A 72,089-nucleotide genomic window follows, 5' to 3' on the forward strand; every position below is an offset into this window, starting at 1 on the left:
GGGATAAACAAAAAACTCAAATCCAGGGAGCTTAAAAGGAGAGTCTGAACTACTTAGCCTAGTTACAAAGAGAAATTTTCTCCCGCAGGACTAGATATTTGCTGCTGAGAGTAAACAGTGGGTCTGGAGAAACTGTCTATAGAAGGGATGGATGTTGAGGGCAGGGATAATGTTTCACCTTGAATAGATACTTCATGAATAGACACTTCATGTAAAGGTTTTTGTTTGTTTGTTTGTTTTTAAAATGAATATGAGCACCACCAATTTGCCTTGATGATTTAAAAAAGTACAGAGCAAAAGGAAAAACATAAGTAACCTGAGTGTTTATAATCCTCCCCAAATTCACACAGTTGTACATGGACCATTTTGCTAATATTGTCCTCCATTTTGGTCAGATTTTCAGTTCCAAAAAAATAAACTTTGTATTACATGTGGCCTCTATTAGACTCTATTAGACGCCACAGTGACCACAGAATGTGATCAGAGATCTTCCTTTTATAACAATAAGGGAAGAAAGTGCAAGCAAGAAAATGTAGCATGCTTCCCTCAATCACTGAAAGGCGTTCCTGGGATGTTGAAGCCATGTCAGTGCCAAAGGGGTAAAATCTGTGCCTCTTGAAGTGTTCCCTTGACATGACAGCCATATAAGGCTGTCCTGTTAGGATGTGTGATCACTCTCTTGCTGACAGCTCACACAACAGGAACGTGGAATAACAAGATCAGATCTGAAAACAGTAAAAACCCAAACACACATCAGCATCACAGAAATAAAGCCCCTCGTGATGTCGCCACAGTTTTCTGAGGAAGCTGTCTCCTAAGTAGGGAGGTATAAAAATTCCTAAAGGAATTCTACTAGAGGCACTTACATGTTGTCATTACCAAACTAATGTTATGGCCATTGGCCCTTTCACATGGAGTCACAGAGTCCCATTCCATGGAGTGCATGCTCCCAGGCATTCTCCTCAGTACGTGGTCTTACCCTCAGTTGTTACTGAAGCATGGCTGTTGTATATTATTTTTGTATATCTAGGATACTCTGGGGCATCTGTATAACTAATTTATGTATTTCATTTGTGCAACTTACTGAAAAGTGGTTTCATACAAATCACTAAATTCCTAACCCTGTATCATAGTACAACAGGTTAAAGTAAGTATTACCTTCTTTTAATGTGGCTTACAGGTTACCTCTGCAATATAAGCTAGTAACAAAGAAAGGTAAGACTTGATCTGAGTACTGTGATTCTAATATAGTAATCTTAACTTACAACCTGTCATGAAAATAGGAAAAAATGTCAAGTATAAAAATTAACACATAAATATCCTATATTTTAGTATGTTGTTTGTGGCATTAAAATGTGGTTTATGATTTGTTTGCAAAATTGGCACAAACTGACTTCACTTTCAATTAAAATGACATGTGATTGGGGAAATTACATTAATAAAACAAAGAAATTAAGTCTAATAGATTTTAATAATAAATAGAAAATAAAGGCTTCATGGCTTCAAAATCACCTTTGAAATGTCACATTAGGAACAATATTACAACTACTGTCCCCTTGAGGATACAACTTCACCTACAATCTTCTAAAGTGGCTTATATTTTCTTTCATATACCACATACCTCAGGGCCAAAAGACAGGGTAAGAGTGCTCTTCACAGGAAATGTCCTTACTGAAAATGGAGACCCAAGACCCGCCTCAGCCCACTCTGCCACCCCTTCCTCCTCCCTCACAGGGGTCCCTCATTGTTGTCACCTTGTTTTCTGGTTTCTTTCTTTTATTTCTCCCCATCACTCCTCTTTTCCCCGATTTCTTATGTCTTTTTTAGTGACTTCAACATGCACACAGTTAACCATTTGATATCTAAGTCTCTGCATTCCTTAATTCTTCCTGTCCTCTGAAATTCTCCTTGCCTGTCACCACACTGCCTTGGAAAACAATCAGCTTTGTCCTCACCTGACACTCAGCCATCAGGGTCACACTGACTTCAAGTGTCTCTCTCACTCTCTCATTAATAGCTCCAACATTTTGAACTCACAAGCTCATCCACTGGTACAAATCTTGAGCTTTTCAGAAGCCCAGTACGCGAATCTGCTTTTCCTCTCACCAAGATAAATTTCTTGATTCACTCCTCCCTACCCAATTTAGATTCTACAATTCATCATTTGTACCCACAAACTTACAAAATCACTCCTTTCCCTTGACATTTTCCTCTTTGATTTTGCATATCCTGGAGAAATCTAACCATTTATTTATGTCTGTACTCATAGACCAGAATAGTGCTATCACAAACAGTGCAGCAAAGTTAATTGGTTCTACTTTTTTTTTAAACTGGTGTATTATAATTACACATACTAGTGGAATTTGTTGTTATATATTGTACATTCATAGAGTATAACAGTACATTCTGGTCTATTTTATTCCCTAGTACCTCTCCTTTCCCTTTGCTCCTCCCTCCCTGTTCCCCTTCCTTTTTCAACTAGTCTCTCAATTTTTATCAGAAATCCCTAATAGATACTAAATATCATCTAGAAATCCCAACACATATTTCCTGCCTCTCTTCTCTTCAATAGAATCATCCCATATCCTCTTTCCAAAACTGTCCTTGATTTCCCTCCTACTTTTTCCACCCTTGGATATATAATTATAATGAAAAAAAAAAATAAGCAACAGTGGAGAAAGTGTCTATTCTTCACACCACTGATCAAAACTACATGCACAAAACCCACCTTTTACAACCTCAATCATATTGCATCCTTATTTTCTTTAAACAAGAATGTTGAGTGTTTTATATTTGTCAGACACCAAATGTCTTCCTTTGCTTAAATTCTAGCACCCACACCTGCTTTCTTTCACAAGAACCTCACTAACATTGGGTCTTTAATTGATCACTTTCTGACTCTCTATCCCTTGATCACAAAGGTTTGGCATCACTGTACTTTTTTCAACACCTCTAAAAGACCAACACTTTCCTAACAAAGAGAGTTGGAACCCTTGAGTAGCATCTTCTTTCCTTGAAGTTACAGGGTTAATTCTTTTTCAATTCCCTGTACTCAGTGATGTCTTTTCTGACCAGAAAAATGTAGGTTTGCTTCAGCTCCATCAGGGATCTCAGCACTCTCTTTCCTTTATGGCACATACCACATGTGAAAGCATTTAATTGTCATTCAGTACTTAGTCTTTGATTGTGTATCTTTCCCAGTAATGAGTACCAAGAAGGCTTGAACTAAGTCTGCACTTTCCATCCCTCTTTTGTCTTCCCCATAAATCAGTGGTGTGTATTTAATAAGTGTTATATTAAAGGGAAATGAGGGATTAAGTGAAGGAAATCATTGCTTCCACTCTCATAGCCAAACATTAATTTTGTCAGAAGAACATTTTGCTAATAATCACCAGCATACATAGGAATATAATCCTCCCAAAATTGTGCTCATGTCCACCCCCATAACACTAGGCTCAATCATATTAGAAGTCATGTTTCTGGGCACAGAAGATACGCAATGGACCACAGTAAGGGGCTCACAGCCATTCTCACAGTGACTTCTCACACATGAGGATCATAGGCCAGAAAGGATATATGTACTGGTTGAAGTAATTTAGTCCTGATTATAATGAGGACCCACTGTTACTACACAAAGGCAAAGAGAATTGACTTTGGAACCCAAGAGTGTTCCTTCCAATGGTTACTGTCAATGGACAGTTGTAGTAATTTATCCCTAAAAGAAAAAAAAAAAGAAAAAAAAGCAAATGAAGGCTCAGGCCCTCAGTGAAGAAACTCAGCCACTCACCAAGAAGTAACTCAGGCAAGAAAATATACTGAACTCTGGTGAGGCAAATCTAAAACTGGGCATACAGGGAGCCAGATGAGTAATTACAGCCTAAGGACCAACTGAAGTGTAGCAAGAGGTGTAGCTTGTCTCATATACATTTATGACTATTGTGTAAATTAGCTGGTAATGTAAAGAAGATTCTGTAGTTGTGAGGGCTTGTAACTCTCCATTTAGAGAAGAAATTACATGTGGTTCTCAAAAAGAATGAAGGCTCCATGTTGCACTGTAAAAGAAGCATAATGGGTGACATGAATGGATCTGAATAGATGGAGGAATAGACTATATCAAACTGATGTTGCTCCTCAGATTCTTCTGCTCACCCTTTTTCCTCATACCCTTGGCTACTAACACACTTCAGTCACCCTCTCATTACTTCAACTTGGGCCATAAGTTTCTGTGCATGAGAGCAATCAGCCTATGTTGAGGGTTGGATGACTCCTCCTACACTTAGGAATGAAGCATCATATCATAAGGCATAGAATATGACCTCCCTGGAGGTTTCCAGGCTGGTGTCAACTAGAGTGTAAGAAAGTTCAGTTCTCATAGGGGGAAATAATGGAAGAAAGGAGAAATAGTACACCAGCAGATACATCTGCTGTCTCTTCCTTGGGATAGTGGACTACTGTGAGACAATCTTTAATAACCATCCTACAGAAGATCTCCCAGACAGCCTAGTGGATTTACAGGCCAACAGCTGGTTGATTCCCCCTGCAGTTTATCATGAAGCAATAGCCAACATGACAGTATATCATATTGAATTTATCTCTCATCATTTCTTGTTTCATTTGTTTTTTTCTCTATCTGTTTTGCCCTTAAAAATCAAAACAAAATAAAACCCTAGGCTTACAGTTATCTAATAAATGTAAGCCCTGTGAAATTCAAACAAATCTGTGATTTTTTAGATATTTTTATTTATGAATATTTAAGTAATTCCACAGACAATGCACAAAGCAGACAGTTGTTTTACTTGAATTATAAATCAAGGATACTTCATCAATTTGCTACCAAGTCTATCTGTGGACTTCAATGGCATAATATTATATCACATTTCTTTTACCTGTGTTATTTTTTTAATATTTATTTTTTAGTTGGACACAATATCTTTATTTATTTATTTTTATGTGGTGCTGAGGATCGAACCCAGGGCCTCACATGTGCTAGGCAAGCACTCTACCACTGAGCCACAACCCCAGCCTCTTACCTGTGTTCTTTATGACCTTTTCTCAGAAAGGGTAGTAATTTTTTTTCTAATATTCAATAGTTCTTACATTTGTTTTTTGATGATATCAAGAGTATTAACACAATTAAGAAATGTACCATTAAAATAAGATTATGGTTCTAAAAATTTTCTGTACTTTACACAAAGCTATTATACAGACAATATTTCCTCAACATGCTGACAGCTCTTAAAAACTTACAATTGACACCAACAGACACTAACAGCAGACAACTCATGATTGGGGTTCTTGAAAAGTTTAGAGTCTACAGGGGAAACACATACAGAATGTAATAGAAAATGATGAAAGTTATAATAAAGGAAAATGCCAAAGTTTATGTGAAGTAAAGGGAAGAGTCTATTAACATTGCCTGGCAAGATGGTGAAGAAAAGGTAATATTTGGAATATGTCTTAAAAGAATCAGGAAGAGTCACCAGAAGGAACAGAAGTGAAAATCATTTCCATAAGAAAAACAAAATTCAAAGGACAAATATTGTTATTAACTATATTTGATCAGTGATCTGTGGTCTGGAAGTAGAGTGGTAACCAACATACACAAGGTCGTCTGGAATTTTCAGTCCAGTAAGGGGTAGATGTTAAACAAAGAAAAACGTAAGTAGTGGAGTTTTGCACATTTAGTTAAAATATGAAGATATGCTAGAAAGTGACTGCAGGAGTATTATAGTGTGGAGGGACAGGGATGGCCCCACTGAGGAGGTACCTTTTGTGATAAGCTGTACTAGTCCTCAGGGAAAAGAATGAGAGGAGGTTTACATAGCTAGATCATGGAATATGTGCAATGGGAGAAATGAGAGACAATTAGTTAGATGAATGAAGAATTTTGCTCTGGATTTAATCCTAAATATGGAGCATGGATATGCAAGAGGGAACTGTTTTGTTAGCTGTAATGTATGGTCTGCCGTAAGGGAAAACAAACAGGAGAGAGAGCAGCAAAGAGCAAGACTGTGCAATTGTCCTCTCGGTTGAAAGCCCAGACAGTGGCAAGACAGTAGCAAGAATTAACAGCAACATGGGGAAGGTATTTCTCAAGAGAGATGTAGATTATAGAGTAAGTTAAGACTTAAGCAGTGACAATTTTAAGATTTTAAGGGGAAAATTTGAAGGAACAAAAGATGATATGTAATTCATAGTTTGGATATTTACCTGTGAATGATTAATGCAATTCACCCAGACAGGAAATTCAAGAATAGGCATATTTGTATACTTTGGGTGGAGGATCAATAAATAAGGGACAGAAGGATATTTGGGTTTGAGACATGTTGATTTTGTGGTGCTTTCATGAAACTCAGTAGTCACTGTACAAATAGAAATTCAAAACTAAAGCTTAATAGGTAAAACAGAAGATTTCAGACTTAAATAATGATACAGGATGCAAGAAATGTTTGGGATTAGTAGGATTTGTGTGAATAAATTCAACAGCTAATCTGCAAGATCTTCTAAATATCAGAAACTTTATTCATACATAATTCTGGCTTCCTAAGACAAGAATTGTCTGAGGAACTCACCCCCTTCTAAAGCTTTGAGAATAACTCCCTCCATGAAATAGAAAATCCTGCCAGTCAGTTGATATTCTTTTGAAGTTAGCAATAATGGACCTAGCAAACAAGATTTACACTTGGAAATTCTCAACTGCTTTAATTCTGTTAATCTCCAAAGAGAATTTCATGGGTACTTATATTCCAAATTCAAATCCTAATTCTTTCTCTGTCTTGTGCCTTACATATATGGGTATTCCACATAGTGGAGTTACAGGTCTGTGCCATAAATATAGGGGATACAATAGAATGTTCACTTAGATAAATGAAAACGGGGAGATTCCTTGACAATGGTGGAAAAATTTGTGTCATTGGGTAAATAAATGCATAGTGAATGCCTGTACTTTTTGTTCAAGCAAGTCAGAAATTAATGACATATCATTCATCAGTGTCCAAAAGAATTGCTATGTGACACAGAAGAAAAAAATCCAACAGGCTTGGATTCAGAATACTATATCCAAGACCCATTACCAACATTAATTAGCTGAGAAAACTTTTGCAAAAAATTTAATATAAGTTCTTCTCTTTATCTAAAAAAAAAAAAAAAGAAAAAAAGAAAAAAAAAGAACGAACTAGCCCTTAACTTATAGTGTTGTCATGGTAATTAAATGAAAATCCATATAAAAACCAGTGTACAAACTACATAGAACTACACCATATAAATTTTGGTTAGGGATGACATTTTTTAACCAAGTGTTAAGAAAATGGATAAATAAGAGGAACACTTGAATAAAATTTACATCATAGACATGACTCCAGATTGGTCTATAGCTAGATTCAGCTCTATTTTCCACCCAAAACTTGTGATTAAATAGCCCAACAAGTAAAAGGAAGATGAAGGCCATTTCTTATAGTTTTTCAAGATCCATAAGGTGCTGAGAAAAAGAGTGTGAAAGAAATAGGATTGTGAAGTCAACAATCTCATTACCTGAATTATAATTGAGAGAGAACAACTCAATTTAAATGGCTTAAGCACCAATTAGTTAAATGATAAATTCAAGCTATAATTCCTTGCTTAAGGGCAAAGTAAAGCTCTAAAAGTAGTGGTATGAAACCTAGAATACAGTGACTTTTTGAAATGCATAATGTGCTGAAGCTCATACACTATCATTAATTGATAACCAAAAAATCAGATAATTGAATATAGAAAGCAAGCTTCTTATTGAATGTAAATGTTAGATTATTTTTATATTGTATTAAAAATAATGTATATTGATATTTTATTGTTTTAAAATGCATTTGCCACTAACTAGTTGCAATGTTAAATTGATCTTTAAAAAATTAAAATCTGTTTTGACAAAAATATTAATAAAAATTGAAAATAAAATTTTAGACTCCAAAAGTCAGAGTTACTCAAACCTAGAAGGTCATCAGAGTTACCTGAAATTTCTTGTACCAATACCACTTTGTAGGCTTTATCCCCAGAGCTTCTTATTTAATATGTTTAAATGAGTTCTGAACCACAGCATTTTCAAAAGCTCCAAAGTTATTCTAAGTATCTCTGACTTCAAGACAAGATACACTAATTTTATATAGATGTTAGAGCATGGTTATACACTATAAGCATTATCAATGGAAGTTGCAAAATGGACAGAATTATAAAAAGTCTACCTTAAATATCAAAATATTTAATTTAAAATGACAGAAAATGATGACATGCTCTAATCATTTTATAAATATAATTATTTGGTTTCTCCATGCACATTCTTCTCTATTCTCTTGAACTTTTGGCGGAATTTCACCATCAATAATAACTCTCCATCAACTTTGTCAAAATGATGAAAATTGTCACTTTTCAATAGTTCAACACCTCATCTCAGGAGGTTAGCTTATTTACTTTTTGGAAGTACAAGTGGAAGAACATCCAACCTAGGAGAATAATCAAAAGACAACCCTACTCAATTGCATTAAGATTTCTATAAATAAAGCTAAAATTGTGTGTTAGTGATGAACAATTGATTGTCTTCCTCAAACTTTTCAAAATAATTTCAAAATTCTCCTATTAAATATATTCTTTTTTAAAAATCAAGTTCATTTTTTTAATAACTTTATTTAATTATTTATTTTTATGTGGTGCTGAGGATTGAACTCAGTGCTTCACATGTCCTAGGCAAGTGCTCTACCACTGAGCTACAAACTCAGCCCCCATCTATTAAATATTTTCAACATAGTGCATACATTTATCACTGTGTCATATACATATTGTTAGTTTCATTTTGGGGTTGCTGAACATCTACCATCCATGCATACCTGCTATGGCCCTTCATAGAGAATGCAAAACAGGTTCTTTATTCTTCATAATACAGCATTCATTTTGCCAAATGCATAGCTGTTAATCTCAAAAAATGATGAGTATGAACACTTCAGGCAAGTCCCATTTCATTGAATCTACTAAACTGCTATACAATCCTGTGAAGAACAAGGTAACATAAGTGATCTTTGCAATACTACCTGAATTTCAATTCACTTTCTACTCATTTATTTAGATTTAAAGTCTACTCCTACAACAAAATACTTTTAAAGGAAGCTAAATTGCTAGTCTAGTTTTAAAATGTTTTAAATTATGTCATTATGTCATTTTTGCTTGCAAGACAATAATTTTGAGCATATAAATATGTAATATATATTTATAATTTTGTATAAAATATATAGTATGTATGGCATAATAATATGTAGCATATATAATATTTAAGACCATGTTATCATTAAATTTTATAATATTTAAACAAGTAATCTTCAATAGAACTTTCTGCAACGATAAGCATAATGGAAATTATTTATTCTGTACTACCTAATATGGTAACCACTGGGCACATAGCTATTAACTACTTACTATGTGACTAGTACAACTAAAAAACTTAAGTTTTTAAGTATATTGATTTTAATTCAATTTACACTGATATTAAAAAATCAGATTAATGGGAAGTTTAGACTTAAACAAATTATGAGTTTTTCATATTGAATAATAATGGCAATGTTATTGTTACATAAATTATATATTAAATAATCATTTTCTTTGTCAATAAATGACTATAAAATAACAACATGCAAATGTTAGGGTATTTAGCCAAATATATATTATAATGTATGCTATATAATGATCTAAAAGTTAACAATAATTTTTCTTTTGTAATGTATGAAAGTCCTGTGCTCTGTGATTTAGTCATATTCTTTTTATAATTTTTAGGTTTTATTTATGAACCGTAACTTATGTAAGAAAGATTCAAAGTAATAATAAAAGCTTTTCCTCAAATAATGAATTGAGGGATTTATGAATCATCTTTATTACCAATATTTATATACTATATTTCCTTATTTTAATATATTTTATGGATTTTTTTGTATACTAGAGACAAACCTATTGTGCTTTAAAATTTTCTTGATAAGTTATGTAACATACTAATATGGTAAAGAGAGTCTTAAAATGAATTTTCAAGATTAGCCACCACTATTTTAATAAACTTATATCTCAATGACTATCCTTAACAAATGGTCTGCTACAAGTATTAATCATTTTAATTTTGGACTGACAACAGAAAAATTTTAAAACCAATACACGATGATCAAAATCATCACACCATTTCAAAGTGCTTAGTTGAATGATACACCCACTCCCCTAAATCATGATGTGTGCTTCCAACTACTTGCTAGATTCTAAAATGTGTTCAGTTCACACAGGATTTTAAAAATTATGTTTCTGTGTCTTTCCTTTTTAACACAAGTTGTAAATGCAAAATATTTAACTCACAAATCCCTGGAAGTTTGTGGGGTATAGCTCAGAGGCAAAGGGGGTACTCAGCATGTGTTAAGTCCATGGTTTAATCAAGCACCCTGACAGAGAGAGAGAAAGAGAGGAAGAGAGAAAGCATTTCAATATTCTTAGGAAATGCTTCTGCCTCTGGGTTTTGATTCACTTTAGATCATTCTCAAGTTCCTGGATATGCTCTTTTAAAAGGGCATCACCAGAATGCTTCATTCAGCACAGTATAAAAAATAGTAATGTTCATATGTCTATTTGAGGCACATACAACTTCAGAAGTCACATTCATATGCACTACAGTTTCTGGTAGATAAAATATATTTCTTGAATCAGGTTATATTTTCTAGCATTTTCATATTTTTTTATTGACTTTACAAATAAGTGAAAGAGACTTGAACATATGTTTATTTTCGCAGGTTAATGATTCCAACATTCATCAAGGTCTTAAAACAGACAAAATACTATTTCATATAGCATTGATGCTACACTTAAACACCACTTCATTTGAAAAATATGAAATATTAACAAAAAGCTTTGAAGTGAAAGTTTCTGGAGGAAATGACATAATGAAAGGATATATATATATATATATATATATATATATATATATATATATATATATATACATATATTTCACTCACCTCACAATTTTAATCAAAATATTTTTCACTTTTCCAGAGATGTAACTTAAAGTACAAAACTATGTGATTTAAATAATCATAAAATCTTAGAAATCAGAAAAGCACATAAAGCCTTATAGGCGAATAGACGTAAGTAGAGAAAATTGGTACTCCATTGTAAATAATCCCTGAATTAAAAAAAAAAATACAAATAAAAGTTTAAGTAAAAAAATAATACCAAAATAAGCCTGAAAAGGAAGGGACATGTTTTGTTTTTGTTTTTGTTTTTGGTCCTGGGGATTGATCCCAGGCACTCGGTCACTGAGACACATCCCCAGACCTAATTTGTATTTTATTTAGAGACAGGGTTTCACTGAGTTTCTTAGTACCTGAATTTTGCTAAGACTGGCTTTGAATTTGCAGTCCTCCTGCCTGAGCCTCCCAAGCTGATGGGATTACAGACGTGCACCATTATGCCCAGCTGGGACATGTTTTTTTTTTTTTTTTAAAGGAAATAAACCTGCCTGAAATCAATGGAGATTTTAATTGTGTAATATATACTTTGTATTAGGCATGATTCTAAGTATTTTATATATTTATTTTTGTAAGAGAGGCAAAGTTATTCTCCTGAATTAGAGGAATGCATTCAGATACTGAATGATTAGACATCTTGCCTGAAGTCACAAAGGAAGTAGAAGATTAAAAAATCAGTACACAGTATTCCAGTTCTAGAGTCTATGCTCTTAAAGCCCTCAGGGACCTAGTTAAAGGGGGGAAATAAAGTAAAAAAATAATACATGTTTGATAATTAAAAAGATACAAATACAGATATGACTGAGTCAAAGAATTAGAAAGGAATATTACACATGACTAGCTAGTCAGAAGTTTGATAAACAAAAAATAAATAATAAATTATTGCCTTGTCAAAAAGAACATCTTGATCCAAAAATAAGACAACATTTTGATAGGCCAATTGCTCTGGAAGAAATTGGCAAATTAATAAAGATCTATAACTAAAAAAAGACAACTAACACCACTCACTGTGGTACATTCTATAATCCCAGTGATTCAGAAGGCTAAGGCAGGAGGACAGCAAATTCAAGGCCAACCTCAGTAACTTAGCAAAACCCTGCCTTGAAATAAAAAATTGAGGAGGTATGACTGAGTGGTAAGGCACCTCCCTGAATTCAGTTCCCAGTAACGCCCGCCCCCCTCAAAAAAAGAATGCTATTGGATAAGAAAGCTTCAGAGTTGAGATCTATTTTTTTTAAACTAGAACTATTTTAAATACCACAATTTCAGATAGCCATTAAAAGACTGATAATGTTGTTTAATTATTTTTGATCACATATCCGTATAGAAAACTCTCCAGTACATTTTAATGCCATTAACTCTACTACAAAAATTGATTTCAAAAAAGACCAAAAAAGACCAAAAAACAATATTATAAATATTGTCCTTCTCTTTTTATATTGGATCCAGACATTCTTTATATATTTTAAAAATATGTGTTTGTAGATGGCTTACATCATCTAAATTGAGAATAGAAAACTAGAGTATAGTGTCTGATACAGTTGAACTTAATGATTTGTATACTCTGACAAAATAGAAACACTATTTGTTTTTAAATATTTTTTTAGTTGTCAATGGACCTTTATTTTATTTATTGGTACATGGTGCTGAGAATCAAACCCAGTGCCTCACACTTGATAGGCAAGTGCTCTGCCACTGAGCCACAACCCCAGCCCAGAAACACTACTTTTATTAAGAAAAATATCAATTTATTGCTCTAAATCATTTGTTCAGGCAAAAGTGGTATTTTTGTGTTTGGTTTGCTTTAGTTTGGTTTGATTCTTTGGCAATCATTTCCCACCTTTAACCTTTCCTGTGTTAATAATCTTGCACAAGCTAGGTACTTTCTCTCTGCTTTAAGTTTTCAAGAACGATGAGTGTAATCTCAAATAAACTTTAAAATCATGAGGGATATTACAAATCATTTGGAATGCCTATCCTCTAGGAAAGAGACTCAATATCTTTCCCAAAGATATAAAACTTGAAGGAGCAAAGTCAGGACTCAATATAAAAAATTATCTTCAGATGTATTGCTCTTGTCACTTCAAACTAGATTTTCTTTTCCTGAAGACAGGCAAAGAGTCAAAATATAGTGTGAATGGCATATATAAAATAAGTCTAATATTTCCATGTATTTGTATATGTGTGCATTTAAGAAAAAACTTTCCTATAAAAATAAAGTAGTGCAAAAATCAAAGAAATGATGTTTCTAGGACACCTGTGGAGGTGAAAAGGGCAGTCAGTATAGATAATAAATGATTTGGTAATGTAGGTAAGACAAGAAGAAGAGGGGCCATGAGAAGAAAGGAAATCTGAAATCCATAAGTGGGGCAAGACAACCCCACTGCCCTCAGGCAATAGCTTTAGACACCCTCCTCTCCGAGGAGGAGTCTCTCCCTCTCTGTTCTATCCTTTAAATAAAACTTTTTGCCCTTGTCTCAGCATTTCTGAGGTGTTCAGTCTTCAACACTGGGGGAACAGGACCCCCATCCTGATTTCTAATAACTGGCATCCAACAACCAGTATCATCTCTAGGGGCTTGTCCAAGACCGCCACTGAGGTAAGTTCCATCACCACACCCCACATCTTTTTAAGGTGCATCTATCTGTCTCTTTCTTTCTGGAGGACATAATGCTCACCCACCAGCTAATTAAATGCAGTTAGTGCAAGATGCTTTTCTACAAGACTCAAGTGACAGGATTCACAGCCTAGGTGGCTCCTAATCACCTGTCCTATGGGTTAGGGATGTTTGGTTCTGCCAAAGTCATTTCTCAATGTCCTATCCAGGCTGAAAGTACATCTGGCATGAGTACAGACTCTCTCTAATCCCAGTCTGCCTTTGGATGTGTGGAGATGGACAAAGGATTAGAACAACTGTGAGATTCTGGCTGGGGCCACTCCCCTGTGAATCTAAAAGGTTTCTTCACCAACTCCTCTCCTGACCACCCTTATGGGATATCCTATGGAGATTGGTACATCAAGTGGCACTGAGCAAAAGCCCCAGTAACAGATGTACCTCTGAATGAGCCATACTGCACACTCCCATGCTTGCTTCTTCCAAGTACCCCCACCCCTCACTAGTCACTCTAGCATTGAGAGAGGGACCTGGAGTGGTTTTTAAGGAAATGCCTGGGTTTCCTTTCTTCAAATATTAAGCCTTTACAAATCTGTAGGGATTCTCCCCATTGTTGTTTCTGTACTCCTGTGCACTCCACTAGCTTCTTCAACTGCAAAAAGGAAGATTTATTCCCACAGCCCTCTGAAGATTCCTTTGGTCCACAGCAAGCATAAACTCTTTATTCTAGCCTTTATCCCTAGTGTTCTTCTGCTGCCAAACATGATCTCAGTACCAACTCTCTATCTAATAGAGAATCATGGTCATCAGAGGGAAATATAGTTTTAATTGCATTCTATAGCTCAGCCTGTTCTGTAAAAAGGAAGGAAATTGTCTGAGGTTCCCATGTGCAGGCTTAAGGATTTCTCAGACCTTCTTTAAAAAGCCCAAATTGTGCCAAAAATGTAAATTATACTCAGCAATGATCCTCCATTCTAAGTGAGACCCAATTCCCACTCCCCCCCCAAAAAAAAAGTTCATTAACTAATGGGAGGCTCAACACAGACATATCAAGTTTCATTTCAAAAAGTTGTCCCATGTTCTTCCAGGCATTAAAAGTCACATAATAAGGGTGGATAATCCTGAGGCGTGTATTGTTTTCATAGCCACCCATTAAAAAGACATGGATTCTGACCATGCTGGTAAGGCAGTAGTTAAATCCAGAGGTCATGCATGGAAAAACTGCTGATGCATGGAAGAAGGGGCAAAAACTGCTGGTCACTCAGAAGCTCCAGGAGCTAGAGCCCCCAGCATTCAGGAGATATCCCCTGGACAAAGAGAGAGAGCCTCAGTGCAGGCACCTGAGTTCTGTTCTCTTAAGTTCATTTGTTTCATGTTGTTCAGAGGGAAACCTTGTCCCCAAAAGTAATGTGAGATGATGTCTCATAATTTTCTGCAACAATCCTGGCCTAATTACCAACTGGGGAAATTCAAAAAAATTGTTAAAATGCCCTATGCATGAGGTTTTGCTCAAAAGAGCAACTTCCCTTACTTACCTTCTGCTAGATCTCTCTCTCTCTCTCCAAGGACTGCAGAGGTTTGGAGAGCTTGCAAGACTTACAAAGCTTGCAGAGGATCTGTTAGAGACCAAAGAAAAAATAAAAATTTCATCTTTAAATTCCTGTGGGACCTAAGTGGCTGGCTATCTTACCTGTTCTTGCACTCTACCACCCTGTTTATTAACAAGATCCTCCCTACACACTACAACATGGAGATGAAAAATGGAATGATCTCATATATACAAGTCTTTTCTTTGACAATCTTTACCCGAGGACTTTAGGGATCTCATCTTTTTTAGATATCTGAACTGACTCTAATTTGAGCCAAAAAGTGAACTCTGATCTAATAAAGATATTCTGCATGCTCCTTAATTACCCAGAGTAATTATGGCTGGGTCACTTTTTTTAGACCCAGCCATTTCTTTTTGTTTTTTGTTTGTTTGTTTGTTTGTTGTTTTTGTTGTTTTTTAAATTCTGTGTATTTGAGTTCCTGGTTTCATGGTGAACTCACATTTGATCCTGTACATGTAAATTAATATATTTTTGATCAGTCTTATTTTATCTAACTATAGATTTTTTTACACTCTGTTTTTGTTCAGAGGCGAATTTTCAAGGTTTAGCTCAAATACATTGGAAAAGTTTCCTTTTACAAAATCCTAAGGACATAGTGATTTTGGGAATAAATCTGATAGCCATTGAGAACAAGTGGCCACCTAAACATTTGATTTCCATATCCACCATGGCTGTTGGACTTCACATCTAACATTTTCAACTGTACAGGCCTTCCCTATATTTAAATCATAATGTAAAAATCTGATGGGCTCTATTTTAATTTCTAAAAATTTACATCTAATAGAGTTTTTAATGAACATCTCTAGCATTGCCTTATACCTGTGGAGATCTAACTACAAAAAGCTATAAAATCTTTGTTTCCTGTCTCTTTTATGTATGTGTTCACACCTGTGCACTTTGTTGTTGTGTCTACATATGTCCTTGTGTCCATATATCATGTACATGTTATCAAAATTGGCATACAGATAAATGAGCTCTCATAAATTCAAATTTAAATAAGAGACTAAAGTTAAGGAAGTAAAAGGGCTAAGAAAGAAAATAGCTAATATTTAGCTCTTACCCTCTGAGGTCAGCTCTAACCCAGGGAATGAAAGACTTCTCTAACGGCTTTTCACCTCTGGGCCACATGACCTCCGGATCATGGGGATCAATAAGACCATGGGGAACAGAAAGCAAACTAATGCACATGCTGCAAAGAGAAGGGTCATTGGAGAAGGAGATGTCCCTGATGCTTTCAAGTGAAGCCATGTGGTCAACAAGACCCTGACCCATCCTAGCTGATGGTACTAGAGGAACTAAGAGGCTGCTCTTGAGTTCCCAAGAGTGACCCCCTGAGGGAACTCTTAAGAATAGATAGGAACAAGGTCAATTTGACCAGCTTGGTTTTAAACACCTAGCAAAACAAGTTATGACCAAATTTCAGCCACAACTGGTCATATAAATGAAAAAAGCATAGTTATTTTAATGTAACTTAAGATGGACACTTGCGTTAGCCCCACAAAGAATAAGTAAGACTGGAGGCTACAAAAGAGGGATTGTTGGACAGGAATGCCTGATAACCAGAGGCAGAAGTTTTTTTTTAGTCAATTTAAGACCTATAAATATTTCTAACCTTCTTCATAAACAGATTTGATCTGATTGCTACTATGATTACCTAAGTGCTAAGTAACATAAAAAAGGGATCTCTACTAAACAAAGAGTTTATGAAATAAAAAGGTAATTTACAAATGTCAAATGACATTAGATATCTTAACTACATCTTTGGGGGCATATGTGACATTATAAAAACTAAATGTTGTATTTACTTTCCTGATAACTCTGGCATTGTAATTAATATCCTTGAAGATTTACATTCCCACATAGTGGCCATGTTCTTACTAGCCTTGTCATGGGAACAGCTTCTTAGCTTTTGCACTTCTTGATGAAAATTACTGGTTTCTATCATCATGATATTCATTGGCATATTCCAAATGCTATGACATTTATTTTGTATTAATTGCATTCCAGTACTCGAATCTTTTTGTTTCTCTCACAGAAGCACCCAACTCTCAGATGACATTCCAACCTGTTTTTTCCAAACCTGACTTTTACCACGGACCCCTTGACTGACCCAAAATATTCCTAAAAGGGAAACCCAAACTGCTTGCTCCAAGTTGTCCCAAAAGCAGCCAGAGTGGTCATTGTTCATTCTCCCTTACAGCCACAAGAGTTCCATTAATTGGAGGAGGGATGAGACAGGAGGACAAAAGGACAGCCAATGTTGATAATGAATGAAGATGGGGGTCTATTCAAAAGGAAATAAGAGGTCAATCCCTCTAGAGTACTTCTCCCTCCTCCAACTTCTTGCCAAGATTACTTGCCTCCAGAGGATTTTTCCTTCCAGTATTGGATTGTTGTACCCCTTGGGTGGCTCCCTTCCTGCCTTCACCCCTGGATGGCTCCTTACTTCCCTTGGTCACCCCACTTTTTGGTCATGTAGGCAAGGTAAGAGGAGAAGGGGGAATGAGAAAAAAGGAACTCTGAAATCTATGAAAGGGACAGGATACCCCCACTCCCTTGGGCACCAGCTTTAGACCCCCTCTTCTCTGGAGGAATCTCTCCCTCCTACCCCCACCCCCATGTCCTTTAAATAAAACTTTTTCCTCTTGCCTCTGCATTCCTCAGGTGTTCAATCTTCAACACCAGGGGAATGATACCTGGATTCTGGTTTCCAAGAACACAAATCACAACCATTTCCTCCCATACTACTTGCAATTCTTCTTTATCTTTTGTTTCTTGGTAATCTGTTGGTTTATATTAACTGTGGCTTCCTGTTCCATTTTTGTCTTTCATATCAACTATTGAATTAGTCAGAAATACTGAGTGTATAGGTTTTCCAGATCTATTATACATAGAATCCCAAAAAATTCAGAAAAATTAAAATTCTATATACGATTGCTTTAATACTAAAGAAATTCAGTTAGGTATAATTTTATTTAAAGTTTGGAAAAAAAATTTAATGTAACTTAATTATCATCACTAATTATACTTGAAAAAAATAATGTTTCTTACTTATTTTGAGAGGGAGTTCAATGTAGCACATGTTGCTCATTACATTCATTGTTTTGCTTAACTAAATGAGAACAATCTTGTTTCTACATTTTACATCATAAAATAACCATAATTTAGTTACTGATATATTTTCTGTTTTCTTCCTGACTTTACTTAAATGCTTGTCTTTGAACATAAATTTTCAACAAATTAAAATTTTATAATTTTGATATAAATGAATAGAACAAAAAATGTGTTTTCCTAGGAAGGCTTTGTTAAAGAATCTAAGGATAAAATATTATCATTATATTCTTCCTTTTTCATTCTCCCTCTCCTTTGTGATATGCTCTGAAGTAGTTTAACAATTGTTCTTATAATTTGTGTGGAGATTATATATATATATATATATATATATATATATAAATTATTATCCAAAATTTGAGCCATTTTATGAATTTTTTATAATATAGTTAAAAAACAATACTCCAAAGAACATTTTTTAGAATTGCAAATGCATTTATATAAACTTTACTCACAGGAAAACCTTCAAAACTTCTATGTATTCTCTTCTCCAATGAATATCAATCTTATTAACTGTTTTTTTTTTTAATTGGGGAGGATAAAATAAAGACAAAATTATTTTGTGTGAAACACAGAAAAGAAATGGTCATGGATCTTGTTATGAGAGTTTATCTCACATATAACTATTCATACTCAAATATAGATCTTGTACAGTGAATTTTGTGGAGTATTTGAGATTGGAGAAAACTATGGTTTGTATATATGCAGTGTCCTTCAAAGCAACATGTATTAAAGCCTGGTTCTCCAGTGTGGTGCTATATGAAGAATGTTGTGGATTCTTAGGAGCTCAAGCTTTATGGGAAGTCCTTAGATCATTGGGGTGTAGCCTTAAAAGGGATTGAGGAAACCTGCTGGTCTTCTCTTTCTCTCTGCTTCCTGGCTCAGAATATGAACCTTTATTTAAATACAAGCTTTCAACATAGTGAACCACCCCTGCTGGAGACTCTCACCAATTGTGCTACCAGATCTTAGATTTCAACCTTCAGAATTATAAGCCAAGGAAAATTATTTCATAAGTAGTTTGTGTAAGGTATTTTGGTAGAATGATATGAAGCTAAAACAGAAAACTGGTACAAAGGAGTGGCCCCACTATTGTAATTACATTTGAAGAAGTGGAGGAGTTTTTGGAATTGGTTTGTCAGAGAAATTTAAAAGAATTTGTAGTAACAATATAGAGATAGCCTAAAATGCTTTAAATATAATTTAATGGGTAATTATGGCAAGGGCTCAGAAGACAGGAATGCTGATAAGAATGTGTATAATAGTGGTCATTCTGATGAGGTATCAGAGGGAAATAGGACTTCTACAGGGGACTGGAGGAAAAGCACCTCTTGTTACATCAAGACAAAGAAACAAATTGAAGGGATGCATTTTGTTCCTGCCCCAACACTTAGTGGGAGGCTAAGTTCGAAGATGATGGACTAATTGATTTGGCAGAGATTTCAAGGCAACAAAACAATGAGACTGAAATTTGGATATTATTGGCTGCCTCTAACCAAATTTTTGGTAAGAATCAGGAGCAAAAAGAGAAGAGTAAAGGGACATCAGAACTTGTCATTTGCTCAGAAAAAGAGCACAAAAAGTATGGCCAAGGAGGGTGCGGTTGTTCAAGAGATTAGCACCTAAAAGAAAGCCACATGCTTTGCATCAGGACAAGGAAAGTGTTCCCAGGGAATCTCAGAAATCTGTAAGGCCTTCTCATCTTAGGCTCAGAAGTGTGGAAATACAGATATGTTATAGGGACTTTTGAGGGTAAAATCCTTTCAAGAAAGAGCTCAGAGATGCTCTACATGCTTAAGATGGCCCCTGGATCCATTTCCCTGTGTTTAGTCAACAAAGTACTCTGGCATCATGGACCTAACACTGATTTTGTAAGTGTGTGGTATGTAAGAGATGTGGAGCTATGAACATTTCCTTTGAGATTTCAAAGTGAAGTCTGTAATACCAGGAAATGCATTTCAGAGTCAGAAGCCCTGCAAGGAACCCCTGATGAGATAATTTGTAACATAGCTGGGGTAGCAAAGTTGCAATGGAGATTGTAGGAAGAGAGAGATGCCATGAGAATGCAATGTCTGCTGAGAAAACCTTCCAGCAGTGTGCAGAGACAACCCAATAGAGTGGCTTTATGGGCTATACAAGCAAAGCTGAATGGATGGGCCTCCCCAAGTCCTTGGAAGCATATCTCTCACCATAGTTTGCCTTGGATGCCAGATAAGAATCTTTAATATTTAATGTTTTCTCTAATGGGTTTTGCTCTTGCTTTGGCCCAATCCTTTCTCTTTTTTTAATATTTATTTTTCAGTTTTTGGTGGACACAACATCTTTATTTTATTTTATGTGGTGCTGAGGATCAAACCCAGGGCCCCGCGCATGCCAGGAGAGCGCTATACCCATTACCTCTTGAGCCACATCCCCAGCCCCGCCAATCCTTTCTTTTTAATTTATGATTCTCCCTTTTGAATAGGAATGTTTATTCCTAGCCTTTCTTTCTTTCTTTTTTTTTTTGGTACTTTCATTGGGGTTCACAACTGGGTTTGCCTTGAAACTTGGAGGAGAGTTTGCACTTGGACTTGTAGATAATGCCATAACCACTGACTTAGAGTCTTGGCAATGCAATGAATGTATGTTGTATTGTGAGATGAGTAAGCAGATTTGGGGACCAGGAAAGGAATGTTATTATTTGAATATGGATAGTGTAGTGTTTTCCAAGGTTACATTTGTTAAAGATTTTGTTTCTGGGGTGGTTATATTAGGAGGTGCTGTGGACAATTAGGAGGTATGAACTTGTGGGAATCCCTTAAGTCATTGAGATTGTGCCCTCCTACCTGTCCTCTCTTTGCCTCCTTGTTCAAAATATGAGTACTCTAGCACATGTTACTACCATGATGTTTCTTTCACCTTTGTCAGTCACCCAAACTAGTAGTCTTGGACTTCAACCTCCAGAAATGTGAACCAAAATAAACATCTTTTGCTTTGTAATGCAGTGTGCAAAGTATTTCATTATACTGGCTCAAAGCTGATTAATTAAGAGGCTAATCAGCACAATAAGTATAATGAATCCGTGACATAAATTTTAACAAAAGTTGATATGCAATATTGACAAAATTTTAACAAATGCAAAGCTCAAAGATTAAAACAGAGATGTATTTGGTCATTTTTTAAATTTAGCTAGCTTCCTTTCCCCACACTCTTCGTATAAATATAATTTATATTTTAAAGATGCATACTGAGGAATCAGGGCATATGCTACACTGAAATAAAATTGATCGAAACATATACTTTGTACTTTTCTTCCCCCAATTTACTTAATTGCTTAAGAGATCAAGAGAGAGATTGTGGTTGGGCTAACTAATAGTTCAAGATTCTGGGGGATGGAGTATGCTAATAATGACTCCACTGAGTTTGCTCAAGTGCCAGGTACATGTAATTTGCAAATAACTCTCTAAGTCACACAGTAATCTCAGACACAGTCAAAATATCTGTTTTCAAAATAATATAACCTTTGTGTTTCTCACTCTCTCCTCACAGGGTAGCTTCTTCCTTGCTCTCTGGAGGAATAGAACACAAAATAGAAAAAAAATAAAAAGTTTCTCCCTTAAAACAAAACTGTTGTTACATGCCAAATTGAGATGGAAATTTTCAAGTGAGAGTTTTATAATAGAGTACTTTCAAATACAGCCCTTGTGTGGCTATGAGAGTAACAGAAAGGAGAAAAAGGAAAAAGTAGTCTGAGATGCAGTTTCAAGACAGGCTTCAGAAAATCCCATGACTTGCTCTGAAGGTGAAGTGACCCTGCATATTTTCCCCAAATCAAGATAAGGGAGATACAAATCATAGCTCCCATTGAATGTAAGATACCTTCCACTTGCATCAGGTAGCTCTGCTTGGCCAAAGACCAGGCCTGGAGAGGAACTCAATGGTTAAATCAGCAACTTCACTCCTAGGGTCTGGGAAAAGGAGTGTTTGAATGCTGAAGGAATATATAGTGGTATACCTCAGCATCCATAATTTTAGTAGAAATTTTGCTGTAGTAAATTGGATGGGAACAGCACATAGAAAGATAATGGGCGAGTTCAAGGAGGAAAAGTCAAGCATGTCTTAAAAACTTTCATTTTCTTGTATTATTGGAGTCCATACCATTTCTATCATTGGGGTGGTCATTGAGGGGGTGAGAGGATATATTTGGACAAATTCTAGAGCCAGTATCTGTTGATTTCAAATACTTTCTATGGTACATTGAGGTATACCCAAACATTATTTAGGGTTAATATAACTTGTGATTTTCACTTATGGACTTTTACTATATAGAGATCCATAGAGTTATATCAGCAAACTACAACCAATAAGAAAATAAAGGGAAGATCTTCTAAGAAAATATAGTAGAGAATGCATATATGTGTGTGTTCATGACTCTGTGTGTGAAAAGAGAGAAGATTATATATAGAGAGAGCAATCTCTATCAGAATCTACATACACATACATGTGTATATAATGTAATAGCACAGTACGTCACCATGTAAAAATAACTATAAAAATTGTAATCATAATGTATAATCAAGAACCAGACTGTAATGATATTTTATGCAGTGTAATCCAGGATATGTTGACCTGTTGCAATCAGAACAAATTATTTTAGGAAAAAAAAAGTCACTGTCCTTTCTCAAGATCTTATTTAAATAATTAAAAAACTATCAACTGCAATATACAAATTAAAGTTAAAAAGATAAATCAAGTAACTTATAGCCACTTTTTACTTCTCCTTAGGAGGAGTTGTTTTTAAGCTAAGGCTTTATCTTTCTATAGCCTACTTAAAGAAATCATGTGGCTAACATAAAATTAGAAAATTATATAACCCTAAGTTTTATAGACAACTCACAGAAGCTTATTTTTACCTGTTATTTGAAACCCTTTTCTATTATTTAACCAGAAACATTTAACATTATGCCGCAGTCTGGCTGGGCACCAAATAACTGAGCTGCCACAAGGCACTTGTAGGTTCAAACAGAAACTCCTTTATTGCTGGAACTCCACCAGCACTCCACCCTTACTCCCCGGGAACTCCCTCACCCTCACCCTCCATGGGGGCTCCACAGGAACTCAATGGGAACTCTCGGAGAACTCAAAAGTAGCGGGTGCCAGAGGCAGCAGGAGCCGGACAGCAGGGGTCTATATACAACTGAATACACAGCCTGTTTCAATCCAGCATCATCCAGTTACAGCAATCATACACAGCTTAACTTAATTATCATCATCTTAATGGCTCCCTGGTGTCACCTCTCAACCACTCCTTCTGGCAAAATGCCATGCGCCATCCTGACTCGGCTGTGGCTCTCAACAACATTAGTATCCTTTCCAATGTCTTTGTTTCCCCTCATTCTATCCAATGGTTTTTGTAGTTTTTCAGATTATTGAAGGCCAGGTTTTGATTTGCCATCAGGCAACTAGTGTGAGAAAAAGAAGCAAAATGAAAATGCAATTTGTTTAATGAAAAAATGATGAATAATTTTGAACTTATTATTTTTGACATGAAAAGAATAATTTTCATATTTTTTGAAAGCATAATATCTATTATTATTAAAGGTTTTCATACAAACTTTGGAATCAGGCGTGCTATGAATGCATCTTAATAATAAACAAACAGTTACTATAGTTACAATATAGCACTCTGAGGACACAAATGTCCTAAATCACTTGTAATAAAGTTAGATCAAGGCCTGTGACAACAAAACCTGAAGAAATTGTTTAGGCTCCTTTTTTCTTCCTTCCTTCCTCCTCACCCTGAAAATTATACTCATCTGAAGCTGAAATCCTGTGGACTTTTAATTGGCAATATACTTTATAATCAGTCTTGGATTTCATTCTCACTGCTGTTTATTGAGTTGAATCTTGGTCATTTCTTGTCTGAATTTTGAAATGGCCTATTAATGGACTCTGTGCCTCTAATCTCTTCCTTTTCTAAGATAGCCCTCCAATAACACAGTAAATCAGATGCCAAATATATATTACTCCTTTTTCAAAACACTTTAATCAATACTAATAAAACGAAGCCCCCAATTTTTAGCATGGTGTTCAAAGCATTTTTTAGTTGTAAATCCGACTGTTATTATTACCTTTCCTGTCAAACGCAAAGCTGTGTGCAGTATGAAAAAAATAGCTGTACTTACTCCAAGGATTATTGTACAGAACCGAATGATACAGTGCATGCAGTGAACATTTTGTTCTTACCTTGTAAATGCTGAAAAAGGATTAGGAATTAGTTGTATTGTTGCTATAATGTCTTCTTTATATATTTTCACCAAATAGTCATTGAACAATTTCTGAATGCCAGAATCTGTGGTGACTCTAGAAATAGAAGACATCCATTTCACAACCCAGGAGCTTAAACATAGCAGGGGAGCAAACTATTGAGTAAGCATGTGGTGCAGAGAGATGAGGGTTGATACATGATCAGAGGACAAGAGTGGGGCATATAATACAGTACAGTGGAGGGCAGTGGGTTGGAGATAGACATGTTTGTGATACTTTATAGTCTGTTAGGGTTTTTCAGATGAAAAAGATAGATAGAGAGAGAGAGAGAGAGAGAGAGAGAGAGAGAGAGAGAGAGAGAGAGAGAGAGAATTCTAAACACAGAGAGAAGCCTCTGCAAAAGCAAGGAGACACAAGAAACCTTGATGGATGTATAGCTCTATGTGTAGTTAGATGAAGCTAGAAAATATGGCAGGGGTCAGGACACCTAGAGGAGCCAGATCATAATGAAATTTGAATGTTTTACCAAGATGTATACATTGTCTTGAAATAAATAAAGAACTCCTGAAAGATCTTAATTAGAGCAGTAACATGAATGGATTCACATTATCTAAGCATCACTCTAGTTGCAGTATAGAAGATAAATCGGTGTAGAAAAAGGCTATATGCACAAAAAGGAGTTGAGTGATATTACAGTAATTCAGGCAAGATGACTGTACCTTGTAGGCTTTTGAAAAGTATTAGTTCTATAAACCAGCAGTTATAACAATTTATACACCTCAAATCCAAGAGCAGAATCTCTGCCATTATTTTATTATTTAGAATTGGCTCATTCTACAGTTGTCTCATCTCAAACATTTAGGATATAGCCACTCAGGGCCAGCCAGCACTCCATTTTTTTGTTTTGTTTTGTTTTGTAAGTAAGGTGAATAAAACTAAAGAATACCATCTTAGTTTTTCAGAAGAACCTTACTAAAACACAAAACTGACAAAAGTATATAAAAGTAAATACAAAAGCAAATAAAAATAAAAACAATACTGACAAATTCCAAAATTCTTGATGGATCTTGAAATACTTTTTGAGTGATAAAGATATTTTCATTACCTGGGATGATCAGTGATACTTTATGTGGACTGACCATGAAGGAATTTGATTAAGTAGAGTTAACTTAAAATAGAAAAAGCAGACATTTTTATGTTGCTCCCTCATTATCACAGTAAGAGAATTTGGCCAGGTGGACATAGTTTCAGCATTGAGACAATATGAAGTTAGCACTTCTCCCTCTGGCAATTTTAAGGCAGTCATCATGATATACATAGTTGGGTATTCCTTGATCAATCATCTTAGTCACTTCAGAATACCAATTAGCCCTTGTAAATGTTAATAATATAAGCAATAAAGAACAGATGGCCAAATGATCAGAAAACAGCTGCTGTTTTCCTGTCAAACCCAAAGATGTGAGCACTATTTCTAAACAAGGACCCAGCAGAGAATTTGTGGTGATGAAATTTTCTGCTCCAGGCCCAGGCCATATATCTTCTATCTAAAGCCGCTTAAAGGCATTTACAGGCAGCAAGGGCCATAATGGTGTTGATGATCTCTGCGGTATGGAGCGTTCTGAGATAACAGGCAGGTCACCTTCTGCAGGCCTGCCAGTGAACTTGGGGATAATCTCTCCAAAGCTCAGGATAAGCTTCCCAGAATCATTCAGCTCTCTGCTCTGAGGATCTTCAAGAGCTTATAAACGAGACTGAAGAGAACACTTAATCTAAATGCACTCTAGTGTTCTACACAAATGGGATCATCCCCATTAACAAAGACAAAAGGAGGATTTTCCTGAGTTTATCTGGAACGGCTATTTATGCCCCATACACTGCCTGTGTTGATATTTTGATTTCCATCTCTTTGGTCTTCTTTTATCCCTCTCTTCATTACCAACTCCCATCTTGCTCTTATGATAGTTCAGAGCAAAGCAGAAAAAATACATCAAACTGTTGAGCAATAAATATATCTGAAAATGTTTAATTCATTGCATGGAGATGCCATCTGTAATATTACTCTTATGTTCACTGGCCATTGGTGGCAAAATATTTATTACAAATCATTTGTATAACTTCCAAACCAAACTGTAAAATGACCACACATATCTGACATTAAGTATCTAAAATCCTTAAATAAAACTTATTGTGTGTTAGGACTGGCATGGACTTTAGGCACATCTTTCCAATTAGAAAAGAGACCAAGTTTCAGATGCTTGACTTCTTTTTGCTAACAGCAAGGATTGAGACCATGCGAGAGGCCCTTATATGGACATCTACATGGACCTACAACACACTTAGCCAAAATCAATGGTGTTTGGGCTCATAGATAATGAACTTTGTGGAATCAGTGCAATATGATCCATAGCAAGATTACTTGACTTAAGCTCATATAATATTACACATTTTCTCTCTGAGTGTCCTCAGGAAAGTGTTGAGCAGCTACTCTTCAGCACAATGTGGCTACTACTGGATATAGAAACATGAGTATCTCAGAATGGACATTGTTTTGGCAGCCATAGAAAGCTTCTAACTTCTAATTTATCTCCCTTCTTCCAGCAACACTCTACTCTTCAGTGTACTTTGCAAATGTTTCAGGGATTGGCTAATCAACAAACTTAATTTTACTTCTTACCAGTTTACAGCCAGACAATTTTCCCAGTTTCCCATGGAGTTTGGCGTGAACATGTACCTGAGTTCTAAGTAATGTTGTCATACTTTAGATATTAGGTGTCCCCCAAAAGCTCATGTGTGAGACCATGCAAGAGGGTTTAGAAGAGAAATGATTGGGTTATGAAAGCCTTAACCGGATCAGTGAATTAATCCCCTGATGTAATTTACTGAGTGATAACTGAATGTGGGTAGGGTGTGTCTGAAGGAGGTGGGCCACTGGGGGCATGCCTTTGAAGTACATATTTTGTAAGGGGCCAGTGGAGTCTCTGCTACCTGATCATTATGTGAGCTGCTCCCCTTCACCATACTCTTCTAACCTTGTTGTTCTGCCTCCCCTTCACCATACTCTTCTAACCTTGTTGATCCAAGGAATGGAGCCCACTGTCTATTGCCTGGGACCTCTGAAAGAGTGAGCCCCTAAATAAACTTTTCAACTTCTACAATGGTGCAGGTCAGTCCTCTTACTCACAGTAGCAAAAAAACAAATGGAAGATGAACAGAAATAAAGTCAACTCCCTCAATGCCTGACTATTAAAACTGCAAAATTGTAAGATCCTAATTTCCTTCCCCTTTCAAGCACTTGATCCAGACAAGCATAATGATCTTGACATTGATGCACTGAAGAACGAAGAAACATGGTGGAAGCCTGGGACCCTAGATCACTTAGTTTTATTCTTTGTTAAAGTAGTCCCAGCTAAGTTTGGTTCTTACTTACTCCAGGGCTTGGCCTTATCCCCAAGGTCTGGCCTTCTTGAACAAGGTTTCAGCCAAATTCTGTGTTTTAATGAAGTCTCTCCTTTTCAGGTAGGATAGAGGTCCAATACCTCCCAGCACTTTGTGACTTTTACAGCTCCTTTCAATTTTCATGCCTGAATGAGCTGCCTCTGCTAAGGCCTAGAAAGTTTCATCTGCTGATTAGTAACCTAGAGCTTGAGAAAAAATCTGTAGTGAACCAGTGAACATCCACATAGACAGCTGGTCCCACTCCTCCTAACACACACACACACACACACACACACACACACTCAATTTTGTTACTTCCTTACCCTGATTCTGAAAACTCTTATCACTTCAGTAGCTCTGAATTTCAAAATCTGCCCCTTACAGCTAAACAACCTATTCCTCTGCTTGGATTTCTCCTCATTACACCAAAACAATCCATTGAATACTCTGAATATTACTGAAACAAAGGAATGTACACCATTCTCTGCTTCTAAGTCATTAAAAGTTATTTACAAATGTTATTCTAATACTTTATTTCATTTTAAAAATTATATCTATAGTTTGCAATTGCATTTATTTTGCTGGCAAATTTAAGAATCATTTGACAATGGCCATAACTTCATGAGAAAAAAGGAATTGCTTAAAAATATCTATTGTTTAAAACACACACAGAAATGTTACAGTCAATACATTCAACTGGAAATCTAAACAAAGAGGCTGGTTATTAATGCTTCCCATGAAATCAAGGACTTCAATGTCATTTCAAAGCATGATTAAACTTCAGTGTGATGGGAAAGAAAAGAGTCAATTTTGATATTCAAAAAAGAATAAAGAATGTCCAGAAGTAAGATTTTGAAAACTGATTTTAAAGAACATGAAAGTGACCATTCTGGTTAGAAAAGAGAAAGAATAGTATTATTAATATGAACATGTTTTTGTTAAAGAAATGCATTAATATCTCTCATGCACATTTTTATCAAGAATGTATATGATTTACATGATATTTTTTTACAAAAAGATATTGAGTCACAAATTAATACTAGAAAAACTTTATGATAAAAACAAAAGATAGATAAGATGTAAAAACATTGTATATTGAACAAAATTTTATAAACCTCCTATAGTCAACTTAAGCTAGGCATGGTGGCGCATGACTGTAATCCCAGCGTCTCAGGAAAGTGTGTCCTGAAGATTGTAAATTCAATGTCATCCTCAGCAACACAGTAAGATCTTAAGCAAGTTATGAATCCCCATCTCAAAAAAAAAAAAATTAAATTGCAGGGGATGTAGCTCAGTGATAAAACACCCCTGGGTTTAACCCCCGTACCATAAATAAATAAATAAATAAATAAATAAATAAAATAAAGTTAAATGTGCAAATAATTATTTACAATCTTATATGCCATCACATTTTTTAGCATAATGGGTACAAAACATTTAAGGTGCTGACTGTGATAATTCAAAAATAAATTATTTTATTTATTTAACTTAACAAATGATGGAGAAGTTGAAAATGGTGAAATATCCCAATTTTTGTTACTGTTTGTTTGTCACTTCATCCTTACAATACGCATGGTTCATTAACTAACAATTTCCTGTAGAACCTTTGTTCTTATGTTTCAAAAATTGAACAAGAAGATATTAGAACTGAACAGAGGCAGATGAGCAGACCTTGCATTTTAGGTGTCTTGAAGATTAGTTTGAGAAAACTCAGCTAAATTGTATACTTTTGATGTCTCAGCTTTCAAGTCAGACCAGACTCTGAGCTCTGGTCTAAATGCAAGGACATTGGACACCTCCATTTCAAAGTCTTTCATTCCTCAGGATGAGGTGTTCAATTTTTGAAATGTAACATTCCAATTCCCTTATGATCAAATGGTGTTTGAAAAAGAACAGAAGCTTCTGAACATTGTTATAACCAAAAAAAAAAAAAGGAGAAAATAACTACAAAAGAATAGATTCATGCTTAACCAAAACTAAAAGGCAAAAGGACATATTCCAAATAGTTCCATGCAAGGACAAAAAAACAACAGAAAAACCTATATCAGGGTCAAAATACTGCAAATAAAAGAAGAATTCCAAGCTTGCATGACTCAAAGAGCCTATGGTTATGTAAACTTTATAACTAAGTAAATATAAAGAAATAGAGCTACTTAGCAATTGTAGTTGAGCAGAGACAGTATAAACTGTTAAGGCTATTATTATTCTTATATATGCTAAAATAGAAAATAAATATCTAATTACAGTTAAAATTCTATAAAATTTAAGTAGAAAAAAATGCTATTAAAGGTGACCTGTGTATGTATACATTATAGATACATATGCACAAAAGAAATACACATGTATGTAAAACATATGCAAATATATACATGCACACTGCATTAAATAGCATAATATTAGTTAATTCATTGTTCATCTATTCATTTATTGTTCATTCAGTCAGCAAATGCTTAATCTGCTGTAAGCCATGCACCTAGCAAGGCACAGAGAATGCCTCAATGATTGTAATACACATTGCCTTAGCAGTCTATTAGGAGAGATAAACAATACTAAAATAATCAACAATAATCAAAAAGATATAATAAACTTTCAGGTAAGTAAAATGGAGATTAAGTATAAAAAGAATTTTTGTGGTTGCAAAAAGAAGACTCAGGAAAGCAATCTCTAGGTCAGAGATTTCTGCAATAATTTCTGAGCCTGAGTCAAAGTCTGTATTCTACAGAAACCACAAAAAAGAAGATAGTGATTAACTGGTGGCCTCAAATTTTCCTTCTCAGAGTATTATAATTTTTAAATCCTATATTGAGTTATGGTACAAAATAACTTTAATTAATTACTGGGATTTGGGAAGTATTTAATAAATAAGTACATCCAATATTCCATGTGGACATATATTTAGGGATATTTAAGAAAATCATCATTATCTTTTTAAGAAATATTTAAAAAGCAGGAATATCAGATTTCAGGGGCCAAAATGCATAATGTAATTTTTAGTCCAAGAATGCAGAGAAAAGCTTTGAATACTGAAATATGAATTTAGGAATGTTGGCCAAAAGCCCATGAAATAGCAACAATATGCATAAACAATGATTTCTAGTGTTTAGGATTTTTGTTGTTTCTGAGGCTGGTTTTGAACTTGTGACCCTCCTGCCTCAGCCTCTGGAGCTTCTAGGATTACAGGCATGTGCCACTGTGCTTGGCTTTTCTGTGCACTATATTACAAAGTTAATCTTGTAGAGTTATTTATTTTAAAAATATCCCTGGCCTTTCTCCCTTCTCTTCTATACAGACTTTACTCAAAGACAGAATAACTGATTTGTTTAGTAATTATACTAAAACAAGATTATTTTATCATGATGCAAATTATCATGATAAAATTCTAAATAGAATTACTAGGCAACAGATACCTAGTTTATCACAACTCTCAATTTGGTTTTTAGGCTTATGAAGACTTGGCTTTTACAGATTTAACCCTCTTCTCACATCCCCAGGTGTGACATCTAATGGATGACGAGAGTGGGCTTTTTAGTATGTCATCAACTTCCTTGATGAATGCTATATCAAGATTTTTCACGGCAGGTCTACCTAAAGGTCAAGTTGGAGAATTTCTCAGATCTCCCTAGGTTACTGAAGTTCTCAGCTCCCTGAATCAGAAAACTTGGAAGACTGATACCACAATCTGTGTTTTAACAGTCCCTCCAAGTGAGGGATTGTTAAATATTGAACTTTGAAATATTTGTCTTGGGTCTCAATTCAAATCTTCCCATCTTTGAGTATCAAGTGTCTTTCCAGGACCTTTAGCTTCTTCTATAAATTCTTAACAGATCTCAACTTTTCCTCTGAAATGTTCATCTCTCCTGTGGTCTAGTTTTATCTATATTTCCCTGTGTCAATATTTTTTTTTTCTGAAAGATCCAAGTTTTCGGTGTTATTGCCTTTCCCTGAGGCTTTATTTTCCACCATGATTTATTCTGAGCCCCTTCATATCAGTGAAGTGAGTGGTCACCAAACAGACCCAAATATGTATTCACTTCATGTTAAAAATAAATGTTTTCTGTCTCGCTTAGAAGTTCATTAGAATCATCGGTCATAAAGTTATTCAGGAGCCCATGTTCCTTTCATCTTGTGGTCCTGCCATCCCTAGCGCCTTCTTCATTGAACAGTTGAAGATAGATGTGGGCACCTCCTTGATGCAAACCAAGGGAAAATCAATATAGGAAGTCCAGGAAAAAAAAGACATCTTTTTAAATAAGACTCAAAAGTTGCACACTCACCTTTCCTCCCATCCGACTGGCTGCATTTAGCCTCAAGGGAAGCTAGTTACTCATGTGCCCAGGAAAAGGAGAGAGACACCTGAACTGTTTATTCAGTAACCACCATCACACTTATTCACCATAGGATCTTTGGAAGTCCCTCTCACAACCATTCACATTGTGTCATTGTATATTATCTTCTCTTTTCAAATTGCAACTTGATCATATCTTAATTAATAATTTTCTATGGCTTAGTTATTAATGAATCTTCTTTCTTGCTCTAAATCATGATTATTGGCAAGAGCAGAGCCTTTCACACATAGATGCAAAGGTCTATCTGCAAAGAATAGGAGAAAGTAAGTAGAAAATTAGAAGTCACAATAGTTATGCTTAGAGAACTCAAAGGTCACTTCATTCTTTTCAAAAGTTATGTGTGTGTGTGTGTGTGTGTGTGAGAGAGAGAGAGAGAGAGAGAGAGAGAGAGAGAGAGAGAGAGAGAGTTGTGAGTGTCTGTCTGTCATCCTAGACATTTCACCATAAGAGTCAAGGTTAAATAAAATAAAGTAACTGACATAAATAGAGTAAATAGAGTAAGGTAGGGGAAAAGGATAAAGAAGCTACAGTAGTAAGTAATAATGCATTAAACTAAGACTGAAAAAATTAAATAACAGTATAAAAATAAATAATTTTTAAATTTGTTGTTGTTGTTGTTGTATTGCTGTGCTCAGGATTAAACTCAGGACCTTGCATATGTTAGGTAAATGCTCTACTACTGAACATCAACCCTGAACAAATGCTTTATAATAAAATGTATGCATAAAATCATACTAGTATATTTAATTTTTATGTTATATATTAATAGCCAACCAAATATTGCTCTAAAATCATGTTCCTCAGGGTAGAAAAACATAGTGAACATAGAAACTAGTTTTTGTTGTTTAAAAAGAACCAATAAAATAAAATTTAAAAAAATATAAAAAGCTTAGATATATGGATGAAACAATATGGATTCATTATTATGAACTGGAGACCATACTTTACATTAGGAGTCCCTTTGAGGTGTACAGTTCCCTGGGTTCTGCCAAATGCAGGATGTGTGTCCACAGTTACAGTTAGTCTCACTGTCCATAATGCCCCTGGGCCTCTCCTATACATCCCTCTCCACCCGACCTCCTCCCGTCACTGGTTATTTCCTGGTCCCTCTAGTTGTACTTTTTCTAGAATGTCATATGTTTGGAATCACACAGAACATAGCTTTCTTAGGCTGGTTTCTTTCACTTAATAATATGCAATTAAGTTTCCTTTGTCTCTTTTCATGGTTTGACTGTACTTTTTTTAAAAAATAAAATTACTTATTTTTCTATTTCATGGAATAATTTAAAAAAACTTAGATTAAAAAAACTATTTTATATGTAATACATATATATTTACATAGAACTCAAGGCACATTAAAGTTATATGTAACTTGAAGCACCTTATTATTTATTTATATAAATAAAATCGACTTTATTTATTAAATTCTATGGATTATGAGGTTTTCATTATTTAATCAGATTCAAGTGTACCTGGTAAGGTCTTTTCAAAGGAAACTGCCAAGCAAAAACTAACCACAAGCCATCTGAAAATGTTTCATCCAAGAGAATGTAAGTTATGTTATGTCATCTAGGATGGATTGTATATTGTCAGGGAATCTGTGTGAACACAAATAGTGTTTTTTATTTGTTAATTTATTGTTTAAAATATCTACAGGGAAATATAATCCTAATTCAATTTAGCATTATTAAAAAGAAAACACATTCTAACTCTAAAAACTTCTATTATTCTTACTTAGTAAATAATACCAGTTTCTTCTAGATCAGGATTTTGACCTTAACTCAGGTATACATATATCTAAGAAAGATATTTTTGTAGATACTTAGAAACCAGTTTAAGAAAATCACTTTCCAGATCCTCAAGTTTCATGTTTTCTTTCCAAAAACTGATCTGCTTGAGAATGTGCCAGTCCTCAAGTTCTCCTTTCCCACTTCCCTTTTTTCAACCATGCTTCTCTCTATTTGTAATAAAAAGTGAACCCTCTTGGCATACCTTCATATAAAAACTTCCGCAGCACCAATCTGAGGAGTGATTTGCAGCTCCCTGAATAAAGTCAGGATAAAGCATGCCCCAATCATTTTCTTTAGAGGTATTTTCAATAAATTTACTTTTCTATATTTCTTATCAAAATTTATTATTTTTCAGGTTTGATCAAGTGCATACTATTAATATGGTTATAATAATATAAACTAAAGCTTTAAAAAAACACTTGGAGCTAACAGTTACAGAAAATTAAAAGAAACTATTATTAAGTTTCAATTTTTATGGTTTTGATGCATAGAAAAAAATTATGAATGACCCACAAAATCTTGTAAATATGAAATAATACTGCTGTAGTAGAAAAAATCTGAAGAGGAAATGGAATTGAGATGTAAGTTCAAAGAAAAAAAAAAGGTGAAAATTTCAACTATTTAAGAAGCATTCGTTTATGTACTATTTAAATTAATAGTGGAAGCTATCAAATCTGTATGGTATTTGCATTCTACTCTATGTACTTAAAATAAGGCAACATTTAAATTTTAATATTGGTTGCCTTCTAACAATGAACACCTCTTAAAATTATCTCAATGGATAATGAACATTTTTAAATCCTAACATTAAAAATGTGTTTAAAAAGTGAATTATTTTCAACTTTCTTTAGGGAATATGCAAACAAAAAATTATCTGAAATCCATTGCGGTACATTATTCTGAATCACTTAGGTTCTCAATTGCTCATCATTTGTTCATCCATCTAATCAATGTAGACAAACAACTAGTAAATGCCAGAAAATGGGCTAAAAGTAGGGGCTTGGGAGTACGGCTTTACACTGATGGAAAATAAGAGTTCTTAAAATCAAAGATTTCAATAGGTAAGGAAAATAACAAATTCAGAAATGATATTATTGCAGTCTGAGGTATCATGATGAAAGTAAACTCAAAACTATAGAAAGCAATAGGAGTTCATCAAACTCAGATTGTGGTGGGGTAGGCAGTCAGAAGTAATATCTAAATTCCCGTGTGGGCACAAGTATCCCTTCATTATATATTAAAAGGTCATTAAATTTTGCCAGCTCTCCCACACACATGCACACATGTGTGAGGTATATGTGTGTGCATATGTGCTGTGATAAGGATAATAGGAACATATTTGGCTAGAAAACAAAGCAAGAAGTGAGTGTGTGACAAAACAATAATTTAGAATATCCATTTGTAGCTTCACTTCCGTTCTTTTAGCCTGTTGGAGCAGCATCACCCACTCCAGAGTGAAGAACAAGGTCATCCAGAAGGAAACTGTTAAGTGACATCCAGAGGACAAATGCACCAGGTTTTCAACTTGCAACCTCAAATAATTGTGATAACAGTGTAAAACTATGTGTTTGCAAGAAGATGCCATTAAACTGAAAGAGTCCTTTTCTGACCTACCTACCAAGAACAGAAAAGTTCTCCCACCTGGGGAGAGAGCAGATTGGAAGAGAAGGAGGGGAGTTAGATGTATTGTAGGATGCTCGTCCCACTCTTTCCCACTCTGAGAATAACCTAGTGTTGTGCAGGAACATGATAGAATTATTTTGAAGTTCGGCAGAATCTCAGTGCAGGGAGTCCTCTTTCTCTGCTTCCCAAGCTCTGCCTCATTAATAGACACCTTGACTCTGGGCTTGGTGAGAGTATACAGAAAATGTGTGAGTCGGTCCACAAAGAAGACCTGGGAGAGCCCTACAAAAGTATCCAGGTGAAGTGAATAGAAATATTGAGTTTCCCAGGGAGTATAAAAAAGATGTTAGTAGAGAGAAAGACTCTGTGGCACTTCCTAAAGGTCACCAAAGCCAAAATAAAGGCACGCCATAGCAGATCAGGAGTTATATAGCTTCCAGTAGAGATCTAAGATTAGCCAGCCAGTTCCAGGCACCTGATATGGGAGTGGTCAGTATCCCTTGGGAAGATAGCTTGGAAGCCATTGGGGTCCCAGTTGACACAGATAACTCCTACCATACTTGTCCTGCTGCTCTTCAAATACTCCTCCAAAGGAAGTGGTCAGGAGAAAGGACATAGTAGAGACATAGTGATTATGACAGAATTTCAAAACTGAGTTGAGTGGAAAATGGATAAATTGGACAGAGAAACCTGGAAAATGTCCAGATTAAGTAGCCTGTCATTATGCAGGCTGAGTTCCAAGAGCTGCAGAATCAAATTGAGTTATTGAAATGAGGCAAGATACATTTTTGTACATTGGAGTTTGTAACTTCAATATTATAGCTACCACACATGAAAGGCCTTGTATGTCAGACTAAGGAATTTAAGTTTTATCCTGAAGGCAATGAGAGGCAATTGAAGAATTTAAAATGAAAAAAAAAAATGAGAGAAGAAGCTTTGAATGTTACAGAACTTATTCTAGCAGCAGTGTGGAGAATGGATTGGTGAACTAGTGAATGGTGATGTAGACAACAAGACGAAGGGAGCCCAGCAAAGAGTTTGGACCTAATTACAGAAATAAAGAACAGGAAGAAGAAAGCTGTGGTAGCAGAGATGGAAAGGATAGGATTCACTTGGGAGTATGCCAAAGACAACCACCTCCCCACAGCCCCAAGTTCTATTCATTCAATCTCAGCAGACTGGTCAATGGGGCAAAATTCTTACCATAATGATACCAATAACCTCTCCCACTCAAACCAATTTGCTGCTCCTGTTCAGGCCCCTGTGGTTCCTGAATTCCTGCCCATTTGCTATCATATTTTGTTTTCTTTTACTTCTTCCTCTTAAAACGTGATAAACTACTACCTATTCATATTAATACCATTTTCTGTATATTACACACATTGACCATGTTTCATAGCTAAAGTCTGAATTCAAAATATTTCCTCATTAAAATTTTATCACTTAAAACATATTGGATCAGTCTCTGGGAACCAAATTCCTTATTCAATTCCTAGCTCTAGAAGTTAGCTGTACAATCTTTAGCAAATCAGTTTATCTCTGTTATTCTAATGATCTGTATAATGGGGGTGATATGAGTACTATATTCATCAGTTCATATAAGGCACTTATCACAGAGGCAGGAACGTAGAAAGTTTAGCAAGTAAATGCTAAAAATTGATTGTGTGGGGAATTTGACATTTCTGACATGTGTTTAAGCTTTTAAGTTGTGTTTGACACAAAGGAGTTTGTTCACCAAAATTTGTCTTAGTCTAATGAATACTTAAATGAGGTAAACTTCATATTAAAATCTGTAGGTACAAAAGAATTAACAACTATAAAAGTCATTTGTTTCTCATAACTCTTCACTTTGTTTTTGGCCTTATAGGTATAAATATCTTCATATCTTTATACTTTCTCTAAAATGTTTTAGGGGGAACACTGTCTTCAGTGCTGAGTTCAGATGTAAAGGTTTAATTTACAATAATAATAAGGCAAGATAAGAAATAATCCAAATGGAAAGAAGACTCTTGCCAGTTGGGTTATTTCTGCTGAGCAGAATGTTTATTTTTTTCATAGAACAAATTAGAACTTTTCCAGATGGTTTATCTAAAGTATTTTTCTCTCCTCCAGGCAGAGGATAAATTAGAAGTGTTAGGAAAAGGTCATTTCCACCTCTCCAAGAAGCACATTTTCATAATTAAAAGAAGTAAAGTTCAACCACATAAGAAGTGATCTCTACTCAACATATGAGTTACATTTGTATTTTTTAGGTAGTTGTTTAAATTTGAAGTTTTTCAAAAATATTTTAAAGCAAATAATCACCTTTTCTAGCCTTTCTTTGTTCAAGGCCTTAATATTCACATAACAACGCTAGCAGAGAAAATACATTACCCTAATTTGCCAACAGCAACAAAAGGAGAATGTTTTTATCCAACTCATTGCAACCTGAAACATCTAGGTGGGCGTATAACTTGTCATCTAGCAACACATTGTCAGGGTATTATCGAAGAGAAGAGGGGTTTTGTCTCTGGACCAGTATCTTCACATTAAGTAAACAATTTATTTCTAACTCAATCCTCCTGAGATGGTGAAGTGGGAAGAATCTAATATTACATTTTGCAGGAGAGATTTTATCACTTGTCAAATTAAGAAAGCTACCTTTGTGAGATGGAAAATGAATCTGAAAACAAAGTTAAGACTCCAGCAGAAATCCACCTCGTTCTGTGATGGTTTGCAGTTCCACAGGACAATTCATTCTGGAAGTCACAGAGGAGAGCTGACTGTACAGGCTGCCAGTCAAGCACAAGGGAAGACTCAGACCAGGAATATGTTGCAGACTCTGGAGCTGATCACACAGTTGAAAAATTGAGCAAGGCTAACTTCATCATGTAGTAATTGTGCAAGTCAAAGAGGATGCAACCAAAATAGGATGATTCCTTTACACAGAGAAGCCTTCTCTCAATAATCATGATGCAGTTGTAATTTTAAATAGACATAATGGATTCACTCACATAGTCATATTTCTGCTATTCCTTTGTTGTTCAAATTGACTCACTTGCACTAGAGATCACCCTCTTTGGGATGGTGGAAAGTTTATCGACAGTTTAAAGGGAACCCGAGTCAGTTGTGATGTAAGATGACAGGGTCACCTCAATATCTTCGAATCTCAATCTCTGGAGAGCAAAGACATAATAGCATAATCTACAGTCTCTCATAACTGTGAAACTTTCTCAATAAAATTTCATCTCTGTTGCAAGTTACGATTAAGGAACCAAGCCAATAGACTGAGAGATTGGCTAAATTATTTAGTGTATAGTTAGGAGGACCCAATCTCTTTTACAATATGGAAAAATCTCTCCTCTCTACTTAAGATGACTACATGTGGCAACTTACCAGAATTTTTTATGAATCTTGTTTTATTAAAAAGTAGACAGTGTTACAGTTGTAACATTTATAAGCCCAAATGATCCAAGGAAACACTGAAGACTGTTATCACATCTCATTCATGTATGTTTGGAAAAAAAACTTCAAGTCAATAAAAATACTCTATAAATCCCTTTGCAATGCCCTCGCCAGAATATACTGAAATAAATTCCCTCAGTTATTTAGCTCTTAGGAAAAATCATCTACATTTTATTAAATATTAAAAAGAGAATCTTTTCGATATTACCCCAACTTCCTTTGTCTTTACCTCCAGAATGAGAGAAACTGGAGTTTTATTAGGCTTCTAAATAGTTTGAACTGAGCAGAACCAATCCTTGATTGACTTTATGTGCGTGTGGGAAAGTCTTTCAGCAGACATTCTGAGCCCAAGTTCCGGGGATTCTCTAGAGGACAGCATGCCATATACCATAACTCAGCAGGTACCACAGTGCCAGTCCTGGTCTTAGGAGAAATGAGCATTCCCCAACTCTCTGCCCAAAGCCATCAGGGAGAAACTTTCTTTTTGTAGAAACTTGATCTCCTCTAGTCCTTTATTGGAAAATAATAAGAACTCCTTTCTCCACACTGACTCCTAAGGACCCTAGAGGCAGCTCCACCTGCATTAATTAGCATGTACTTAACAAACAATTGTACTTGAAGAATGTGTTCTCCTGTTGCAAAATAAATATCTGTTTTTCTTTGTTGAATTTCAGACTGATAGCTGCCCAGACGTTCACTGTAATATCTTATTTGTTTTGATGAGGAAAAAAGACAGATCCTGAAGTGTTGGAGTGTAAGGTAGATCATTCTATATTTTTTACAGAATTTGCAAGAAAATGTTACTTGTCTTCACTATTTTAATAGGTCAATGTACAACATGTCTATGGTAAATTTACATAAATTTTGCATACTATAAATACTACCTACTAGTAGGTTCTAAAAATTTCACTTTTAAAAAAGTTAGAAAGGCTTTTGATAATTTCAAACAAGTTTTTAACAACTAACACCTCCTCCAGCCATATTTTACCTGCTTCCAGTTGATACCTAGTTGATCCATTCAAGTGGATTAATACACTGATTAAGATAAGGTTTTCATGACCCAATCATTTCACCTCTAAATTTCCTTGCATTTTCTCACACATTAGCTTTAGAGGACACCTCATATCTGAACCATAATAGCATTATTTCATATCAAAAAAGACTCATTACCAAGGCTATATGTTTCCATAATAATAAATAATAACCTTTTTGTTTATATAAGAATTTTAAAATAATTTGTACAATTTGTTTATTTTGTAACTGCTAACATAAGGTTCTAGGAAAAGAGTGCTCACTAAATGTTAAAAAATATATTGGAGGAAAGCTTGAAGTTTAAATACTTAGTTTCAATAGAAACACTGATATTTTATTTTACCTATGGAAAAGCTGGATCAATTCATAAATTTTTGGTGTTCTGTTGGGAGTGTTTTGAGAACCATGAGTTTCTTCATTTTATAAATGAAGAAAACAAGTCCCAGAAAGGTGAACACTCCACTCGATGATGTCTTGACATTATAACTAGTAAGAAACCAGGTTCTCCAGCTGCCAGGCCAGATAACTTTCTTGCTTTTCCCCTTCTGTCACAGGACTTGTTCCATATGGAACTGTGTAAGAGCTTTTCTCTATTTTATACCCATTGGTGGTATAAAGACCATTCACAGATTTATTTAACTGGTACTTATTAGCTGTCAAAACCAATTTGCTTAACCTTCACTATTAATATATACGTTTCCCTACATCCTCACAACATTCAATTTGGAAGAAGCTATTAATGTTCTTTTCCAAAGTCCTGCCTCCATCATTTTCCTTATTAATTTTATTGGGATTGATAATAAGCTCAGTTCCAGGAACAAATTGGTCTAAACTAGGTTCTCTTTGCTGGATACACACTTTCCAGGATCTTTGAAGTTAAAGAGTCATCATGTGAAACACTTCTGATTAAGAAGATTCAAAAAGAACTCTTCCAGAAGATATTGTATTCTCTAGTAGAAGGAGATGGGATTGAAGGAGGTTCTCTCTGAAGAGTCCATCCTGTTCTCTGAATGCTGTCATATGATATTATGAAGCCTAGAATATTAGCAACCACCTTATCTCCCAAGGCAACCACATAAACATGAAAACTTGAACAAATGAGAAACCCAAAGGAAAGGAGGCCTTGATGATCTTGCTGAGTTTCTGTACTGACCTAGAGTTACTACCTCAAGGTTCATCTTTGTGTAAGGTATTTACATGTCTTGGTTGCTTAGCTCATTGTTAGTTGGGTATTCTGTTCCTTGTAAAAGACAACACCATTAACTGAAAGTCTGGCAATTACACAATTTTCAAGTTGGCCATTCCAATGCATTTAAAATAGTATTTTTCTGTTGGCATTAATATCAATTTAAAGTGCTATATTGCTTTTTTGTATTAATTTTAATTTAAAATATATATTGCTTCTTACATTAATTTTAATTCCTCTAATAATTAGTCAGATTAAATGTCTGACATGCCATTGTTAACTATGGAAATGCAATCTATTGTGAACTTGAAAAACAGTGCCTATTTTCTATTATAGAATTGTTTATATATTCTAGATATGGTTTTTGTCAGAGACATTTAAATGTGGGCCCTAAATGGGGCAGAATATCATGGCATAATAGGGGAGAAAAGCTGCTCAGGGCATGCCAGCTAGGAAGCAAAGAGAAAGTCAAAGGAGCTAGGGACAAGATATAGCCCCTAAAGGCAAGCCCACAGTGACCTACCTTTGCCACTTACTACTCCATTCAAATTATTAATATAATCAAACAGTTTAATCCACTGATGAGATTCAACTCTTATAATCCAGTCTAACCTCAGAATGTTTCTGTAATTGCCTAACACCTGAGCTCTCTGGAAAACATTTTTTGATCTGAAACATTGCAGTCAGGAATTACACTTTATTTTTCACTACAGTTGGTTAGTCCAGTATCATCTTCAAGACTGTCAATCTTTTCTCCTCTGATTACTGGTGTCATCATGATCTGAGACAACATTACACTTTAAACATGACTATTCTGTTTCAGTGGTCTAAGTAGTATGTACTTCTACCTGATAGAGTGTGTATATATAAATATATATATTTAATATTAATCATAAACACATATATTTCTTTACTCATTATAGAATCAGTTTCTCAATGTCCTCAAAATGTGCACTGAATTATTGATTATATTGGCTACGTAATTTGCTACATAATTACTAAAACATTACATTTGCTACATAATTTCTAAAACATTGCCTTTACATTTTTAATTTGTATCATCTACAAAAGAAGTTTGTTTCCATTAACTTAGCTTTTAAATTTAGTTTAGTTTTTCCCTTATTTTATTTGTTTCCCATTGAATTTATTTATTTCCTAGTTATTCATTTTCTAGAGTATTTTAATAATTTTCTTTTAAGAAAGCACTTTAGTTTTACTAAGAAGTTTTTATATTTTATATTTTGGGGGGTTATTTCCTACTTTATACTTTTAATTCTTTCATGAGTATATTTGATATTTTATCATAATATCTTTTAGTTATTAGTTTACAAAAATGGTTTTAATTTTTGTTAACTTTACTTTGAATCTAATAGTGTTGCTATATTCTTTTATTAGTTCCAATTGTTAACTGTTAATTCTGGTGAATGTTCTATTTTCATTTGTAAGTAATAACCACATTGTGTTATCTCTTTTTTTTAATTTGTTTTAATTAGTCACACATGACAGTACAATGATCTTGACATATCATACATTTGAATCTCTTTTAACTTTTATGGCTATTATTTCTCTTTCTTTTCTAATATTTGCTCAATATATTTAGTAATATTTAACTTAAATTTGTTATTTTTATCATTATTACATTATAATCCAAAAGTATGGTTTTAATGATAATTATTCCAGTCTACGGTATTCTTTGCAACAAGATTTTGCCTACTCAAATAAATTTGTCAGTTTCGAGGAGAGCAAGAAATAATAGAATGCTCACTAAAATAACTATGCAGGAAAATAAGTTAGTTATCCAACAGTTTCATGGATGCTAACAGGACACAAAAAAACTCCTCCTCAAAGACAAAGGAATGTGTTATTCATAACAATACCAGTTGTCAAGGTATCAGTATATCACAGTAGTTCTCCAAGCCCCAAATCCCAGAGGATGTTATAAGTGACTGGTGGCAACACAGCTGACAATAAGATGCTTCACAGGAAGAGAAGGCAAGATTACTGAATCTGCTTTTTCATTAGCAAGCAGTAAGGAAAACTGTACTTTACAGAGAAATCAGAAGCATTGGAGAATTACATGAAGTATTGCTAAAAGGCATTATTTCATTATTCAGAATTTTTATCTGCTTAAACAATCCTAAGAAATATTCCAGTTGAAAAACCAATCAGGCCTTTTAATTTTGGCACTCTGAACAGTATGTATAGGAGAGTCCATGAAAAACTGTTTCCCTATACTACATGATTGCTGTTCTAAACAGAATGAATTCGATTTAAATTCTCTGCTAAGTACAATGTTAAATTAAAATTTTTGTTGCAAGAAACTAAAATCCCAGGATATTTTTTCCTATTCCTTTTAAGAAATTTGTCATAAAAGATATTGAATATCTCTGAGTGCTTTTGGTTTCTCAGTTGACAAACCATGTGATTTTCTTTTTTAGGTCATTAATGTGATAAATAATAGGTATATAGTGAACATTTAACAATTCTTTTATTTGAAGAATAAACTATGCTTCGTGATGGTATGGGTTTTTAAACACATTTCTGGATTTATTTAGTTATTTAACTTCAGATTTCTGTACATATACTTAAGGTGAAGTGTGCCTATAATTTTCTTCTCATAGATTACTGTTTGATCTAGCAATTAAGGCAATTCAATTTTTAAAATGACTAATCTTTCTTTTGTATTTCTGCTTTGTAAAACAACCTATCTGTCTCTTTATAGGCTAATAGCACACACTTGTAAGACTATGTGGGTGTGAGTCTGAAGGGTACAGTTTTGTTTTGTTGGGATTTTTGTTTGCTTTTCGATTTTGTTTCTGAAGAGATCTTGACAATGATTTCAATTTTCTTTAATGGTTATTAGTAAAGTCAATTTTTATTTCTTCCCTGTAAAACTTTATTGACTTTGCCAATGTTTAGAACTAATTAATATGGACTTCAGTATGTTTTTTAAAATGTTTTTTTTTCTCTTTTTTTATGTATAGTTTAATTGTTACTTTTATTCTATGCCCTTATTATTACTTTGGTTTTTATATGCCATTATTTTTTTTATTTTCCTACCTCTTTTTTCTTTATTCTTTTTTAGTGTCTTACACTGAATGATTCCCTTAGTTTCAGTTTTATTTGTTGCATATTTAAAGCCATGAATTTATCTCTAAGTACTATTTTAGTTTTGTTTTACAAATTTTGAAAGACAGACTATCATTGGTTTCCATGCATATGTATTTTGTTTTTTCCTTTATGATTTTATCTTTTACCAAAATGTTGACAGTTCTTAGTGTCTCAACATAAAAACTTTATTTTCTGAGCTTTCATGTTGTCAGTTATTTTTTAACATTACTACATAATGGTCCAAAAACATAGTCTGTAATATGTTGGTTTATCCTTTTTGAAACCTCTTTTATGGCCTAAGACATGGTTGAATCATAATTGACTTAAATATAAAATACATTTTCTATTGAGTATAAAAAAGTTATTTCCTTGGATAAATAAGACTGTGGGAGGGGCATATTAATCAGATCTTCTCTTTTTTGTCTACTTGACTATACAGATTTGATAAAGATATATTTAAAAACTTCCCCAAACAGTTTCTGATTCATCTATGTGTTTTCTTGTTACTTTTTTCTATTTTTAATCTAATGTTTCTATATATGACATGTGCTATTTTCAGAGGATATATTCTTAGGTGCATTTTAGTTCATGATCATTTTGTTTATTTAATCTACTGCTTATTTCTTGCATATATAATTCTAATAAATATTCATTTTAAGATGGGCAATACATCAGAGAAAGGTTATCTTCCCAAAGTTTTAAAGATCTAATATAGAGCATTGATAGCTTTTTAATGTTCATACTATCCTTGTACTTTTTCTCTTTTAAGTAAAAATCAATAGTCCAGTGACATCCTTTTCCAAGCTAATCGATTAATACATATATGAAACATGACATAGTGAGATGAGTTTTGAAAGTAATTTAAGAGTTAAGTCCAAAACCATAACTATCAGAAAGAGTGTCAAATAGTCTGCAACACTCCATTCTAATACCTTGTATTCACTTCCAAGGACTATATCCTCCTCCACTGTAGTTATCACTATAAAAGACTCTTTCAAGTGCTCTTATCAAGGTTTCTATATGGTTGGTCTGATGGCTTTGAACAATAGTGGCAATTTGTAATATAGTAGCTTCTCTCTCCAATACTCAGAAAAATCAAAGCATACAAAAACTATCTCTCTTGATGCAGTTTTGGATCAAATGAAAGAAAAAGGAGTTTGGTCCAATCTATAAAGACTACTCTTTCCTTCACAAATCTCTAGTAGAAAAAAATGTTTCTGAGGTCTGTATCTACATGTGTTTTGTTATATAAAGACACAGGAGAAAATGCACAAATATTTTTCTACTTCAGTATTTCATGGCATGCATATTTGAAGACCAAAAAGTAGATGTTCTTTTTTCAATCAGGCTGTGAACAAATCAGGTATGTGACGTTTAGTTTAAAATCTACTGAAATCAAATACTTGATTTCTATTCTTTCCATAGGTATGCTTTCAATTCTCCTATACATAAAAATACAAATAACTATACACGCTTGGAACACACACAAACCATAAATAGCAAATGTTATTTTTTTAAAATGAAATAAACTTTACTTATCAAATGAACTTTTAATAAGCACATTGAAACCTGAGATTTCAATGATCTTATATAGCTGAATTATGATTGTTTTCCATGAGTCTGTTCTTACCAACATTTTGAAGAACTACAAATCATAACTATACAAAATAATTTTTAAAAAAGACATCAATCAATGAAAAATTGTTTATCAACAGAAATTACTATTCACATCTGAACAATTGAGAAGCTACCATATGCCAAGTGATACAGAGTTATCTGATACATCTCTGTGCACAGAAAACTTGTACTTTAGTAGGTATATGAGGTGTGGCATTTAATGGTGTGAATGTCTTCACAAATGTAGCATGGTGATCAAATCAGTATTTTCTTTTGAAATCTAGTAAATACTTTGTGACCATGACCTTTTACCCATTCCTCCCCTGCCTCAAGGGAGAAGATAAGGTTTATATTATCCATCACCCCAGAGAAATCATGTGACAAGGAGAGGGCTTAGAGTAAAAAAGTCTTCACCAAGATGCTACAAAAGCCAAATTTATGCCATAAATAATAGGCATGGAAACAATTTATGATGATATGAATCAGGGATTTGTTTTTATTTTGTTGTTTTTTTTAATTTTAACTCATTAATTTGATTGTTTTTCATCCTAGATTTGATAAAATTTCCAAGGTCTGAAAAGTGAAGTGTATATTCTAAAGAAAGCAAAATATCTAAAGGAGAATTTTTGCAAACCATTCAATACCCCAATATCCTACCAAAGCGTTGGCCTGTGAGGCAGTGGGCTGTAGAAGGTGACAAAACCACTACCCAAGCATGGGAACTCAGCATAAATGAATTTATTTGGACCATGCTGCCCATGGAGCACTGGAAGGTGAAGGTGGGCCTGTCTCAGTGACTTCCCGTGTCAATACAGTCATGACATCTGAGACACTGCGCAATCTGCCAGGTGTCGAGAGGCATCTGCTCACTGTCACCTAGTGCACGAAACCACTTGGCAGACCAGCCAAAATTGTGTTCCCTGAAAAAGAGAACACAAGTTGAGAGTAAGAGTGTGTATAAATGAAACTTATACTGACTTGAGGGAATAACCAGCAGATCTCACAGAGGAATATGGTTTCAACCAGAGATGGGATTAAACAGGACAGGGTCACTCAGTGGATATCAAAAAGGACAGATGCAAACAACTGAAGACCAGCTTCTGCAGCTCTTGTACCTCAGCTCCTGTCTTACCCTCCACACCATAATATTATATTAAATATCTAGAATCCCACTGGAGAAAAAAGAAGGGAAAATCCCTAAATGAATGAGTTCATACTTGAAACTGAGAAAACACAGAATATACCAATTTTCTTTCTTGGATACAATAGAGGTAAGGGATGTAAAATAGAAGCAGCATGACGTTATGGAAATAGTCTCAGCACCCTAAAATTTATGGATATGTAGAGAGTTGAATGAGACTTTTTTGAAGTACTTATTATATTGCCTCCTGCCAAAAGCTAAATGCTCTGAAATTATACTTTTCATCCAAGTAAGCTGGCCACAGTTACATGGATACCAATAAAATACACAAGACTCAGATTAGTGATGAACAACCAGTTATTATTCAGAGCAACAGCAGTGACCATTAGATCAGCATTTTTAATGCCAGTTCCCTGAGCCCCAGTTTCCATAGGACAATAATAATAGGGCTAAATTGCACCAGCAATGGATTGCTTTATAGGTGAGCAACCCTGAATTTAGGAAGCCTGAATCATATGTAATGAGCAATAAAAATACCTGCCCTTTGCTCTGGAAGGAGATACTATTGCGATTTTCCAGGGTTATTCACTATTAATGATCCTGCAAAGAGAATGCAATACCAAGGACAAAATCAGTACCTCACTTGCAGGCTGTACAGAAACATAAGGGATCCATAAAGATTTATCTCCTAACACTATACCTAGCAAGTGCAAAGTAAATATTGATTATTTCTGTAATTACTACTGTTAAAAAGCAGTTAATAAAATATGATCATTCAACGATACCAACATTTCCTGACAAAGACTATACAATTAGTCTAACATTTTCATTAAGTGTTTGCTTAATAAAAATATCAAATTTAGGGGCTGGGGTTGTGGCTCAGTGGAAGAGTGCTCTCCTAGCACATGTGAGGCACTGAGTTCAAACCTCAGTACCACATAAAAATGAAATCAAGATATTATGTCCACTTACAACTAAAAAAAATAATAAATTTTATATATATATATATATATATATATATATATATATATATATATATATATTGAAAGCTGGAGCACAGGATCACCCTTTCCAATAGCACACTACTGCAGGAGGGCAGGTCCGGCCCGGCCCAGATATGACTACCTGCACAGGACCTAGGCTCACAATAGCCCCCCCCATCCATCCCACCACCTGCAGACACCCAGGGGAGCCCAGCCTCCAGCAAGGGACCGCCCCTTTCGACCAGCATACTACCACTGGAGCTTAGGCCCAGACCAGATCTGCTCTCACTGACTTGCATTGGGCCCAGGTCCAGGATACTCACTGCAAGAAAGGAAGACATATATACAACATGAAAAAACAAGGGAGGAAAGTACCCCAAACAAACCAGGATACTACAATAACAGAACCCATGGACAGTGAAGTTGATGAAATGTCAGAGAAGGAGTTCAGAAGGTTCATAATTAAAATGATCTCTGAATTAAATAATGACCTAAATGAGCAACTACAGGCAAAAAATGATCACTCCAACAAGAAATAAAAAGCAAATATAGGTAGCAAAATATTACTTCAAAAAAGAGATAGAGACTCTGAAAAAAAAAAAGTGGGAAATCCTTGAAATAAAGGATACAGCAAACCAAATAAAAATCTCAATAAATAGCACAACCAACAGATTAAATCACTTGGAAGAAAGAACTTCAGATAAAGAAGACAAAGTATACAATCTGGAAAATAAAGTTGATAACACAGTGAAGATAATAAGAAATTATGAACAGAACATCCAAGAATTATGGGATAACATCAAAAGACCAAATCTAAGAGTTATTGGGATAGAGGAAGGCACAGTTTCAAACCAAAGAAATGCACAATCTCTTCAATAAGATAATATCAGAAAATTTTCCAAGCATGAAGAATGAATTGGAAAACCAAATACAAGAGGATTACAGGACACCAAATGTACAAAATTACAACAGATCTACACCAAGGCACATTATAATGAAAATGTTTAACATACAGAATAAGGATAGAAATTTAAAAGCCACAAGAGAGAGGAATCAGATCACATATAGGGGGAGATCAATTCATATCTCAGCAGATTTTTCAACTCAGACCCTTAAAGGCAGAAGGCCAGGAGATCATGGAACAACATATACCAAGCTCTGAAAGAAAATGGATGCCAACTGAAAATCTTATATCCATCAAAACTAAGCTTTAGATTTGATGATGAAATAAAAACCTTCCATGATAAAGAAAAGTTAAAAGAATTTACAACCAGAAAGTCTGCACTACAGAATATCCTCAGCAAAATATTCCATGAAGAGAAAATGAGAAACAAGGATGAAAATAACAATTAGCAGAGGGAGGTATTACACTAAAGGAAAACTTAATCAGAGGAGAAACAAAGTCACGACCTTCAGTGGATGAATGGATAAAAAAAATATGGCATATACACGATGGAATTTTACTCAGCAATAAAAGAGAACAAAATCATGGTATTTGCAGGTAAATGGATGGCATTGGAGAAGATAATGCTAAGTGAAGTTAGTCAATCCCCAAAAAATCTGCTGAATGTTTTCTCTGATATAATGAGGCTGACTTATAATGGGATAGGGAGAGGGAGCATGGGAGAAATAGATGGATTTTAGATAGGGCAGAGCGGTGGGAGAGAAAAGGAGGGGACAGGGGATTAGCAAGGATGGTGAAATGTGAGAGACATTATCCAAAGTACATGTATGAAAACATGAATCGGTGTCAACACACTTTATATAAAACAAGAGATATGAAAAATTGTGCTGTATGCATGCAATAAGAATTGTAACACATTCCGCTGTCATTTATTTAAATACATAAATGACCCCTAAAAGCTCAAAAAGAAAAATGGCTGTGAATACAAATCATGTCTCACTAATAACCCTGAATGTTAATGGCCTAAACTCACCAGTAAGACAAAGACTAGCAGACTGAATTAAAAAAAAAATCTCAACAATATGCTACTTCCAAGAGACTCACCTCATAGGAAAAGACATCTACAGACTGAAGGTGAAGGATTGGGAAAAATCATACCACTCACGTGGACTACAGAAGCAAGCAGGGGTTCCATCCTCATATCAAATAAAATTGACTTTAAGCTAAAGTTAATGAAAAGGGATTTAAAAAAGGACACTACATACTGCTCAAAGAAACCATACACCAACAAGACTTGACACTTATAAATATATATATACCCCCCAAAATGGAGCATCTATGTTCATCAAACAAACTCTTCTTAAGTTCAAGAGTCAAATAGACCACAACACAATAATTTTGGGTGACATTAACACACCTCTTTCATCACTGGATAGATCTTCCAAATAAAGCTGAACAAAGAAACTATAGAGCTTAATAAATAAATCAATAACTTAGACCTAACTGGCATGTATAGAATATTTCATCCTTCAAAAAGCAAGTACACTTTGTTTTCAGGAGCACATGGGTCCTTCACTAAAATAGACCATATATTATGCCACAAGGCTACTCTTAGCAAATATAAAAAAGAGATACTACCCTGCATTCTATCAGATCATAATGGAATAAAATTAGAAATCAATGATAAATAAAAAGCTACTCCAAAACTTGGAGACTAAATAATATGCTACTGAATGAAGAATGGATTGCAGAAGACATTGAGAGGAGATTCAAAAATTTTAGAAGTGAATGAGAACACAGGTACAACATATCGAAATATCTGGGACACTCTGAAGGAAGTTTTAAAAAAAAAAGTTTATTGCATGGAGTTCATTCCTTAAAAGAAGAAAAAGTCTACAAATAAATGACTTAACATTACATATCGAAGCCCTATGAAAAGAACAAGTCTACACCAAAAGCAGTAGAAGACAGGAAATAATTAAAATCAGAGTTGAAATCAATGAAATCAAAACAAAAGAAGCAATTGAAAAAATGACAGAACAAAAAGTTGGTTCTTTGAAAAAATAAATAAAATTGACAGACACTTAGCCTTGCTAATGAAGAGAAGGAGAGAGAAAACTCAAATTACTAACATACATGATGAAAAAGGAAATATCACAACAGACAATAAAGAAATACAGAAGATAATTAGAAATTATTTTGAAAACTTGTACTCCAATAAAATAGAAAATATCAAAGGCATCAACACATTTCTAGAGTCATATGATTTGCCCAAATTGAATCAGGATGATATACACAATTTAAACAGATCAATTTCAAGTGATGAAATAGAAGACACCATCAAGGACCAAGGACCAGATGGATACACAGTCAAGTTCTACAAGACCTTTAAAAAAGAATACCAATACTTTCTAATTTATTTCAGGAAATAGAAAAAAAAGGGGAGCATTTCTGAACTCATTCTATGAGGCCAATATCACCCTGATTCCAAAACCAGGCAAAGACATATCAAAAAAAGAAAACTTCAGACCAATATCTCTAATGAAAATAGATGTGAAATTCTCAATAAAATTCTAGCAGATCAAATACAAAAACATATCAAAAAGACAATACACAACGACCAAGCGGGATTCATCCCAGGGATGTAAGGGTGGTTCAACACAAGAAAATCAATAAATGTAATTCATCAGATCAATAGACTTAAGAATAAGAATCATATAATTGCCTCAATAGACACAGAAAAAGCATTTGACAAAAGACAGCACCACTTCATGTTCAAAACACTAGAAAAATTAGGGGTAATAGGAACATATCTCAACATCATAAATGCTATCTATGCTAACCCCCCCACCAACATCATTCTAATGGAGAAATATTGAAGACATTCCCTCTAAAAACTGGAACAAGACAGGGATGCCCTCTTTCACCACTTCTTTTTAACATAGTTCTTGAAATGCTGGCCAGAGCAATTAGACTGATGAAAGAAATTAAAGGGATACAGATAGGAAAAGAAGAACTCAAATTAGAACTATTTATTGATGATATGATTCTATACCTAGAAGACTCAAAACTTCTAAAAAACTTCTAGAAGTAGTAAATGAATTGAGCAAAGTAGCAGGATATAAAATCAACACAAATAAATCAAAGACATTTCTGTATATCAGGGACAAATCCTCAGAAAGGGAAATGAGGAAAACTATCCCATTTACAATACCCTCAAAAAAAAAATAAAAAATAAACTTGGGAATCAACTTAACAAAAGAGGTGAAAGATCTATATAATGAAAACTACAGAACCCTAAAGAAAGAAATCAAAGAAGACCTTAGAAGATGGAAAGCTCTACCTTGTTCTTGGATAGGCAGAATTAATTAATATTATCAAAATAATCACATTACCAAAAGCACTATACTGATTCAATGCAATTTCGAGCAGAATCCCAATGGAATTCCTCATAAAAATAGAAAAAGCAGTTATGAAATTCATCTGGAGAAATAAGAGACCCAGAATAACTAAAGCAATCCTTAGAAAGAAGAGTGAAGTATATGGCATCACTATAACTACCAGACCTTAAACTATACTACAGAGCAATAGTAACAAAAACAGCATGGAATTGGCACCAAAACAGACTGGTAGACCTATGGTACAGAATAGAGAATACAGAGACTAACCCACAAAATTACAATTATCTTATATTAGACAAAGGCACCAAAAACATGCATTGGAGAAAAGACAGTGTCTTCAACAAATGTGCTAGGAAAACTAGAAATCATATGCAACAAAATGAAATTAAACCCTTATCTCTCACCATGCACAAAATTCAACTCAAAATGGATCAAGGACCTAGGAATAAAACCAGGGACCCTGCATCTAATAGAAGAAAAAGTAGGTCCTAATCTCCATCATATGGGATTAGGCCCCAACTTCCTTAATAAGACTCCTATAGCATACGAATTAAAAGCAAGAATAAATATATGGGATGAAATCAAACTAAAAAGTTTCTTCTCAGTAAAAGAAACAATCTGTGAGGTGAATAGAGAGCCTACACTTGGGAGCAAATCTTTACCCCTCACACATCAGATAGAGCACTAATATCTAGGGTTTATAAAGAACTCAAAACGCTAAACACCCCCCCCAAAAAAAAAAATAAAAATAAATAAATAAACAACCCAATCAATAAATGAGCCAAGGACGTGAACAGACACTTCTCAGAATATGGTGTACAATCAATCAACAAATATATGAAAAAGTTCATCATTGCTAGAAATGCAAATCAAAACCACTCTAAGATTTCATCTCACTCCACTCAGAATGGCAGCTATTATAAATACAAACAACAATAAGTGTTGGTGAGGATGTGGGGGAAAAGGTACACTCATACACTGCTGGTGGGACTGCAAATTGTTGCAGCCAATATGGAAAGCAGTATGGAGATTCCTTGGAAAATTGGGAATGGAACCACCATTTGACCCAGCTATCCCTCTCTTCAGACTATACCCAAAGGACTTAAAAACAGCATACTACAGGGACACCCACATCAATGTTTATAGTAGCACAGTTCCCAGTAGCTAAATTGTGGAACCAACCTAGGTGTCCTTCAGTAGATGAATAGATTAAAAAAAATGTGTCCCATATACACATTGGAATATTACTCAGCAATAAAAGAGAATAAATTCATGGCATTAAATGGATGGAGTTGGAGGAAATAATGCTAAGTGACGTTAACCAATCCCAAAAAAACAAATGCTGAATGTTTTCTCTGATACAAGGAGCTGATTCATAGTGGGGTAGGGAGGAATAGATGAACTCTAGATAGGGCAGAGGGGTGAGAGGGAAGGAAGGGGGCAGGGAGTTAGAAATGATGGTGGAATGTCATGGACATGATTATCCAAAGTATAGGTATGAATACACAAATTGATGTGAATATACTTTGTATACAGCCAGAAATATGAAAAATTGTGCTCTATATGTGTAACATTAATTGTAATGCATTATGCTGTCATATATACATTTTAAAAATTCGTAAAAAAAATGAAAGCTGTTTCATGGACAAAATTTATTAAAAAAATAAAACTACTGAAATGGGCTAAAGAACTTTTTAAAATCTATGAGTCAGATTTACCATGGAAATTGTAAACATTTGTGTGATTTACATCTTCCTTTAATAGAGGGGAAGGAGAGTTTAAGATGTTTCTCATCACTTGGATGAAGATGGTGCACTTCTTAAAATTATATAGTCATTATTTTAAAAACAATAATAATCCATTAGTTTAATTACATTATAGATTTGTTTATCTCTTCCATCTTTGCTTAATGTATTGGTAGGAAGTTTCTCAATCTAAAAGAAACTACAGAGAGAGTGATTTAAGCACATGCACAGTTTTCTGATCTGTAAGTGTTAACACTTGAAAGGCACTATGAAATTCTGAGCCATAAACCTCACAGTTTTGTGCATTTTCCTGGGCACTATTATTCCCCTTTATGAAATCAAGTACTGCAAGAATATTCCTGAATAACTAAATATTCCTATTTTTAAGTTCTAATTTAATTACAACTTTAATATAATCTCTTTGATTACTCCTAGCTATTAGAATCATTTTCTGCAACAGACTCAAAGGTAAAAAGTTCAGCGATCTTCATCATCAGTCTGGTGGTCTGTTTGGCTCAGAACCGGATTCTGTCCTCAACTTCTGCAGAAAGTCCAGAGGAATCTACAAAGAAAACTAGAAAAGTTTTCTTTACCATTTACCATATTATCTTAAAAAAAAGACTTCTGCTGTTAGGGTCTGTAAACAAGTCAAGATGGCGCCTGGCAAAATGCCAGAGGGAGTGGAGATTTCTTATTGGTTGACTGCTGTATCGAGTTTATGTTAATTAGGATAAGCTGTGTGGAATATATATATATATATATATATATATATATATATATATATATATATCCCTCCTGTCCTACAATAAACGGTTCCCACTCCTGTATCAATGTACACAAGTTGCTCGTCACCCCCGGCTAGTTTGCTGCAGCCGGACTGCGGCATTCTACATTACTAATAGTTCTGGAAAAGAAGAACCCATGGACTTTCCCAAATTATTCCAGCTGAATTTTTAGAACCCCTGATAGCTTAATCTATGATTTGGTCTTTGATTAAACAAATACATATACCCAGGATGATTCAAGAGTAAGTTCCAGTTTAATTAAATATTTTGTCTTTGATCAATAATTAGTGATAAATAATTAACACAGCAATGACAACATTTTTTAAGTTATTATTTCTCAAAAGATAGTACTAGATCTTATAATTATTCAGGTACTCCAGTACTAGGGGAAAAAATCAGCTGACAAAGAGATATTGACAGAAATTGGAGCCATCAGCCATCATGTTCAAAAATGACAGAGGAAGACAGGGGTAGGTGGAGAGAAAGAGAAAGAAATTATGAACTAATTAATCCTTTTCAAAAAACAAAACTAGAGCTAGTATTTTCTTTCCAAATTGGAGATTATATGGCATATCAATATCAATTAGTTGATAAGCATTAAGATTTCCTAAATCATGATAAATATTAAGTAGTGTAAATAATAGGTTTTTAAAACTTCATTTAAAACTGTAGATATTACAAAATACAGTACTATGGATTAAACTGTGTCCCCTACCCTACAAAAGCATTCCTATGTTGAAGTTCTAATGTGGCTGGATTTAGAATTAGGGCCTTTAAAAAGGTAATAAGGGTTTAACTTATAAGTTCATAAATATAGAACACAAATTCAAAATGGTAGTTGTCCACATCAGAACAGGAAGAGATGCCAAGGGTGTATGCATACACAGAAAAGTCCATGAGGCCACCTTCTGCAAGCCAGGGAGACAGGAAATAACAAATTCACCAATAGCCTTGATATGCCAATAGAGCAATGAGGATATAAATTTCTATGTTTTAAGCCACACAGACTGGTGTTCATTATAGCAGCTCTAGTAAACTAAGACACACAGTTTCAAATAATTTTGTTGCTACATGATGAAGTGTAAGTAGTATTATTAAAGAATGTCAAGAGATGTCCTAGTAACAATTTGCTTTATGTAGTTTTTTAATCATTTTCTGTGTAGTAAAAATTTGGTTTTTTCCTTATGTGTTCACTTTTGTTGTGATAAAAGTTTTAAATATATATCTGAATCAAATATTTACCATTTCTGTTACAGCTAATTTATCTGTCCTTTGGATTTTGCAAAGTGCTTTATTTAATCCAATATGCATGGCTTCTTTTGGTTTGCATTCTTGAAGTTCTCCTTAGCAAGGTGGGCCTGGAACCTGACCATTTAGCATACTGAAGTGCAGTTGTATTCTCAGAAAACACTATGTGACCTGATGTTAAGCATATAAACAGTGAACAAATAATGATACTTAAATGTGTCATTTTTCTGCCCTTCTCCCTGCTTCTCAATCAGCCTTGCATATACATTTTCTAAGCAATGAAAACACTGTTGATGCAAATGCATTTTAAAATGGGCTCTCTAGATCTGAATACCAACAATCCTAACTAAATATAATTTAGTTCACCCAATTCCTTTTAACAAAGTATTTTATAATGCACCTAAATTGTTCCACAATGTATGTCAGCTATGATTTTACCCAACCAGGTTTTAACCACATGTGACCCAAAGAATAGCAACTCATTTTAATGGCTGAAAGTTTCTAAAATCTTTCTGTTAATCCACAGCAGGTGCGTTTTCTATGTCATACACAAACGTGTATACACCTTCAGAGTGCATGTCAATATTTGCATGTTGTTATTCCTTTTATCAAGAACAACCTTCATATACCAATCCCATTTCAATAAACACTTAAAAGGAACTTCTATAGAATCATTTGAATCTAAATGACTCAGAATTGCTCATCTTTGCCCAACTTGTTTCTTCTTAACCATAGCTACTATTCATATTTTGTTTCTTAGGCAATGGTGAGTACTTGTGTGTGTGTCTCCATAGAAAGTAGTAAGTTTCTGAGAGGAACAGCAATGTGTTTAGATGCCAGCTTCCAATTTGCATCACAGATTTTTGGATATGCTTATATAAACAAAAGGAAACTTGTCACTAAAAAATGTTATTTACTCCCTAGTGCAAGAAGACAAAAAATAAGGCTACTAATTCAATGATTAATTCTATGATAACAAAGAGCTTTAGCACCATGCCAAACTTTTCAGATCAACAAAATATGTTTAGATACAAATAGATCTGACCACTATTAATGATGCCAAAACTTTTTATGAAAATAGAAATGTGGTCTGATTTGCTCTACAACAATTTCAATAAACATTGGAATTCTTAGAGACCAGTTTTTAACAAGTGTTTTAATCAATCTAATGGAAATCTATATTTTGCATAATGGAAATCTATATTTTGCCTAGTTATAAAAAGACACACTTACTAAAAATACCCTACTTTTTCTTTTTTAATTATTTTACTCTATTTTTAATTGACAAAAAAGCAATTATACATATTTATGGAGTTTCAACGTGATGTTTTCATATATAATTACAGTGTGGAATGATGAGATCAAACTAATTAAAAACTCTCAATTCACATTTGTAATTTTTGTAACAGAAGCATTCAAAATCTCTTTTAGCAATTTTATAATATAAAATGGACAAAATGATGACCATAATAAATACCAACTTTTTTCTGAATAATAAGTAACAAATAATTGAGTTTTTATATGTTAGGCACATATATTATTTAGTACTTATAACATATAAAATAAAACAATTAAACAAGGTAGATTCTTATTAGTAAAGAAATACCTTACAGTCAAGTTATTAAAAAACAGAGAACAACAGTTCCATTGTTTTGGCCCTCAATGAGGATGGCATATTATGACAGGAGGTCACAATGTGTGCTTATATCATGAACTGGAAGCAGAGTGGGGATGGGGGTTGGGAGAGTGATGTTCCATCATCCTTTTGGAGGACACACCCTCCTCAGTTGTCTAAGGACCCTCTATTAGGTCCCACATTTTAAAGGTCCACAACACAACTCCTACCAACACTGGAGTTCAAGCCTATACATATGGACATTTGAGGGACATTCTTTCAAATCATAGTAGTCTTATTGTTATTCCCACATGAGAAATTTTGAATAGTACATAAGAGACAGAAATAATTACAGACAAATGCAATAATATACAGATATAAGGCTCAGAAAAGTTTCTACCCCAGTGTACACAACAAAAGTCTGCATTGTATATAATGAACTTGGAAGCGATAATTAGAGAAACTAAAAGTCATTCTGTTTTATGCTATGAATATACACTGATGGTGATCAAATATTATTCTCAGAAATAAAAATTTTGTTACACAAAATAATCCACATTCTAAACAATTGTGACAGTTTCAGTTGAGTTTAAATCATCTTATGTCTATCATACTTTAATTAAAATCATATTCTTCATGATCATTTTAATGTGGAAAATACTTACCATGTTTGGACATGCAATAAGCCCCAGAGTATTATTATATTGTTAACAGACAACATTTATTACTTATAGTCATGGTACAGCAGATTGATTGCTTATTTTTTGAAAGAATTCTTAGTCTTCCCTGGGAAACTAAAATCATGGTTACTTTCATTCCCAAATTCCATATTATCTAGATTAATTAATAATAACAAGTTAATAATAGGATGGAGATTTTGAGACCATTTGTTATTGTACTATAGGATGTTGGATTACCCAAAGCATGATCTGCAAAGTATTCTTTTTCTCTGTGAGTTTCTGAAGACAATATAAACATAAGAATAGGTACCACTTCATCATATAGCTGAGCCAATACTTAGCTTTTCCAAAATGCATAATCCCATGAATCATCTTAGAAGTGTGCAGTTTAGGATCCTGCCCTGAGCAGTATAAAATGATAAGTTTAATGTGATTTATTTCCAATTATGGGTTGTATTTTTGAAGACTATAATAACCCTCTCCTCTACATTTTGGTCATGTCCAAGTATTTCAGAGATTCAAGGTCTATGTGAAGTCAGTGGGCCCCAAGACTTACCACAGAAGAGGCAGGTCATTCAGGGCTTCCAGGTATACCCATATAGCTTTGGGGGTTAAAGACAACATCACTGAGGTCTGGGGCTGGATTTGAGTGACTGAAATGTAAATGCCCCTATCTCCTCCTCTCATTTCCTGAGCTACCTCTGATATCTATAGTTACTTAATCCCAAACCACAGAACTGCTTGATCTATGGAAAGCTCTTCTGTGATCTAACATTATAATAGTGTCTGTGCTTTCTCCCAGCATCCTTCACTTACTTTTCATAGTTATCACCATCTAAACTTATTTCTGAATTATCCCTGAATTTTTTATCTCAAATCTCCAAAGGACTACAGAGGGATCAACACATTTTTGTGACTTGTATGATACCACTTCATACTGATCCTACCCCTGCAATCTTCACCTTCTTAACATCACTGAAGGTAAGGAGTTCTGTCACTGAGCAGCCATATATGCTGGCTCAGCTATGGCCCAAATCAATTTTATTTTCTCTTATTTTCTTCAGTTAGATAGACTTCTTTTGCACCTATCAGGTCCCTATAAGTTGAGGTAGAGGATATTTTGAGGATAAGCTCTAGAGACTCCCTTCTCTGGGAACATTGCTCTGTTCATTTATATGATGGAGAGGAAAAATCCCAGACTTCTTTTTTGTCCTGCGGACACAACACCACAGATAATTGAGGGTAGGCTAACAAAAGAAGAAGGCTAGCCCAAGTCCATTCTCCTTAAAACTATGGATGGTGTGAGCACAGTGTATTCTCATTAATGAGTGATTTTAATACAGAAGATAAGTAAAGAATGTAGGCTTTGGAGGGACCTTATTTTCTGCATATATGTTGAGAAATATATAAACATATGGAAAGAAGGCTGAAGCAGACAAATGGCAAGAAAAAGAAGGAAAAGTCTTAAGCTCTGAAAATCCTGTCAAAGGTATGCTTAATAAATACCTGTTAAATGAGTGCATGAAAAAATATGAGAGAGACTCCAAACAGCTTTTCAGGCTGATTCCAATATCTCCCTAAAGTTTACAAGGAATCCATTCTATTCATGTAGTAATAGGCTTTCTGTTTCAGCTAGGTCACTATTTTACCCAAAAGTTCCAAAAAGAAATATAGTCTGTTCATGTACACCTACTAAGGTCAAACTCAGCTAGAGAAATCAATGTAGTAACATTTACAAATACCTTTCAATTTCAAGTCCGTAGTACAGGTAATTTGCTTTCTATGTAACTTTACAGATTAGCACCAAACATTCCCCAACCTGACTTAAGCACATTTATCTACAGAAGGATCATAAAACATGTCCTAGAAGGATACTTGTGATTGTGACTTATGTATCCATTTGGTATTCCTTTCAATGAAAGAATGATATTGTATATAGATAGTGTAATCCTGGTATGGTCCTTAAAGCAAATATCTATGAAATGGTCACAGAACTATCTTATTTTATCTCTGATTAAATGTTTTAGGCCTATTATAAATATCAGACCTACCTTCCTAATGTCGTCTTCAGTGTTATATATACATTATATTGTTCATCACATGACAATCTAGGAAAATAGTTTAAAAATAAGAACCATTTTATCCCCAAAGGTACATTGGTAACATTGGTTGTCACAACTCAGGCAAGGGCTGGTACCACTGCCATGCAGGGAGCAGAGGGCGGAAATGCTGCTAAACATCTAACCATGCATAGGATAGAACCTCATAACAAAATGCAGAAGTTGAGAAAGATTATTCTAGGACCACTCATCACTAAGTCTTGAAGTTAATTTGCAGAGAAGTAGCATTTGTAACAGGAACAAAGACTAACTGTCCCTGTCAAGGGACTGAGAAGAGATAAGCATTAGCCAAGATACATATACTTGAAGACTTCAAGAGACAACACACTAATAATAAGGTATCCACATAGATGACAGAAAGCCACATGACAGACGAACCTCAGCACATGCAATCACCAGTACTTTCTCACAGTCTTTGGACCAATTTCAGTGTTAAATACACCTGAAGCTTTGTTTCTACACAAGAGAAAAAAAAAATCAAAGAAAACAAGGCTCTCAAACACATCTCTATTTGCTCTCACCCAGCCATTAATGGACTACAAACTCTATTAACAGCCACATTTTCTAACAGGAAAGATAAATGCAAATGTGTTTGGGTATATCCCAGCTAATAATCAAACAGGAAAGGGTATCCAGAGCAGGGACAAATTAATTAAAATAAAATTGTAGACAAAAATATAATTCATGCATTCTCAAAGTGTAAGCTTTAGAACAATCTGTATCTAATTACTAATGTCATGTATTCAAATACTTTCAGAGGTTGCAGCCTTTGTTCTGAGTAAGTTTTCCACAATGTTGTCCAAAATTGGAGCAAATTATTTAAAAATTTAGCACATCAAATCATGTTAATAACTATAGGTAACTTTAATTCAAACAAACAGGTGGGAAAAAAAGATAATTTAACAGAATTCTGATCAATAAGCATTAATTATTTTTCTTTATTTCTAAGTTGATTTTTCAATAAATTAATGCAAACACTCCGATCAATGCATCCCACCCAATGTCATAATATCATTAATCCATTTTATTAGCTTGATAAATGTTTATCATCACAATTTGACTACAACCCTAAAATACTGAAGTTTTCTTCATAGATCCTACATCAGCAATTTTCAAACCATAGTTGACCAAGCTATTGTTATTGGTCTGTCAGTCTCTATATATGTGCAAAGTTCAGTCTTTTGAATAATATTTCCCTTACATATTTCCCTATATGCAGTTGCTGATATAACTAATGAAATAAGCATTTTTATTAAAATTGTTGAAATAATACTAATGTAGCCTCACTCAATGGGTGGCAGAATCACAGTTATTATTAACAGAGCAGACACTGTTTTATTGTTTTAAAAATGAATTCTCTTCAAAATACCAAGAACCATGATCCTGTGCTAGGAAAGCTGAATTTCTGCTGATGTTCCTTGCATTTATGTAAAAAAAAAGCCCGTTAACCATGGGGTATTTCTTCTGACTCCACATTTGCTCACTGTGGCATTCACAGCACAGCTGTCCAAATCTACCTTAGAATTCATATTTTCCTCCAAGATCAAAGTTTAGTGTACTTAGCTGTGGGCTTTGTTGATCCATTCCTCTTGAACTTCGTTTGGGCCCATAATTACATGCCCAATATAGAGAAAAATGTCAAGAAAGAAACAGATTTCAATTTCAAGCTTCAGAGGAGTTCTGATAATAAAAATGTGGTGAAAATGATGAAAACTACCTTGACTGATGTACTCTTGTTTTTAGGGACAATGTTCAATGTGGTGGCTGTAAGAAAGGATACATGTCAATTCTGAGATTAGGCCTTTGCCAGTGGAAGTTGTCATTTTTCAAAAGGAAAAGCTCCTTTTGATGTAGGAAAAATGTCCAGCCATGCTACTTGCTATGCAAAAACAGTGGGATTGCTTTCTGCATGCCAGAAGCAGGGCAAAGGTACAACACACCCACTGCCGGGGCCCATTAGCATCTTTTGTCATAATACATGGCAAATGGACCAGTAACTACCCACTGCCAATTAGAGTGATGATGAGCCAACCTAAAATAGGCAGGTGAGCAGACTAAGTGCCCCTGTGGTTTGCCAATTACCTAAATTATCTGAGGTAGTTTTAGTGCACAGCTACCATGAATACAAATATAAAACACTCTTGTATTCACGGGAGTTAGGTGCTGCTTGGTGTCAAATAGCACAGAAAAATAAGCAGAATTTTCAGAAGCTGAGTTCCAGCAATTGTAGTATCCAGTTTTCACCCAGATGAAATACAATCCTGCATTTTGTTTGACATTTCTGTCTCCTCTAGGAAGGGCTCCTGAAAGGATGAAGCATCAATTCTGTGCTCGATGCCACCAATCAATTGCACAAATCATTCTCAGTGATTCTCACTAAATGGACATTGGAACAGATATACAGCACTGAATGAAGAGTTAGTATCAGAAGAAAACCAAATAAAACTATCTTCACAGGGAGAAAAAAATCATTTATAGTAGATAGGGGGGGGTGGAGAAAAGGCAAGAGACTTGCAGTTCCTGCTGTTCTCTTAAATTATAAAGAAAGATCATAAAAGAAATCAACAGTGTCCTTTGTTGCAAACACTTAGGAGCAATCATGAAATCTGAGCAATAGAGCCTTGTGAAAAGACTTCATTCTAGAACTTTTACTTTGGTAACAGCCCTGCTACACAAGTGGGAACCACTTTCAATTTTCCATTGTTCTCACATTTGCAGTTACCAGGAACAATGAGAGAGCTCAACACTATTTTGAGGAGGATACAACATTTTCTAATGATAATAAAAATGATGCTTATTTCACATCTTTTAGAAAGACACACACTTGCTTCAAAATTTGGCATAAGATGTGAACAAATGATCTGGTGCCATTATGTACAGGTTCATTTAAACTCTTAATAGGTTCACATATAGCAAGTGATTTCAATAGAATAGTGCTGTGCTCACTGGATAATATGTACAGAGAGCCTTGCTTAATGCTAATAGCAGCAGTCAGGAATCTGAGTTATATTGCTCTGGTATTGAACTAATATGTGATCTTTGACAAGTCACTTAATCTTTCATCTTTCTTAACTGTAACGATAGTTTATCTAAATTATAATAGCAGATAATAATACCTTGCTTGGAATAGTGTGGTAAGATTTGATTAATTGTCATGTGTGGAGCACTTTAAGGTCTTTGGATAAAATGCATTACTAAAGTACATGGCGTTAATATCATTCACCCATTAACAGTGTTTTCCTGTGTAATGGTCCAATATACTATCAGTTTAAGACACATAGGGGGATACTTTTAAGGTGCAGTAAGAGAATGATATGCATTTTAATGTTATCTGCATATACCAGCATTGTACAAACTAGTCTACTTTATAGAATATTCAATATAGTTACTGAATTCCACACTGACTGTTTTATTATGCTAATTGATAATCTAGTGTGCTCCAAAGATTAAAGAAAAATGAAATTAAACTGAAAAATCAAAGGGTAACAACTTTATAATGCCTCTTTAATTTAGCAAAATACAATTAAAGTCACACAGAGATAGAATTGACTGTGAATAGTAAGATGACTATAATTGACAAAGTAAATGTTACAGAGCCAAGCTGAATAAAGCAAAGAAAAATGCCAATAAAATTCAGTGACATGGGATAGCTATGTAGACTCACAAAAATAAACTGTAGGATTTCTGTAGATGTCACTGAAAACAGTGCTCTTAAGAATTCTTATGTCACTAGAAATTATCTTTAGAGTCAGATATAAATGCACTAATTTAAAATAACAAATATTCATCATTGTCTTTATGAGAGGAAAAACATCATGTTAAGAAATAATTAACCTTTTGCAACTGAGTTTATTTGAGTTACTTGATATTTGCAAACACACTGGATTCAATATTGTCTACTTTAAATAAAACACAAAACAGACAAACCATACACATTACATACAGGCACACGTGTACATGTGCATGGTGCATGAATATATGGCTTAAATGCCCAGTTGAATAGTAAATTCAGTGAGTTTCCCCTATAAATTCATTAAATTCAAGCTACTTCTGCTATGAAGTTCAAAATTAAAGCTCTTTACATAAATACAACCTGCCTGAAAAAATGAGTGTACTTAGATACTACCTGAGGATGGCAACTTGGTACAGAGCTTTAGAGAGCAATTGCACATGATTTTTAAAGTATTTATGAAATTCCCCTTTTGTGAATTTAGTGTTCCTAAGCATATATTGTTACATTCTCAGACCTTTTTTACCAAAAATTCTGGAAGGGCAAAGTAACCTTCACCAAGGGCAAATTATCTTTGAAAAGTAAGAGGCTCTTTCAAATTTATGTAAATGCTTTATTTTACTCTATAATAAAAGCTTTATTTTAGGGATAATCTTTTTTCTCAAATCTTTGAGGCAAAATTGACACCCTAAGATTGTGTCATATTGCTCCAACATCTGTCTGTAACCTTCATCATAACACAAGCAAAGACACAAATGTTTAAAAAAAAATTGTGAAAAGTAGCCTAAAATGAACCCGGAATAGTGACCAAGAGCAAATGATTGGGAAATTATTATTTTGATGGAATAACATCTTTGATGAAAAAGTTTCTATGAGGTTAGGGAGGGACAACTGGAAGTTGATTTGACAACTTTATCAATGTACTTTTTTTTCCTTTAATTAGCTTATATATTATATTATAGCACTATGAATTTTAAGAACACATATACCATGTTTTCAAAGCTGACTACCAGCTTTCTTATCTAATCAATAGAACTATGGGTGATTTTAAAATGTAAAATGTTCTTCTTATTTAAATTTTTGCAATATTTTTGCTACTTTTAACACTAAAAATAGAAAAAAAGTTTATTAACCATTTGGCAACATAGAGGATGTCATTATTTCCTTAAACAATGAAGATCACTGAAAAAAATCCAAATTTTCTCTTATAACATAAAATTTAACTTAAAATGTAGAATTTAAACAATTAAAATACAGAAATAATATTTCTATTTGTGAGTAGCTGAGTGTCAAAACCTCCTGCCGCATTTCATAGCTTTAAACAATACATCTGCAGCTTTCATGGAAAAAAGAAATCTTAAAGCAACGCTACCTAGTATCTCCTGAATGTATGGGCTGGAAATTGTTTTACTTCAAAGTGAAATTTCAGAGAGGCTGCTCACAAGTAAAGATAATAAAACATTCTCGATTCAGGATGACACTTTCTTTAAGTAGCAATATATTTTCTGAATGCGGGTGCCAGAAATAGCATTAGAATCATTGATAATGCAAAATTCCTCCTCCACAACTAAACAAATTAATGTTCATCATGCCTGCCAAGGATATCAAAGAGAAAATGAATTCCTACTCTTCTCATAACATTTCTAGAGGAGAATCATCATTAGCAACAGAAATAATGCAGGGGAGTGGGCCCGTGACTGTCAAGATTTATGTGTGGACATTTTATGTAGGTCTCTGCTCAGCTGGGTTTCTTCAGAGACCCGGCCTCCTCTGTAGAAGGTAGTCATATCAGCCATAATCACTCCTTATCTATGGACCACACAAGCAAACAGCAATCCTTGTAATTCTCTACAGATATATAGTAGGTGGTGCATCTATTTTTTCCCCAAAGTTTTAATCTTTCCTAGTGTATTTTAAATTTTATATCATAAAAGTCTTCCAAAGAAATAGCAGTTTAGTCTCTTGATCATGGCATTGAACATTTTGTTAAATCATTATTGGATCTGTGATTTGTTTTAGTTTTGGTGACATTAGCTAGAATATAGTCTGGATAGGGTTGTTGACCACATTCAGATTGGATGAAAATGCCCATTGTTCTCCATGAATTAATTACAGTTCTGTACAATAGAATACTTATAAGTAAAGACAGTAGTTAAAGCAGCACTGCAGTTAGGTCAGGAAAGTGTATTTGTCTTCAATCATGTCTTCATCAAAATCTTTCACCTTCCCCAGAATTCACTCCATGCCCTCTTATTTTGATATCAATTTTCAACATGATTAGCACTTGTTCGAGAAATTGATGAAGGAACAGTCTTATTTTAGTGGGAAGTGAATACATTTTAAGACCAAAACATTGGAGTTACACACCTGGATTTTATTTCTGATTTCATTACTTACTCTCTATGGTCATATGAGTTTTCCCAGTAAGAGTATCCTGGGAGTTTCATGACAATTCAGCAGATAATCCATGTAAAGCAGTAACTGACATAAACTAAGATTTCAGGTTGTAGTTAGTATTAGAATTCATCTCCAAAATAATCATTTTCTATAAAAGAACACTGCCATCTTGCAGATTTTAGGGAAACTACTATTAAAGAGACAGGAGTAAGGGTCAAATTTTTGTCAACTATAGAAATACATTTCCTCGTAGTTGTTGTGTTGCCACTTGTATAGGGTAGCTCATCACAAAACAAGATAATAAAAATTGTTAGGCTTAAAGAAATTTAAGATACTGTCTCCACATCTCTGATGTTAAAATGTTAGATGAATCTAGTTACTTCACTTAAAGTATGATATGGAACTCTTTGACTAAACATTTTACTTTTCAGTATTTTTTGTTTGTTTTGTTTTGTTTTGTTTTAGATTCATCCAGAGGTTGAGGCATAAAATGCACTGTCTTTCAATAAGTAAACAATGCTGCTTTATATTTCATTCTTAAATAGTGTACAGATATTCAATTAACTATGTATTTTTAAAGAAATCAACCTATGGTATCAGAGATGGTCTTTGTCCCCAGCTCCTGGCACATGGATTCTAAAATTCTTGGATCTTCCAGAGTGACAAAGAGGACAGGTGCAACTTTTGTTCTAGTGAAACACTCTTGATGAATCCTTTAGATGACAACATAATGGGACTTGGCCTCCAAAAATATCAAGTCTTATCTAGAAGCTTGGAACTTTAAGTCCCATTCCACTAACTCAAGGGAGGGTAAGGGGGCTGAAAATCACCAATAGTCAGAGATTTAATCAATCATGACTCTGTGATGAAACCTCCATCAAAAAAATTAATAACTAGGTTTGAGGAGTTTCAGGTTGACTATTAGATCCATGTTTCAAGAAGATGGTGCACCCCAACTTTGCAGGCCAGAAGTTTTTGTGCCCAGGCTCTTTCCAGATCTAAGGATATATACTTTTTCTTCATCTGGCTATTTATTTTTATCTCTTTATAATAAGCTGGCAAACATAAATTAAGTGTTTCTCTGACTTTTGTGAGATATTCTTGCAAATTACCAAATCTGGGTTAGAGAAAGGGATCTCGACTGTGGAGCCCAGTCAGACTCAGATGGACATAACCTGAGGACCTGGCTATTACTTTACTGTCTGACATGAGGACAGTTTTATGCAACTGAGCCCTAAACCTCTGGAATCTGATGCCAACTCTAAGGAGTTCCTGTGAAAATTGAATTGCAGAACATCCTTCTGATATCAGAATATACATTTATACAGTCCTCAGTAACTTCTCTTGTTTACCTCTGTTCTCTCCTCCTGGCCCCCTTCTATGCTAATGGTTTCTCTTTTATTTTCATGAGATTTCCTTTTCCCCATGATTTTTTGCCTCTATAGCTTCCACATATGAAAGAAAATACACAGCACATGTCTTTCTAAGTCTGGTTTATTTCACTTAACATAATATTATGGTTTGGATGTGAGGTGTCTCCCAAAGCTCACATGTGAGACAAAGCAAGAAGGTTCGGAGGAGAAATGATTGAGTTGTAAGAGTGTTAACCCAATCATGATTTAATCCCCTGATAGAGATTAACTGAATGGTCACTGAAGTGGCAGGGTACAGCTGGAGGAGGTAGAAATTGAGGCGTGGCTTTGGGTATATATTTGTTTCTGGCCAGTGGAGTCTCTCTCTCTGTTTCTTGATTACCATGATGTGAGCTGCTTCCCTCTGCCACACACTCTACCACAATGCTTAGCCTCATCTCAAGCCCTGATGAATGGAGCCAGCCTTCTGTGAACTAAGAACTCTGAAACCGTGAACCCTCAAATAAATTCTTCCTCTGCTGGTCTGGTCCTTCAGTTACAGCAATGAAAAAGCTCACTAAAACATGTGATATTCTACAGTTCTATCTATTTTAGTGTAAATGATATTATTTCACTCTTTAGAAATGAATAAAACTCTATTGTGTATATATACCACATTTTTTTTCATCCTTTCATCTCTTAACAGACACCTAGGCTGATTCTATAACCTGACCGTTGTGATTAGTGTCGCAATAACATGGGAAATGAAATGAACTTGTCTGTATAGTATGCTGCCTTGGATTCTTTTGGATAGATACCAAGGAGTGGTAGAGCTGGATCATATGGTAGCTCCATGTTTAGTTTTTTGAGCAACCTCCATATGGATTTCCACAGTGACTGTACCAATTTACATCCCCTTTTCCCTGTACTTATTATTTGCAGTTTTGATGACTGTTATTTCCAGTAGAGTGAGACGGAATGTCAGTGTAGTTTTCATTTTCATTTTCCCAATGGCTAGAGATGTTAAACATTTATTTCATATTTTTTATCCATTTGTACTTCTTTTGAAAAGTATCTGTTTAGATCATTAGCCCATTTATTGAGTGGGCTATTTGTATTTTTAGTATTGAGGTTTATTTAGTTCTTTATATATTCTAAATACTAATCCTCTATTAAAGAGTAGACAGCAAAGTTTTGTTTTTTTTTTCCATTTTGCAGGTCTTCTCTTTACACTGATAATTGTTTCCATTTTAGTGCAGAAAGTCTTCAGTTTGATGCTATCCCTTTTATATTATTTTATTTGTTTATTTTTTAAAAGACCTTTGTTTCATTTAGTTATTTTCTGTGATGCTGAGGATCAAATCCAGTGCTCATGCATGCAAGGCAAGCACTCAACCACTGAGCCACAACCCCAACCCCTATATTATTTTATTTTAATTCAAGTTTACTTTGTTGCTAGCATTTTTAAGTGCTAGGCAGGCCTTGGAGCCTCTTACTAACACTAATGAAAGCAATTTAATTAACATTCATACACATAGTTCAAAGAAAATGTCTCCAGTTTGACTCCACAGACTCTTGAAACTATTATTTGAAGGACCGGGGCCTTTAACTATGAGTTAAATATCCCTCCTCCTGGATAGGTTTCATTTCTGCCCTCAGTGATTTTCATTTTCCCAATGGCTAGAGATGTTAAACACTGACTTGCTAGCCAGCAGGGAATTTCATATTCTCTTTTATGTATATCTAGCTGCTTTTAAGGAAAAAAAAAAGGTGTGTGTGTGAAAGTGTGGGATCATTAATGAGAGAATTTGCAATGCTATTTGCATTTATTGATTCTTCATATTATTTTCTGAGTTCTAGGAATCCTGTTGAAGGAGCCAACTGCCTATACCTATGCATTGAAGCATTTCCCCTATGTTCTTTTCTACCAGTTGCAAAGTTTCTGATCTTAGTCCTAAGATCTTTAGTCCATTTTAGGGGGTTGACTTTTTATACGGTGAGACATTAGGGTTTACTTTCAATCTTTTACTGTAAATATTCAGTGTTCCCCAGGGCCATTTGTTAAAAAGGCTGTCTTTTCTCCAGCACAATTTTTGACAACTTTATCAGGAATGAGATGATTGTGGTTGTGGGTTTGCCTGTGTCTTCTAGTCTGTTCCATTAGTCTCCATGTCTATTTTTATGGTAGTACTGTTTTTGTTACTGTATCTCTGTAGTATAATTGAAGTCAGGTATTGTGATGGATTTAGATTTACTCCTTTTGCCCAGAATTGCTTTGGCTATTCCGGGTCTTTCTTCTTCCATTCTAAGAAGAATACCATTGGTATTTTGATGCAGATTGCATTGAATCCTTGAATTGCTTTTGGTAGTATATCCATTTTAACAATAGTAATACTGCCTATTTAGGAGCATGGAAGGTCTTTTCATCTTCTGGTGTCTTTGATTTTTTTTCAGTATTCTGTAATTTTTCCTTGTAGATGTCTTTCATTTCCTTTTGTGTAGATTTATTCCTAAGTATTTTTTGAAGCTGTTGTGAGTGGAATTATTTCTCTGGTTTCTTCCCCAGCAAATTTATTATCAGTGTATAGAAAAGCTTTTGATTTTTATATAGTGATTTCGTATTCAGCTACTTTGATGATTTTTTTTTAATCAGTTCTAGGACTCTTGTATGCGGGATTGCTCATGACTAAAACACTCAGGAGTCACTCCAGTGGGATGGGACTAATTGGGCTGCACAAAATAACCACACAAGAGACAGAAATACCTTTTTCTTTTGAGGTTGCTGTGATGGCTCCTCTGACCTTAAGGGTTTGCAGGAAGAGAGAGAGAGAGAGAGAGAGAGAGAGAGAGAGAGAGAACGCTTGCCAGCAAGTGCTGATCCCTTTTATTAAGGAGGAGAAGCTATTCAAATGAGGCAAGAGGTCAGGTTTCAGGGGGCTGAGTCTAGCTTCATGATGTCTGCTGTCAGCAGGTTGACTGACATCTAGGAAGGAATGATGTCTGCTGTCAGCAGGTTGACTGACATCTAGGAAGGACACAGTAAGATAAAGGGACACACAAAAGGTGTTTCCATGGAACATTCTATCCCAAACAGGACAAGGAGTAATATTACAAAGGAACAGGTGAGCATAGCTCCACCCATGGGGCTGTAGCAAGACATGCCCATGCAGGAGACACCGTCCCTTGAACCCATGAAGGACGGGGAAGTCCTGCCTCATTTCTGCTACTTGAACACCTCAAAACATCCAGCCAGGAAGTGTGACTTAGTCACATGCAAGGTTGGTCTCCCACACTTGTAGATCTTAAAGAACTCAGTGTAGGATCATACCATCTTCAACTATTTTCTTTCCTATTTGTGGCCTTCATGATGTTGAGGTAAGTTCATTTTATCCCTATAGTTTCTTCAAAGTTTTTATGAGTGAGTGATGAATTTTTGAAGGCCTTTTCTTCATCTATTGAGAGGATCATGTTGTTTTTGTCCTTGACTTATGTGTCCTACTACATTTATTGATTTCTGTATATTGAAGCATCCATGCTTCCATGGAATGAAATCAACTTGACCATGTTTTATAATCTTTTATTGTGTTTATTTGATTTTTTATTATTTGATTAAGAATTTTTGCAACCATGTTCATAAAGCATATTGGTCTGCAGTTTTGTTTCCTTGAAGTGTCCTTATCCGGTTTTGATATTAGGGTGATACTAACTTCACAGAATGAGTTTGGAAATGTCCTACCCCTTCCTATTTCATGGAATAATTTTAGAAGCATTGGCACTAATTCCTCTTTAAAGTTCTGGTAGAATATAG

The sequence above is a fragment of the Marmota monax genome, unplaced genomic scaffold (assembly GCF_021218885.2).
Source record: "Marmota monax isolate L192 unplaced genomic scaffold, Marmota_monax_Labrador192_F-V1.1 WCK01_AAM20220418_F8-fsc00013, whole genome shotgun sequence".
NCBI classification, from domain to species: Eukaryota; Metazoa; Chordata; class Mammalia; order Rodentia; family Sciuridae; genus Marmota; species Marmota monax.